Here is a 63,714-nt window from a genome sequence, read left to right as displayed (position 1 = left end):
TTATCACAGGAGATTGGATTGTGGGTTGATTAGTAGGGTGGCTACGTATTAGTAGTACTCCACTAGCTAGGTTGTGGCCCTCTTCTGTTGTGTTACCTCCTACTATATATATATATATATATATATACTCGTATAATTTTGATCATTTCATATATAATTTTCATGTATATGTTGCTTCCTTGTTGGTGTCAAAAAAAAAAAAAAAAATAATCAAAATTACAACATTTTTTAAGGCCTTTTGATGTCAATTCTAGGATTTACAATTTGTTCATAATTTACAAGATTTACAATTTGTTCATAATTTTTTTTATTTTTTTATCCAATGTTCGCTATTTCACTGATTGTAATGTAGTAGTACTTAACTACTTTCTCAAATTTTAAAGTAAAATGTCTGTATTTAAATTTTTAAAAAGCCTCAAGGTGGGTGTTTTCCCGTCGAAAGTAAGAAGAAAAAAATTTGCTAATATTTTCCAACTTAAATGGTGAAATTTTACAAATTTTTATAAGTTAAATTGTAGGAATTAAGAGGTGTGAAATTCAGAGTATATAATGACATGACTTTGATAAATAAGTGACATATGATATTGTATGTTTTGGATTCGAAAAATTCCAAAGATAAGTCCATTAAAATATGTGTTCTCAATCATCTTTTAACTGAATACATTATTTTAAAGTGAAATAATATAATTGTCTCTAACTCATAAATAGAAAAACAAGTGATAGGAATATGTTTGCCATTTGTATTAAGAAAAAGACAAAAAAAAAAAAAAAATTAAAATTAAATAATAATAATGAGTACATTTGATTAAAAGTTAAATTACTAGGAAAAGAAACTTTCATATAAAAAATTTCAATTTATCCTATAAAAAAATTTTAAAAAAATCAATTCAAATAAGGCGAAAATAACTCCGACACCCATTTATCTTTATGGATATTTAAATTCTCACCATCTAACAATACATCAAGCACCTCTTTCCATGCACTTTGATGCTCAATTTTATACATTTTCAATTCATAAATGATTTTTAATGGTGGTTTTAGGAGCAAGACTAACTTTTGCAAACCCATGTAGGATTCGAAGTACTGAGTTGGTAAAATATCTAATGTATATCTCAAATTTTGATTAGTCTCTCTGTTTTTTTTAATATATATATATATATATATATATGAATTTTGAAATGAATTTGACACCACATGGAACCTTGGATTCGTTTTCTATATAAGTTGTTTACATCTTCCAGGTGTTTGTGCACAAATGGCTAAAATTCAGTTATGTATATGTGATAGTACACAGTTATTAATTTGTTGTATGGCATTGTTGTTGTCCATATTTAATATTGCTAGCTGTGAGTTATTTCAACAAATGGGTAGAATTTGATTTGTTGCAATCTTCAACATTGTTACTTCTTATCAAGATTTGAGCAACCCTACTATTATGATGAGTTGTCTCTCAAAAAGTCAAGTTTTGCTTGTTAAAAGCTTTTGGAATTATGCCATTTATGATTGATTTCATTTAGCTGTGCACCATTAAGTAAACACTAGTATTAAATTTTAATTAATCCCACTAATTACATCAACAATCGATCATAAAGATGACATATCTTATTAGCTGTGAAGGAAAATGATTTTAATGCCAAGTTGTTAGGCAGAATTCTTAATTTACTGTTTTAATTGATCAATGCATGTCAAATATAAAAAAGTCATACCTTAGGAAAATGATTTTAGTGCCGAGTTGTTAGGCAGAATTCTTAATTTATTGCTTTAATTGGTCAATGCATGTCAAATATAAGAAAGTCAGACCTTTCACTTCTATATGTTTTGCCTTCATAACTAATTAAATGTATTAGTCCAACCCTGTAAGTATTTTGTCTAACTTTTCAGCTCAAATATCACTACTTTTTGACAATGGGTTCAGATGAAAAATTGAGTTACAACTGCCCTCACCACTAAGAGTTTCCAATGGATAGGCCATCAACGGCCTTCCATTCCACTAAGGGATCCTTTGAGTCCACATGCGGCACGATTAACCCATTAAGTAGAATGACCATTGCCTAAGTCTCGTATCTCCCTCTTCATCAATCAATATGGGACTTGTTCGGCTGTCTAACAAATACAACCTCATCTATATATAAAGAGCAAAGATCGTAGCTAAATACAAGTCATTTGGCAACCTTTTTGTGACAATCTCTTACTGCGTTAATGTATTTTGAAAATTGTGAATATGAATGGTGTACAAAGTGAATAACTTCAAAATGCGTAACTCTAAGTTACATAAAGTGGGAGCGAGAGAGAGAGAGAGCGAATTCGAGAGTGAGAGCGGCAGAATTAAATCATAAATAGTAAAAATTTGAAATAAAACCCACGCAAAAACGTGAAAACGACACCTATTAAAAATGATTGTGTAACTTAGACTTGGACACATTTTAAAAATGGTACAGGGGGATTGTTACATTTTACATTGCGCTTATCCATGGGTAACAGTAGTGGGTGGATGGAGGTTTTGATGGAGAAGAAGGGCAAATATGGTGGAGGGTAGAGGGAGGGACCAAGTTGGTTTGAAAACGTAGTTTGAAGGCGGTTTCTTAATTCCAGACCAACATTATAAAAAGCGAAATGCGCATGATAAGTGCACCGCACCTTTTGTTTGTTCTTTTGGAATTTCTTCCGGCGCGGACCGTCGGCGCACATTCCCTCCCTCTTGGTCGGTCATTCTTAGGGTTCTGTCACACATGAATCACACACACATATATGCGTCTAATGTGCACACTTAACTTCTTAACCTATATATAAGTAATTTTTTTTATGAATTTTTTGTTCTAAAATTTTAACTAAACCACTGAAATACTAAAATTTTGTAAGATTCATTTTGAGTGAAGTCATTTTAAGAAATAAATTGCCAAAATATTGGGTTTTATTTAATAAAAATTCTCAATTTATTCTTTTTGTATTACTTGAGAATTATTTGTACAACAATCAAGTCTTTTTTCCAGCCATCTGTAAATTGATTCCTGTATAGGCTATACTAATATCTCTTCTTTTAATCTACACAAATACTCATATTATTCTTTACTAATTCTAACTGAGTTAACTTAGGATTTCCAATTCTCCATGCTATTACTCTCGACCTAAACTATTCCACACACACACACACACACATATATATATATATGTGAATATGATTTCTCTTCGAAGGGAATTTTGTGCATTAACCTCAAAGACAATTTAGTAATTTTAAGACATTTAGCAACCATCTATCATTCTAGTAAATAGGTTAATTTTATTTTAAGGGGAAAATATACAAATAAAAAATAAAAATTAACCTCAAAGACAATTTAGTAATTTTATGACGTTTAGCACCCATTTATCATTCTATCAAATAGGTTAATTTTATTTTAAGCGGAAGATATGCAAATAAAAAATAAATATCGTTATGAGGGTTTTTCTGCAATTAACACACACACACACATACACTAAAAATATATATAGATGGTATACAGATTTATAGATCATACAGATTATATGAAATATAAAAATGATAGGTGTAGATATATACACATTTTAACTTTTTTATCACTTAATATATTTTCATATGCTTTTAGCATGCGTGAAAAGAAGCATCACGTGCTTCCCACCTTTGGATCTCAAGCCACAGTGCAAATATATAAATAGTATATCTAGATGTTACTTATTATTATTCATTTTACCACAAATATCAAGCAATTAAAAACTGTTTCATTACCTAATTTTTTATTGTGGACAAGTAATGTTCATGTTTATCTCCTAAAAAAGCTATATTGCATCACAAGCAACTAAGAAAAAGCAGAGTCAGAAAAAATTATCTTTCGTGTGGATCGGGTTAAAATTAATCTTTTTGAGACAATGATTGTGTATTTTATTAGGATCTAAATATATAGTGACCATCTCGTAAACACAACTCTATTATAGAATAAGTTAACCCAAATAAAGAAAATTAAATAAAAAAAACCCTTTATTATAGAATATTGATACAATGATTGTGTATGGAGTGGTATGCATCTATCTCCAATTAAAAATAAAAATCAGTAGTTACGTGTTTTATTTCTAACAAATTGTCCAATTGGCTAAAGAGAGCAAGAAAGTAATTATTATTATTATTATTATTATTATTATATAAGTGTAAATAATTTTTCAATAATACATCAATTCCATAAAAATACATGGCTTCTCACGTGTGTCCTTTCGGAAAAAAAAAAAAAAAAAAGTTTGATATAATTACTCAAAATTTAGTTAATATACATATACATATATATATATATATGTACACATATGCATATAGATGTATGTTTTATTGTATACGAGTTGGGTTTCTTGAGAAAATAATAAAAGATCTATAGGTATTAAACTATTAAATATCAATTATTACGAAATTGACTATAGTCAGATTTGAGCTAGAGAAATCTATTTTTGACCGAAATCAATTAATAAAAAAATTATTACCAGTTTACCAGTAATCAATTCTAAACCAACAAAAGGAGAAGAAGAAAATTCACAAATGAATATTTTAATTGATTAGACTCCATAATATATATATAAAATATGATTTGAAACGATTTATTTTGTTTGTATATGATAATGGGATGCTTTGATTCAACTCCAGTGTCAAAAAGAGAAGATCTTCCTATCTCCTCCCCTACGACCTTGCATTGTCTCTTTCCAAACGGGCCAATGATCCACATAAAAAAGAAATGCGACAACTACTTTGAATTAATGAAAGTAAAATTCTTTGACTTTTTCAACATTGAAAAGCCATTCATGCTCCATATATAGTGTTGTCGGAATTATTTTTGAGTGTAAATCAGATTGGAGATAATATCTCTCTTATGTGTGTGTGAAAAGGAGAGCGCACACACACAAATAGTATATGTGTGAAAGAAAGAGCATGGAGGGAGGTATATTTTTGATGTATAAATGGCATTGCAAGTCTATTACATGTCTTTATGCAATGATATGACGCACATCTCACATCATTAAGGACAATTTTTTAATACTTATTTATTTTTTATTTGGATAGACACATTCTGAAAATCGTGAATGATTACTTGTAAAGAAACTAATTAAATGCTTCAGATAATTAAAAATAAGTATAGATGCGAAAATTCCCGAATAGGTCAACCTTTCGAGCAGTAGCTGATTCCATAGACATACAAGAGACAACACGATGAACTGAAACATCTACGGACCTACGTTGACATGGGGGGTGGGGGGGCAATTGCCCTCCTGAAATTTTTTTTATTACTAATATACCTTACTAATTTGCTCTTTTTTAGTTATATACTCTTAAAATATTACTATTGACCCCACTAAAATTACTAAAAGATTTCATTATTGTCCCTCCTTACCTTATTTTTTGAGTCCGTCCCTGACGATATGTCTCACTTTCGAACTCCAAAATTTTCTTATTATTGTTACTAACACCAATAATGTGTCCACTAAGAATGAAAACTAAGAGAATCCAAGTACATACAATATGTATTATGTAAAGATTCAAAGGCCATAAGGCCCATAGGATAAGCCAATTAGAGGATGACACATAGAAAGATTGGATATGCAGTAGATGTAGAATATATGGTCCCATGTAAATAGTACAATCAATGATATATGATGAGCGATAACAAAGTCAAATAGGTATATTAGATGATTGGGATTAACATTCTTCCACTTTGTCTCCCCCTATATCTTTCTCTCTCATCTTTCTCTTTTTTTTTTCTTCTGTTTTCTTGCTTTTTTATTTTTCTGTGTGTCTTATGGGTGGAGGGTTCCATCTCTCTCCTTTTGCTTTGAGCCATTGCTTTTTTCATAGGAAAGGAATAAATGCCAGTGCTTCCTTAACACTTAATGGGCCCCAATTGGGTCTCAATCAAAGTCCCTCTCCCTTTGTTGTGGGCCCATCTTGTCTGGGCCGACTCCAGACACCACACTCTTGAAAAATGAAATGTTGCGTAAATCAATCGAATGCTGACATGGGCCTTTGCTTTGATGGGTTGGTGTCGTTGAAGTGGAGACTTGACCCCACCACCGTGACACACACACACACTCTCTCTCTCTCTCTCTCTCTCTACACATACACACACACACATATATATATATGTATCTTTGCTTCTGTAGCACACTAATTGTGGTACCCTTTACTTTTTACATCATTTCACTTACCTCCACAATTCCATGCTCTTCTGTTGCTGTTGTTCTTTTTTACTTTATCTTGATATCTCCTGTTCTTTTCACCATAAAAGCTTTAACCCACAAACAGATAAAGATGCCCATCTGTATCTTTGGTGGTTAGAGGTGTTGTTGAAGCAAAACTAGCTCATTGGGTAATCCATAATCACCCTAAATTTTAAATTAGGGTCCCACTAAATTGTGCTGTTGTGTAACTTTACATCGTTGATGGACAGAATTAAAAATAACACTACCTATTGTAACTTTACATTAGGTCTTTAATGATATAACAACCTGATGTAAACTTATCATCTACTCTTGGTAATTAAAATTCACTCATGGTAATTACTCTGTTCCAAAGTAGAGTTCCAATGTAGTGTGCTAGGGTTCAAATATCTATAATTTACCTCTAAGAGAGCGAGAGCGGGAGCTGGAATGGCAGAAGGGTGAAAGTGACGAAATTAAGTCACAAATAGTGACAATGTGAGCAAAAGCATGCGCGGAGCGGAGTATAAGAGTAAGAGTGCGTTCGGAGCGTAAGATGAGAGCAACACCCGTTAAAAACGATTGTACGAATTAAGTTTACATACTTAATAAAATGACACCATTTTGTATTTTTTCTCCGAGAATCAGAGATAATTTTATATTAATTTTGTGAGTTGTTTTTTTTGTAATTTCATTTATTTTAATTCCAAAACTCCAATTTTTTTTTTTCAGAAGGATTTTTTTTTTTTTTTATTTTAAATAAAGCTTTGCTCATCTTTGCCAAAGCTCCAATTTCATGCAGCCCGAACATAACTACAGTGAAATTGCAAACCTAGAAAAAAGTGTATTGAAGAATTTTGAGTCTAGTTATTATTGGGTTTTGCAACGTTCTAACATGTAAATGAGAGTGAGCTAGGTCTTCTCTTTGGTTCAGAAACAAGGTTCAAAGGCCATAAATGCAGAGGAGCAACCATTTACAAATTTAGCACTCTCAGAGTCGATTTCCACATATTATATCGCGTCATTGTTCCTATATTTATAGAAATGAGTTAATGCTTCATGAATGCATTGGATTCGTATTTCATTACTATTACAATTATAAATTCATATTCATTTCATTTACAACATATCGAACTTTTAAAATTGAAAATTAATAAACCATCACCCTCGGAACCATTGCTTGTGTACTGCTGTGGAGCCCACCCCAGAAACTGGAAGAAAAATGGAAATAGTTTCTGGTTTGGATTGTGAGGAATAATTTTAGATTTGATACACCATTGTGTAGTTAAACGATACCTGGATATAGGGAAAAGAGTATAAAAATATAAACACACATCTTTTCTTTTTCTTTCTTTTTTATTTTTTTAAATTTTGCGTATAAATTATTTAGTGGTAGTGTATAAAAAGGTATGTTCTTCAACCCTAATCTGGTCCTCTGAGAGTTCAAATTTTGTGTGACATAACTCTTTCAGAAGTTCTACTCAATGTAGGAAGTAATTTTGTCAGTTGGAGAAACCGATCTTAAACTAACAGGCTAGGCTTGGAAAGTTGTTGTAAGTTTCCAACTTTTCAATCATTTCCTACAACTTCAAGCAACAATGGGAGCTTAAAAATCAATATACATACATACATACCCACGTATATTGTGTGTGTGTGTGTGTGTGTGTGTGGGCTTCCTTGGTGTTTAAAGGTCAAAGACATCATCTACTTTCACTATGATGTTTTTGCAAGTAAAAACCTTATTTGACCCTAGTAAATTTGTTTTGGATTGAGGAGGAGAGACAATGACAAACTACAAAAATAAAGCCAACAACCGCACCATGTATATATTGTCACTGCGTCGTCACTGGCCTCTTGGAACCAGCATTTTCACTGGCCTCGGCCCAAGATGCATGGGCTTGTCACCGTGTAAATATTGTCCGTTTTACACTCTCCTCTTTATGCTCACGGCGTCTATATGGTTGAAAGGGTATCTATGTATGTAAGTCTCAACAGCCTCAACCCTCACACTTGTGAATAGCTTTGACAACTACTTCTGTTTAATATACTTGTCAAGGGCAACTTGAATGGAAGTACCATTTTGCAATATGCACAAATTGGAAGCAGTATTACCAACAATAAGTTATCATCCTCAGAGAGTATGAAGGTCACAGTTCCTCCTCTTGAATTGCAAAGATTTGATATATGCCTACTCAAAATTAACCTGCAATAACTGTAGCTTTAAACATAAGGGGAATATGGTAATGAACAAAAATAGAGGGGAAGGCACTCTTACCAAAAGATGAACAAACTGAAAATCAACACAGGATCCTAACACGGGTTCTAATGGATTAAAATAATCCCCAACCACCATCATATTTTGAGCTGCTCCAAACCCTTTACCGCCTCAGATTCTGGCAGATCATTACCAATCTTGGTCTCAGTTTCCTCCACCTGATCTGGAGATTTTTTTGGAGCAGCAGCAGTGGTGGCAGTTGGAGGATCTTCTTTTCGAACTGATGGTGCAGCAAAAACAGGCACAGCCTGCCTAATACAGACCGGTGGGGCAATTTGCACAGGTCGGGACTGCATCACTTGAGGGGGGCGCATAGAGGGTGGTGGACGTGGTGGTGCAGAGAAAACTGGCACTGCAGTTCTTATTGTAACTGGCGGAGCAATCCCCTGGTAAGGTGTCCTAAAATGTTGGAAAGGAACATAAGGAGCTGCTCCTGCTGCAGGGAACCTCTGGGGCCAAATTGCATGGCCTTCTGATACTGGACGTTTTGATTGTTGTGGAGACTGTGATGATGGCATGCGGCAGTCATTTACTACTGTTGAAGTATGTCTGCTTTGAGGAGCTGTCTTTGGGCAGATTAAAGGGAGGATTTTAGATGCGGTCACTTGGGGGCGCTGTGGACTAGATGGTCTTGGATTCTGAATTGGAAATCTCCTTTGAAATGGTACTGGGGCACTGGAGGAGTTGGCCATTCCCATCTTTTCCTTCAAACAATAATTCAACAAGGCCCGTGCTACTCTGATCTGTTCCAGCTCATCACTGTTCTCTGTTTCCGATGATGAATTCGCATCTTGCTGTGCCACTGGCAAGGAAAGAAAATTTAATTTATATTAAAAGCAAATTAGAACAGACATATTTAGGGTAATGCTAGGAAAGGGGAAGATAAAAACTAACATGGGTTGAGTTAGCTACATATGATAAGATAGATCGTGGTTTGATTGAGGTTCTAGTTAGTGAAACAAGATTCATGAAATTGACTCCAAATAGTGGAGAAAAAGGTTTTGTTGAGTTGTGTTAAACTTATAAGTGAGAGTTTAGTTTTATAGATACAATGGTGGGAAATCGAAGCCGTGCTGCTAAAATCAGAGTCAGTTAGGAGACTAGGATGATTAGAAAGGGTGGATCTTTTATTTATTTATTTTGAAACAGTAAGGAACGACAAAATTTAATGAATTTTACTAAGAAAAGAATTGGGTACTGTCGTAAGAAAAGAACTGACATCCCACGCAGAATGGAAGGGCATAAGAGTTTTTGACATATCAAAATCCAAACCACTAAACCAGTTAATTAACCTCAGCAGGTTCTATGAGAAATGATGATTTGTGCAACAAACCTATTCTACTGTATGCTTCCCAAAGATAAATAGACCTGCAGGGGCACTGGGAAGGAAAGGTTCCAATCTAAATAAAGCCTTTTTTCTAGGATTGCGATGGGGTGTCAACCCGATATTAACTCCTTAGACCTAGACTAATCTGATGAATTTGAATCTAAATCAACATGGAACTCAACAAAGCACCAGATCAAGCACCTAAAACTTGTAATCTTAAGCTGGATTTATTTTATGTTGTTTTATCTCCTTTAATATCCCTCCCACTCCTTGAGATTTGTAAGGACTTGATTCCACATAGTAACAATTGCAGATCTATAACGATGTCGGGTTCCAGCCATGCCATAAACATCTAACCATTACTCAGACAGCTGGATTCAAATAGGAAGTGTGTATATATTGCCGGATTCTGAGCCTGCAGCTTAAGTTACTTGTTCAATTGTTTTTATTATGTTCACGGGATGCAAGTATTTAGAGCATTTTTCACTTTTGTAACGACTCTTAACAACCTATACTGAAACTAGTAATACAAAGAAACTTGAATCAGGGACTCACGTTGTTTTAGAGATGTCCAAGCTGCCATGGCTGCATTCTTCTCTGCTTGCTTCTTGTTCTTGGCAGGCTCCCCAGTAAAAGTGATTCCAGCCAGTTCTACCGTTCCTGTAAAAACGGGTAGGTGTCCAAGCCCTGACCTGAAAGTTGTGTACTGGGGCAATGGGGCCGCAACTCTTTGTGTAATCTCTTGTAAGAGATTTTTGTAAACCCCCGTCTCGTCCTAAAGGCAGTGAAGCAAAATCAACATTAGAACAGTAATTTAAATGATCGTTGTGAAGTAACTGTACCAATAAAAAGTATCTATATACATCTTGGAAAACTAGAGATTCTTCACGGTAAAACTGGACGAAATTGGCTGACATGTGAACCACTTAGATTGAGCACATGTTAACTTCTGGAAAGGCCTAATGGCACCCACAATCATCTATTGTTTCCACAAGGACTATCTTTTAACATGCGCCACCAGGTGTAGTGTATTTGGATGTGCTTCACATCCTGAAGCCATCACTCTACAGACTGAAGGATTCTATGAATCGCATTATGATGCTAAATGCCAGCCCAAAGTCAAATGAAGGCCCTGACAAACCGTCCTTCTGGGGGTACTCTAGTGCTTCTGAGCGGTACAGTTAGCATTACATCACTGGCTTTGGGATGTTCTGAGGTTCAACCAGCAGCTAGATTTCGGGGCAAGCTAAGGTGGCTCCTTAATCTGTGCCATAGCCAAGGTAACAGGTTCAGGAAACACACAGCTACTTTGTGTTTAGGTTATTTAACTACAATTATGGTTGATTGGTAGGATGAAAATGCAAGCAAACTAAATATAGGAAACTGGAAAAGAAAAAAAAAAAAAAAAACAAATTATTCAATGAATTATGAGATCCTACTTGGTTCTTAAATCACTAAATTATCACTAAATTATGTGCGGCCAGTTGCTTTTACCGGCAAGTAGAAATTAATTTTCATACATTTATATGTAGTTTAACTTCTTTATTATTATTATTATTTTGATACATATCTTATCCGTCTAGTAGAATCTTATATAAAATATCAATAAGATCCAATATGATTTTAAAATAGAATATTCCCGAGGTCAAGAAAATTGGGGACATACATCCAAATCCTTGTAAATATATATCATCATCCTCGTAAATATATATAGAATGAAGATTTTTCCCAAGACCAAAAGAATTGGTGCAAGTTCAATGCTGCAGTACAGCCTAATCCTTATATATTGAGGCCACAGAAATTCTACAAGGTAAACGAAGACATGAAGGGGTTCCGCCATCTTGCAGCAAAAAAAGCTTATCCCCCTGTGAATATGTATCAAAGATTTCATTCATCGGCCACATAAGTTGGGAAGTTGTGGTTAAAATATCTTTCCCCTATGCCCTACTAAGCAAGGTTACAAGATCGAAAAGCCAGCAGTTGAAAGAGTTGCTGATTCGAGAGTTGATGAAATAAAATATCAAAATCATGACCAAGGACCTTGTGGCCTAGTAGTACCTCCTCTACCTCCCAAAGTGGATGGTGAGGGTTCGAGTCCCCAAACGGGTAAAGTGGGTGTGTGGGTGGGGTGTCTGTGTTTCATGCAGGAAAGTAGTATAGAGCAATAAACTGGGAGACTCAGTTTACAAAAGTTATACTTAAAAGACGCAAAAGGATCCAATCTTATAAAAGATCATATACATAGTTAAAAAGACCAAGAAAGAATAAATAATTTCAGATCACTGGCTGCAGATACAGGACATTTAAGCATATCAAATTATAGGGAGTCTATGAATTGTAAGATTGCTCTTCATCTGCCCATTTTTGAAACCTATACAAAAAAAATTATTTAAATTTATTTCTATAACTTGACTATTTATGTTAAAAAGCCCAATATATCAATGTATGCATACTTATTCTGACCTCTACTGTTTCATGCATAAAAGAAATACAGAAGTCAGCAAATTTGGTTGTCAATCTTTATCATGTGGCTTAAGTACGCGGTCTCATAATCTTTTTTTTATTTATTTTTTTTTATAAGTAAGTACGTCTCACAATCTTAATAAATACTGTATACAATAATTGACTTGATACCCAGAAAAACAATACATTAATTGGCTCTAAATTTATTTCCCTTTTTTCTATCTGTTTCCTATTTTATTTTATTTACCTCAAATAGTAGTTGAACGTCTCCTACAATTCTGTATTTTTTATTACGTGGGTATTTAAGTGGATAGCAGCTCAGTTTCACACTACCAGGAACAAGTCCAGATTTTCTATTCCAAAGCTTTAAAATACCACAAGTTCAAGATGACTGAAATACCCCTCATTTCAGACCAAAAAAGATAAGACCCCTCATTTAAAGGAATTAATTGCGCTAGAGTATCAGATGTCCCAGAACAGCTGTTATGGAGATATGATTCAACGAAGACCAGATGGATCTTTATTTACGGTCAATCTCTTTCTCTTACTCTCTGAAACTTCCCAGTTTTCTACTAAATTAATCTGTACTTGGAAAATCCCAATGCTATAGTAACCAAACCCAACCCAGAACAGGGGCATTTTGGTCATTTCAAAGCCAACCATGGTTCAACCTCATCTCTAAACCAGCGGTTAACACCAGTTCAGAGATGAACAGTATTGACCGGAACAATAGCATTTTCTACTTCACCGGAAAAATTAGAATGTAAAGGACTCAAATAACACACTGCGCATGTTAGCAGAGATTGAACCTCTCTCGATTACAGTGACTGTAATTTCGTTAAACTTACTTGAGAATGATGATCAAAGCCGTCAGAATTAACGGAAAAGAAAAAAACCCTAACGACGGTGGGAGAGATAGTTAAATATTACCAGGATCCTTGCGGCGAGGGAGTGCGACGGGCCACGGTTGGAGAGTGAGTTGAGCGCCACCTCGGCCGCCGCGTGTTCGGCCTGCCGGAGCGTCGAGCAGTAGTGAGGGCTCTCGAACGTCTCGCCGCTAAAGTTAACGGTGGCCTTGAACCTCGGCGCGTGGTCCGGACCTTCCCTTATGCACGTGTAGGAGGGGAGGTTGAAGCAGCTCCTCTGCGCCAGCTCCTGAAGCTGGTTCTTGTACATCTCCTCCTCCTTTCTCTCTCTCTCTCTCTATATAACAATCCCTCCCTTCTCTCTCTAGATATACAGATTTCGCCGGTTAAGAACCGGCCGGAAAACGAATTTCCGGGGCCAGATCGGGTCGGGTTTATGTAGTAACGAGAGAATGGTTCCGGTTTGGTATGGGTTATCGCCGGAGAATGGTGCTCGGGAGGGGATTTTAGGGTTTTGCTGTCTGGGAGAGAGGTATATATATATATACTTATATGTATATGAATAGAGAGAGAGTTATTTTAGAGAGAGAAAGGGGGGAGGAATATGCAGATAGTAGAAAGGGGGGGAAAAAGAAAAGGGAGGCGTAGTGTAGAGTGGTGGTATGGTGTGGTGGGGTTGGGGGGTGTTTGGAGTTATTTTATTGGAATTTTTATTGCTTTTTTATGGTGGGAGTCAACTGAACGTTAGGCTTGCATGGATGTGATCTCTTCCTAGATTTTCTTTTTTTATTTTCATTTACCCCATTTTTATTAGACTCACTTCATTTACTTTAGTTTTTTTAATAAAAGGGAAAATATAATTTTCAAAACTTGAATGAGTATGCGTTGGAGATTCTTATGCAATGAAAATAAGCAAACTTGTAGAAAACTATAATGCTAATGTCATTTCCTTTTATCGGTTTTATTAGTAGTAATGTTCGTGTAATAATCATATTATAAAGGTATTATAATGTGCTTTAAATAATTATCTTATTTGTCTCATAATGAGACTTTTATAAGATTCATGTCATTCAAGGGATGAAATTAAATTGTTCACAACATTTAACAAGTATGACCTAGAAAAAAGGAAAAAAATATATATATATTTAACAAGTATTATTTTTTAATAATATTTGTAAAAAATGTATATAATATTTGTGGCCGAGTTTATACAAGGTAAGTAGGTTTACTGTCTGGCATAGTCTCATTAGATGAGATTATTTTTACAGTGAAAATTTTGTAAGGTCTATATCATTAAACGAATAAAATTAAATACAAAATAATTACACATACATAATAATTGTCGTGTTGAAAGCATTCAGTAAGTATTGTTGTTGGATAAGATTTGTAGTTGGGTATATATGTAAGGTAGGTTTGGGCTTTGTGATGTTGTCAAATTTTGACAATTGAGCTTCAACAGTAAGTATAACCTTTTTGCCAATATATATATATATATATATATAACTTTGGTTTAAAAAAAAAATTTCAATAATACTCAAAATAAACCTAATTTATTTACATTTTTTTGGGATGTTTTGAACAACTTTATACAATGGAATCAGAATTATAAACAAATGGCTTTAGTCCAACTCGGCTTTATTGTTAGTTAACGAGACTAGTCATATAACTCAATTCTCTTCTAGAATTTTTACTTCTCTGATGTGTATGTACAATGTAACTCCTAGTATCAAGTTCCTAACTCATCCATCTTATTTATTCTAGTACAAAATTATTAGATAATTTAGCAATTAATTTTTTTTTTCTAATAATAATGAATAATTACACTATAAATTTTTAAAGGGTAAATTCGGCTTACCAACCTGAAAAACTTGTCAATATCCCAATTTGACCACTCTATGTTTCATAATCTCACTTACCTTTTCTGTTAGCGATGGCCATCTAATTTAGTAACGATAGTGTGTTATTCGACTTACCAACCCAGAAACTTATCAATATCCCAAATTAACCACTTTATGTTCATAATCTCACTTACCTTCTCTGTTAGTGATGGCCATCTAATTTGGTAACTATAATGTGTTATTCTACTTATCAACCCAGAAACTTGTCAATATTCCAAATTCTATGTTTCATAATTTCACTAACTTTGCCTGTTAGTGATGGCCATCTAATTGGGTACCGGTAGTGTTTTATTTTACTATTTTGCCCATGAAATAATTGCTTAAGCATTAAAAAAGCAAAATTGACATTCTATGCATTTTCTGCCATTTGCATCGGAGATTCTTTTTGTCTTTTATCAAGTGTCAAATGGTAAGAGAAATTTGTTAGTATATAAATTACAACCTCGCCAAAAGTAAGTGGATTTACTCTTTATAAAAGATAGAGGGGTCTATGTGGATTATGACAAACCTCATAGAAGGTAAGTAAAAAATTCCCAAATTTTAAAAAATTAAGAAAACAGTGATTAGCCAAAAACTCTATCATGAGCTCTCATAAATGGTAATTGAGTTAGCATGTAATTGGACAAATTGTAAAAATTTATTTGACCCACACGAATTTGTTATTTGATTTTGGTATCACAGACCTGCTCGTTAAATCTATATAATTCTAATGTCAAAATCTCATAAATGACATAACATAACTAGAATAAAGATGTCAGGATTTAGCCCGTTCTTAGTAGATAAACATTGCATGAGTAGATATTATCATTTTGCATATAGATATTTGCAATTTTCAAAACAAGTCTATACGTATTGGAGATTTTCACAGGTGTCAACAATTTATTCTCAAAGAAATGCGAAGTGTCACAAATCAATAATAGTATGAATTTTTTTAGTAACGTCCAGAAAGGAGTCTAATAATGAATATTATTTTTCTTTTTTTTATAACCAAATTAAGAGAAAAAGATTCGAACACGAGAACACCGCAATGCCCTCATGAATACGTAGTACTAAATGATAAGGAAAAATATAAACATACCCTACCCTTGATAAGATTAATTAGATTTCATTATCAAGAATAATGAAATCAAATCTGATGTAGTTCAACAAATAAGAATAATCATACTATAACTGGAGGAGGTCAAAAGGATTAAATCATATCCCGACAAATCTGGTAATAAATCTCCTATGATTTCGCACATGCGGAAGATAAGGTCAACCATCGACATCAGCGGAACGATTTTGATTCCAATCAACAGCCATAAATAGGGAATCAAGCCATTAAATAAGGTACGACGTAAAAACTATTATTAATCCTTGCCTTCTTTTTAGACCTCTGTGACTAATTTGATCGTCGGAGAGCTCTTGGCAGGCACCATACCGGTGCCGTCAAGGTTCATCGATCTTCTCCTCTCTTCCTTGCAGGAAAACGGTATCGTATCGGACTGCGCGAATTTCAGCCTCAACAGTTGGCGCCGTCTGTGGGAATCACGATTCCCTTGAATCAATTAATTACTCGTTGGGTATATACGTTTACAGTCCGGTATGGTTACCGAAGGAACACCGTCGCAGGGATCTGGTCAAAGGGTAGAGTCGGGTGAAAACCTAGACATCCCAAACGACCAGGCACGGCTTGCAGCGTTGGAATTATAGGTTCAAACTCTGAGTCAGGGTATGAACCAGTTGATCCAGCAAAATGCAACGCTCTTGCAACACCTTATTCCACCGGCTCAACAAAACTTTCCAGGACAAGATCTCTTAGGTCCAAACGGAGGTAATGAAAATTTTGAAGAGAGGGATAATCATTCCCCCCAAAATGAGACTGAAGTGGAACAAAGCCAGGTGGGAACCCGACATAGAGAGGTGGTTCACCCATCTCTCCTACGGAGTTCCCGACCTCCTGAAAGCATAGCCTTCTATCTTAAGGAAAAGACAAAGAACGTTACCCATCTCGACTTGCAAATCAAAGATCTCAAGGGGAAAATGGAAAATGTAATGCAGGCTATGAAAGGGAAAGGTCCTGCCGCCGTAGATGACCTGGTATAAAGGACCAACTTGCCTTTCAACCTCGCCGTTATGAAATGTCCACTACCTAGCAAATTCAGGATGCCCTCGTTCGAAAGCTTCGATGGGACCAAAGATCCCCTCGATCACCTGGAAACTTTTCAAGCTCTTATGCATTTACACGCTGTGCCAGATGAAATCATGTGCCGAGCTTTTCCCACTACACTTAAGGGATCAGCGAGAGTTTGGTTCAACAAGTTGAAGCCAGGAACCATCAACACCTTCGAAGAATTGAGTAAGCAGTTTGTGAGCCACTTCATTGCAGGTCAGAGGCATAGGAGGCCGGCTACCTACCTGTTTACCATGGAGCAACAAAAGGAAGAGTCGATTCGGGAATACATCACCCGATTCAACGCAGAGATGTTGTAGGTAGAAGAGGCGGACGACAAGGTAGCTTTGACCGCTTTCACAGGAGGACTCCAAACCTCCAGATTCTTGTTCTCCTTATCAAAAGAACCTCCCACCAGCATGATAGAGTTGCTGGTCAGAGCGCAAAAACACATCAACGCTGAAGACACCATGAGTGCACGGAAGGAAGGAGAGGACAAGAAGAGGCCAGCCCCTCTCGCCAGGGATGAAAATAATACCAAATATAAGAAATCGTTCTTCAGCCAGAGTGACAGCACATATCATGAGAATGACTCAAATGAGTATACCGACTAGAAATTGTCTCGTGGCTGGAATTAGCCTTATCAAGTCATTCACAATAAAGATTGGGGGCATCTTAGTTAATCATTTTAAATGGAGAGCAGCTCCATGACGTGTTTTTTGTTTTTAATAATGATGGTCTTTAATAAAATTCATTTTAGTTTATACGTGCAGTATCCCCGTACTATAAGGGATAGTAAATGAGTGTCCTGTATTACAAGGACCCGGGCTGAATGAATCCCGTAATCCGTATCCCCGTACTATAAGGGAATAGTAAATGAGTGTCCTGTATTACAAGGACCGGGGCTGAATGAATCTCGTCATCCATATTCCTGGACTATAAGGGATAAGTATCTTGTATTATCAAGACCCGGGTTGAATGAATCCCGTAATCCATATCCCTGTAATATAAGGGATAATAAATGAATGTCCTATACTACAAGGACCTGGGTTGGATGAATCCCATAATTAATATCCCCTTACAATAAGGGATAGTAAATAAAAATCCTTTATTAAAGAGGTGAGCTGAGTAAAACTCGTAAAGTTCAATTCCCTTACTAAAGGGACGAGCTGAATAAAACTCATAAAGTTCAATTCCCTTATTAAGGAGTGAAACTCGTATAATTTATTCCCTTATAAAAGGAAGGGTACTGTTCACCGGGGTTGAAAAAAAAAAAAAAAGTATTATTATTATTTATTACATTCCTAAAGTTAGACGTGCAAGCTTGGGAATGGGGGGCAACTGATAGGGAAAAATATAAACCTACCATACGCTCGATAAGATTGATTAGATTTCATTATCAAGGATAATGAAATCAAATCTGACGTGATTCAACAAGTAAGAATAATCATACTATAACTGGGGAGGTCAAAAAGATTAAATCATATCCCGACAAATCTGGTAATAAATCTCCTATGATTTTGCACATGCGGAAGATAAGGACAACCATCGACATCAGCGGAACGATTTTGATTCCAATCGACAGCCATAAATAGGGCATCAAGCCATTAAAGAATGTACGACGTAAAAACTATTATTAATCCCTGCCTTCTTTTTAGACCTCCGTGACTAATTTGATCGTCGGAGAGCTCTTAGCAGGCACCACACCGGTACTGTCAAGGTTCATCGATCTTCTCTTCTCATCCTTGTAGGAAAATAGTATCGTATCAGACTGCGCGAATTTCAGCCTCAACACTAAATTAATACAGTACTTTTACAGATTAATATATGTATTAGTCTATTAGCTCAAATTTTGGTATATAGTTTTATTTTAGTGGGGGTGGTGACAGAACCCGACCCATGATGAGTTCAGCCGATTGATATGATTGCGCGTAATCATGTGATTCTCACATGATTTGAAAGTGGACCCCAAACCCAGAATGCATACGACGTGGCTACAAGTTATTGGTTACTCAAATATGAAAGAGTGGTGAATTTCACACTTGAGTGCGCACTATTTGACTAATAAACTTCGAGTCAATGGGATTATGGAATCTCCAAGTTGGGAGCAAGTGCAATTACAAATCTACCCATCGAGAACGAGATTAAACTGGTGGCATTTGAGGGTTAAAATAGTCAAAGAAATGATTAAAAACGCGCAATTTCAACATCATCGACAAACTGAGTGGGGAACAACTTTTTTAATCTCCGAAATTGATGAAGTTTGACTACCGAATCTCGAAAATGCCCCCAAAAGATTGGTACTTTCGGCAATTTTCAAATTAATAATGACTGGCGTCGAAAAATAAAAAGAATTTATACTCATATGATAAAATTACATACAATTAGATATTAAAGTTTAAAAAACAAAAATAGTAGTATGCCTATAATGACATCAAATCTTGTGAAAGTCATCTCACAAAAAGGAAAAAGAACTCGAACAGACCAACAAGGTCATGTCTAAACTTTCTTTCTTTCTTTTTTATTTATTTTTATTTATTTTTCCAATAAAAATATGAGGCAAAAACTAAAAGGGTTGACATATTGAACTTGTTATATATTTCAATGGAATTTAATACTTAAATGACGGAAAATTAATTAATTAAATGTCTCGTACCATTATAAAACATTAGTTAAATATTTTATATTATTATGAAATATTTAAAATTAAATTTAGATAACAAAAGTGCCCTTTCAATCATTTCTTAATTTCCTTACTTAAATGAGGTGTGTGTGTATATACATATATATATTTTTACAAGGCAAGAAAGAATTCACAGAGACACTAATCACTGAGCTATCGAGACATCTGTATATATATTGAGTATCTATATATACAAATAACACTTTATGTGTGTGTGTATATATAGATATATATACAAACAACAGCTTTCGTATATATATTTATATATACTATGTATGGATTCATAAAAGAAAGATATTGACTAGAAAAAGATTAGGTGATATATATATATATATATAGTAATTATATACACAATCCATATAGCTAAAAGATAATTAAAAAAATAAATAAAAGAATCCATAAAAAAAAATACAAAGAAAATAATCATAATCCACAACGAGAATGTTATATATATATATATATATATATATATATATATATATATATATATATACATACGGATCAGTACGGATCAACTTAGGAGAGAAAAAATAATTAAAAGGGTACTTTTATTCTATAAATTTATATTTTAAATGTAGGAGATATTTAATTAACAGGACTGAAATATTTTAAATGTATGAGATATTTGATTAACTGGTGTGAAATTCTAGGAATTCTAACCAATTAGTAGTGCGACTACAATTAGCACTCCTCATTATGTAGTCACTTAGAATCATAACATTTCTTTTTTTGCTGTCAAATATTTAGAATTGGAGCATATATCTGTGTTCGAATACGTGTGAAAAAATGAGAGTGAAATGCTAGGTAGTATGGGTAGAGCTAGCGCTTAATTCTTTGAGCGAGTATACTCGTATTTGGGGATATTAACCTAGTTGATAGAGTGTTCATCTCTCGGAACGGGTGTGCCCGTATTCGCAGATAGTGACCTAATTAGGTATATATGTTTTCGAGTCCCTCTTCCCCTACTTTGCCAAAAAAAAAAAAAAAAACTACCAATAATTAATTGTTACAAGGGGGAGCTTGGCCCATATTGGATTCGGATGGAAAAATGAATTGGTATAAATGAATGGGTATAAATGAGTGGGTATGTAACACTATCTAATAGCTTAACTTTTTTGATAAATAGCCAAGCGACCACCCGTTACAATTAGTATCAGAGTCAGACCTAATTCTTGATCCTATGTCATACCAATCGTCTTATCTAATAACTTAACTTTTGAATAAATGAACAATGTAAGAGAAGAGGGACTAATAAATTTTATTCTTAAAAAATATACTTTTAACACTCTTGAAATATTGGTCACATGGTATTAACCAATTGAGATACTGAGCTACAAAACACTTTAATATTTGACTACATTGTCAAATTTATATATTCCAGTACCGTGGGAAATTGAAAACATTACTATAATATAATTGAAATACAGACATTAGATTATAATACTGACTAATTAAATCTTAATATGTATATATAAGACACATAAGGAGAAATATGTACATTTTTATTTATGTACCTCATCATCCTATTACTAGCACTTCTCTACATGTGTGTGTATACGCATCTATACAAATGAATGTACAGAGAGTTCAAAACCCCCCAGACTTGTACCGAAAGTTCAATAAATGGAAAAAGAAGTAAGGGACAAACAGAACAGACAGATCGAAATGAGGATAAGAGGATCATGTTTATCGTTTGGGTTTGGTTTGATCATCTTAAGCCATATATAACCGAAGCTTAAATGGAACTTTCTAGAGAACAAAGAAAACATACTAGTAATATATTAATATTATAAAAAAGGCATCATGCATTCTTATCCAATTGAATTATTCAGTGTGAAAAAAAAAGGGAAAAAACTTGTTAACGCATATGATAGGTGCAAGTTTTTGGAATTCAGTATATTGAGGTTGTGTTTGACAGTATGAAATTAGTGAAATTGAAAAAAAAATTGGTTTAATTTTATGAATTGTTTTTTAAACAAAGCCTGAAATGATTTAGAATTATTTTTCTTAATATTAAGACTCAAAAGAGTTTGAAACTAAACTTGGATTTGTAAATATTCGGTTATCTAGTAAACTGTAATATCCCTTATTCCAATAGAATACACAGGAATCTGAGGAACTAACTCTTTTTAAGAAGAAAAAAAGAAACCTTTTGAAATGAAGATGAAGAATAAGTAGTGTTTGTTAATTTGTTAGAGGTTATTGTCCACGTCTCTATTCTTGACCATATATGAATTAATATGCAACAAATATTATTATTAGTATTTGACAACACAATATTATTCAGTATTCGATAGCGCTTTTTTAGTCACTAAACAAACACGCTTGTTACAGAAGTTGTTTCTTTTCCATTTTCTCTCAAAACATAGCATTATATATATATAAGCCCTACGAAAATAGTATTATAAAGCCCTCCTATTTGTCTCTTGTACACAAAAACTCCCGCCCCAACTCTCCTCTTTAAAAAACAGTATTTTATGGATATATTGAATATAAATTCAAAAAGAAATTTTTAGAATTTTAGCATGATGTTATTGTTGGGATGATATATCATATAAATAGTTTAAGTTTATGCAACTATATGGTTTGATTGTTGGATGTAAGCTTTTTGTGTTCTTATGCTAATGTTGCTTGTGGAATATCACTGGCTTATTTATAGCAAACACACCAGCAGTGTTGGAAGACTACTCCAGCAGTGTTGGAAGACTACTCTTCTTTCGGGTTGTGCAGAGTATTGGAGAGAGTTGAAAAAATTTAGGATGCTGCAGAGCTTTTTACCAAAAATGGAATTTTGTAGAGGGGTTGATATTAATGAGGAAAGTTCTAGAGTAGATTGCCTTTAGTGTGCGGTAATGTGCTATTATTATAGGTTGTATGTGTATTAGGTTCTCAATATTAATGAGATCAAATCTTGCGAAGGTATCTCACAAAAAGGAAAAAAGATATATTTTTTTTAAGTAGGAGGTGAAAATTAGAAGGGTTGACATATTGAACTTCTTTATAGGTGGCAATTTTAAATGCATCCAATTGTCATGCTTATAAAAAAGAAACTATTAGTAATTGAATTTTCTGTAATACTACCATTAACTTCAGCTGAAATTCTATAAATGTCTTCAATGTAATTTGAATTTTATTTTATTCTTAATAAGCTCTAATGTAATTTATGCAATTCAGTGATTGTGCACAATAACCCCTTAGGGGCTCGCCAAAAGGTCAACGTCCTCACCACCCGTACCCTGCCAGTGCATTCCAAAGTCTCCACGATTTTATTTTTGAATTTTACCCAAAATGTCTTATACGAATTAAAGATAACACCACCTACATATATAACACTTCTCCTTATCAACCCGGAACCCGCCCTCAAGATCATCACATTCCATCCCTTACTATCACGGTGATGGGTTCATTTCACATGCTAAATGGAAAAAACACAAGTCTAAACTGAGATTTATTTGTCCATACATGAGCACGTATGTGTTATCACAACCACCAACTCTACCAAAAAAAAAAGCCATCAATCCCAACAACTTGAGCTCGGTACAAAGATCATTTACTCAATTTGTTATCTGTAAAGATACATCCTAAGTTACATATGGTGCGCAATCACATTTCTCCTAGGTGTTTTTATATTTTGGTTTATACGAAGTTCTTATATTTTTCTAAGAATTTAAGAAACAAACAAGCACACAAACAAAAGAAAAATAAAAAGTTATTTTCACCTGATTGGCTGCAAAACCAATAAAGGACTTCATATCTAACATAGAAAGAAATTATTAACATAGATTAAAGCAATGGTCCAGCACTATCAAATCCCTACTTCTCAAAGAGAGGTTAGGGGTTCAAGCAGATGGCAAACATTCTCTCTTCTTTTTCCACAAAAAACTAATCAATTGAATAAATTTGCCTTCATGTGAAAAATTGTGGTACAAAGTGAATGAAAAATTTCATAATGTAATTTGAACAAACCTAAAAATTACTATTGGGATTCTATTTGCTAATTCAGAAGGTAAAACACAACTATGCAAATACAAGGCATTCCAAAGATTTCGCAGGATTTTATTAGGGGGGAGGCAAAAAAAAAAAAAAAAATAGAATACATTTTGTGTTACATAAAATTTGGGGAGGATCACCATGAAAAGGGGCTTGCTCCCAACAAGAAAATTTCATTTTCAACATCTTTCACCCATTGACAGACCCGGTTGCAAGTCTTTATAGCCAAAGCCTGCAAATTTAAAATTACCAAAACTCAAACATAGTAAACATGAAGAAAATGCAGAATAAATAATCTTACTTCCTCTGCAGTGCTGTCAATCTAACCTGCTTTCCCTTTTCAGCAATTCTTACAAAAATTCAACTTCTCTTTGCGTTGTTAATTATGGCTTGTTTGCCTGCTTTTCACATTTTCGAACAAACTTTCTACCCCCATTTTTTGGGTAAGTAACCGTTCCAACTGGTCACATTTTCATAGTCGGATGCGTGACTACAACATAAATCTTGGATATCCGCAATCACCTGCAAACTACGGATATTGCTTAAACTAGGACTCGATCTTGAGACCTCAAGGTAGTAGCCCTAGGACCCTGACAGGTTCTTTTCCCATTTTTCTCCCTTTAGACAAATTTCCTACATAAGTTTTCCCTTTTCATTACTTTCTCTAATCATAGAAGTGGTGGAATGGTCAATTAGATAGTGATTCTGCGATGACCCATCCTTAGATGGGCAGACACCATGACCTCAACACTTCAGGTCATATCTAATATTTAGAATTTTACAGCTCGTGCAGCCCCCACCGAAATGGTGCTTTACCACTAGATGTGTAGTCAATTGCTGCGCCTAAATGCATTTATTCCACGTAGCCCAAAGGAAAACACCTATAGGAAAGGGGCCATCAAGCAGGATTTGACAATAGGAAACGAAAAGCAGGCTGATGCCAAAGATCACCTTTTGAAAGACCCAACAATGAGATGTACCTATTTGTGTGATTATATACTTGTATCACAAGTGAGTAAGTTATATATATTAGGGCTGATCATAGATCAGATCGGTTTGGTTTGGGAGTAAAGTTCAATCTAATCCGGTCCCCACGGATTGGTGAAATTGAAACCAAACCGATCCGTGGGGACCGTCAATCCGAACCAAACCGATCCGATCCGTGATCAGCCCTAATATATATATATAACTTACTCACTTGTGATAACGGATTGGATCGGTTTGGTTTTCACGGATTGGGCTTTTCAATCAACCCGATATGATTACACTTTATGCCCATTAAAATCTCAAATTAGTAATTAAAAATCTCAATAGCTCTAATGAAATGAGCAATGAATTTGGGGACGTAGGGTTAACTTAAAGAATAATGAATTAAAAAAAATAGAAATACAGTAAGTATATTGTATATATATAGTTACATATATATATATAATTAAGGTAACGGATCGGATCGGTTTTTCCAAGGTCCAATCCGTTAACCGAACCGCGACTAACGGATTGTTATTTTTCTAAACCATCACCTAACCATGAGATCTGAAAACCGAACCAAACCATACGAATCGGATTGGTTCGGACCGGATTGATGGATTATTTGCCCACCCCTAATATATATAGGAACATACACAATTGTGGCTTGAGAATATCTACGGTATGGCTAATGAGACACAAGTAGTGCATCAGCATTCATCTAGACAATAACGTGAGAAGCTTCCCTTAAACGGGAGCTCAAAACAATTTTATGGTGCGAGAAATTCAAGGTACTTGTTTCAATAACCGATATAAAGAATGTCCCACTATCAGATTTTTTTAATTAATTTTAGGGGCAAAGGATGGAATGATGTGAGGTCAATCTCTCAAAATATATATTTCCCATCTGAAACATTATTCACATAACATGTGCTCCTCTTAATTACTCGTACTAATTATAACTGAGAGTTTCAGACCAATAAATATGTTCAACATCAATTTATAATTTATGAAACATATAATAAAATTGTCATATATAAACATAAATCAAACCTTGTCAGCAAGTGGATCAAATGCAGCATAAAGTTCAAAATCTTGGGTGACCCAGCAGAGTAGAACTGCCACAAAAAGAGGATCAATAAAATTTCTCTGGAAAAATCTTTTCATCCATGAATTATAAACAAGCATCCAAAATTCAGTACAGTAATTGATAAAATTAATTATCCAACCAATCTAAAAGGTTTCAAACACAAAAAATGTTCAAATAACAAAGAGCCATCCCCAATCCAAATGGAAGAAAAGAAAGAAGAAGAAATAATATATACACACACAGTGCATAAAGCTTATTTGATTTTTTCCTTCCAGTTACAGTTTTCTTCTATGCTGAAATAGAGTTGTGTCTCAAACATCTGATAAAAAATTGGTGGGTGTCCATCAGTCATTTGTCCGAAATGAAGTATTTCGATTTTTAAATTTTGCACATTCAAGATGTGAGTTAAAAGTTGAAGCACGTCCAAATGTGTCTAATAAATGAAGTCAGTCGACATGATACAGCTCCTTAGAATTTTACCTGCTTCTTAAGCCCCATCCCAACCGTTTGGATCAGCTAACATCCAAATTTACATCATAAATCATTTATGAGGCCATCACCATGTCTTTTTGGGCCCCTCTTGTACTAGTACGTCTTTTTTATTTTTTATTTATAAATGGTAAAGCAAACACACACCCACTATATATAGATACTTTAAGTTATTGCATCTTCTGATACAATCATGATCTATATATCATTTGGCAAACAATTATGGAGGATTTTTTTCCTCATATAGTTTTTCTAATATCAATTGGAATCAAGTATCTAGGCTAATTTCATGGAAAGTAATTTTCTATTATCTTAAAAAGACAGACTTTTCAAACATAGAAGGCACTTCTATTATTGTGTCTATCACCACCCAAAATTTTGCATGCAATGTCATGAAAATACACATTACCGTGGTTCCACTAAGAGGTTATGACTTTCAACTCCCTTAGAATTTAAAAGGATCCAAGGGACCCCAAATTTACAAATCGTGACAAACAACAGAATTGTTATTTCAAACAATTTCTCTGAAGGTTTTAGGTTCTTTTCCCATAAATTCTATGATATCCACTGATAAGAATTGAACAAAATCAACTAAGATAATAAATTACTTTGAGGGTTTTAGGTAATTTCCTTAAAGTTTTGGAGAAGTAATTTTGATTATATGCATGTGAAGAAAGATTAAAATGTAGAATTGATGTTATAGCTTTATTGAAAAGTTCAACTTCAAATTTATCAATTAGACATTTTTAATTTGAATAGAAAACAGTTTCAAACATTGTTTGCAGTAGTTTGGTGTGTGTCAGCACTTCTCTTTTTTGCTTTCTACATTGTTGTTTTCTTTTGTAATAGGCCAGATTGCTGTCTTACATTACCATTGGATGTACTGCTTACAATAAATAAACTTACCAGTGTTTTAGGGTTTTATCCGAGCATTAAAAATGGTTCCCTTGGTTTTTCCAAATTATTCCCAGTTTAATCTGATGTATAACACTGTTAGTCTTTGCTTTGTAGAAGAATTTCCACAAAAATTCATACTTATAAAAATAAAATAAAATAAATCACAAAAATTCCATGCTTAAGTCGATTAAAATTCATGCCCAAAATAAAAGTAGAAGCATGAAATCATCTTGAACAGGATGAGAAAACACACAAGGCCAACCAATGTTTGGTACTTTTTTGTAGATTTCCCACTATGCCCTAAATTACAAACTCTTCACCATTAGCCCTCAGATTTCACATAGAACGTCCATAAACACCACAATTTCTACATCATAAAGGCATATGATAATGAAATCTATCCATGCACATATAAATTTGAATTTGCATAATCCAGAAACGGTATCAATTAGAATAAAATAAAATAAATTACCATAGTTTTCATCTCTTCTAAATTGAGTTTTGTGGGGTCCGTTTCCTTTGTCGTGCATGGAAGCATAAAGTTTCTGGTAAGCCCTATATAATCTGCAAAACAAGAAACCAGTTATGTAGATGTAACAGAAAATACCTCCTATGTTTGTAGAAGTTCCCATAGGAGTTAATAGTGTTACCTCTTCTGCTGTCGGGAACTGTTGATTGGTGATGAGAACTCAGAAGATACATACTGGTCCAGAAAAATACTTCGATACATGAAGTGCCAGAGTCCAGCAGGACCACCAATACCAACAAAGGCTTCCCTGAATCTCTCTGGTGAGTCGGTAGCAAGTCTGGGCTGACCTAAATGAGGAGACAAAGATCCAGAACGAGGGGATGGATCAACAGGCAAATCCTCAACACGCAAGCCGCCATCTAACAAGGATCTCTGAACTTCACTGAGAACATTTGACTTCAAAAGGACCATTTCAATACGAATCCTATACAATGCAAACACATTTTTCAACGCAATGAAGTTGAAAGTAGTAAATTCATTCCTGAGCAGAAACTATGGACTGAATCTTTGTGGTACACAGGGAAGGCACTACGTAGTGACATCATTATAGTATCAGAGTCACTAATTCTATTTCTGGCCAAAAAAATGTATGGCATATTCATACAAGAAAATAAAAAGAATCATAACTTTGAATACCAAATACATTGATCAAGTTGAGAAAAACATATCGTACCTGCAATCTTTAAGATGATAAAAGGCTTCAGAACTGGTGGTGAGCAACATCAAGTATGTATCAACCTGGAATAGAAAGTATCATTTATGTCATTTCTTGCATAATAAATAGATTAAACAAAAACTGAATAGTATATGTTTAGTAACCGAGGTTGACAGCCAGCCATTTCTGCAGTTTTGAGATGAAGTGCAATCACTGACTGACCAGCATGCAGTTATGTAAGCAATTGAATTTGCATGATAATGTTCTGAATCTAAGACTTACATCAAGATAATGGACATAAGCATATAAAAATGCCATGGGATTATATCTTGGCAAGCAAATTGGTGAGAAAGATTCAGATGTCCTGGATAAAACCAATAAAACATGAAAGATTAAAGCCTCGCAAATAAGTAAACAGATAAAAAGTGCCAAATGAACAAAGACTCCACTTCAACAGGGCAACTGTGGTTGTTTTAGTACAATAATTTTTTTCAGGGCCACAAGTATTTAGAATATTTTATAAATTAATAACTCATTGATACCTGCCAATACCATTATACAAAACAGGGTCTGCGTCTTATGTCCATCAGAGAATTGACGAAAAATGAACAGTTGACATGATAGAAGTATAAAGTACCACATATAATCCTCTAAAATGGTCATGATCAAGCTTGTCCTAAGAGCAAAGCAAGAATTTTTACATCTACGGAGGACACGAAGAGTTCTATCAGATGCTAAATGATTGAAATAGTTTAACCAGGAAAAGAATCTATTTCACGGAAAACACTATTACACTGGATCACTTTACCATGAGAATCAAATGAGATCCATAAATTATGTACAATAATTTGCATAATCATTTTCCATCATTGAAATTCTATGCAGAATAAAATAGTGACCAGATTCCTCAGGTATGGATATCAACAAACTGGGAAATGCTCAGGTGTGCGTTTATGCATTTAAGCCCAACCATGTGCGCTGGGTAATTAATTAAGGACATCATGAACAGATAACTCCCAGTTCTATAGCAAACAATTCAAGCTTGTATGTACTCCCTCCGTCCCAAACTAGTAGTACCTTTTTCCATTTTTGGCTGCACCATAATTCATATCCCATTTGAAAATTCAGTTGTATATTTCCCAAAATATCCTTAACTTTTGAAATAACAATGTAAAATTTTAAACCTTAACTTTTACATTGTATCTAACAATGTAAAATTTTAAACCTTAGCAAGGTAGTCTAGGAATTTCAAAATGGGACAATGCATTAAATGCTTAAAAAAGTTAAAATCCTGAAAAGGGACAAGAATTTTGGGTTGGAGGGAGCCATTTACTAGAGAAAGAAAGCAACCTCAAACAGGAAACAATTAATCTAAACTACTCCAGTTTACACCAATTGTCCACTAACTAGTACACCCAGCAAATACATTATAGCAGGTCAGTGGGACTTATATGAGTCCAAAGCTTACTACATCATACAGAGACCTAAGATTGCATTTGGTTAACTGTAAAGACCAAGTCTTTGGACATCTACAAAAATCCATCAATTTGCAAAGCGCACTCAAGCAGAAACTTCTGGGTCCTTAATCCATTTGGTGTAGCAATCAGATGTATTTCGGCCATTATACAAGCACTAGTTCATGTCAGGTAGTCATATGAGAAGGTGAACTAACAGAGCCAACGGACCAAGGAAAATGTGATTGACAGCAGCAGATCTTTAAGTTCATGGGAGGACAATAACCACTGGGGCATGTGAATGGACGGGATTATACAGATAAGACTTCAAGACTAGAGTGTTGCTGAAATTCAAAGAAACTGACGTGATTGTAAGAACAGAGAGAGTGAGTGAATATGAAAATATAAAGAGAATCAATTCGAGCAAATATATAAACAGATGTGAATAAAACTAGTGAGAGAAACCTTTTCCTCAAGACCAAACACCAACATCTTTCTACTCAATCATATGAATAGTATTCAATTGATATCTCTTTCCTGAAGTTTGTGACATAAGTCATTAAGTTGAACTTGATAACAACAGTGCTTGCAATGTTTTGGTGCCAGTCTAACAAGTCCTTTCAATTAGGAGCAAGCTAAAAAAATCCTTAAGAGCCACCCACCTAATCCATCTGTCTCTGGAAATAAAAGTGCAAATCATACCAGGAATGAGACACCATGCCAAGTTGTCCCAATCCCTGTGAGGTTGTCTAAGACCGAGATTCTGAACCATGATTCACAAGGCAATACACAAATGGTAGCTCATAAACTCGTTTGATTTTAAAAGAAAAACTAATTGCAAAAGCATGACCTTCACAGGCTTTGCTAATAAGTTCAAACTGTTCAATTGAAAAGATGCCATAACCACACTTTGCTCAAGAAACTAGTAAATGAGTCTATATCATAGCTTTTAAGTTCCCCCCGTAACATATATTGAAGAAAGCTAATAAAGATATTCACATGTAACCAATACAACATCAATAGTAGATATCTGATTTCTGCATGCTTCTTAATTATGTTGCATTTTCAAAATGTTCAGGTTATAAAAGCGAATTTACTTGCCTAAATGATTCAGATGACATAACAAAATTTGCAAGTAGCAGCATATCATCAGGATGAAGGGATTCTTTCTGTGCACCAACAAGACTGATGACCTGCATTTGAGATCCAATTTAGATGATGAAGGGATCAGTAAAATACTTATGGAGATGAAAATTGTCACTTGATTGAATGCTCTCTTATGCATTTAACAGAGAGAAGAAAAAACCTTGTGTTTACACATTAATATTGCAAAAAGCACACCCGAATCAGTAATATCTTGCAAAATGGCACCTGCAGCTTGCCTTGTTGCATAGGCAAGTGGAAGACAGGTGTATGCATGAAGAAAAGTGGCTGGGTTCCTAAAATCAAAGTGATTAGAGAAATTTTATTAGCACAACCCAACTTTCAAACAATTAAAGACAACAATTAGAGAAGTGATGAAGTGAAATAGATGATAAAATCGTATATCTTTTTGCCGTTGTCTAATTATGTTCAAGGGGTCGGTGTAATTAGAGACCTCCTCGGAGAATAATAAAGAATCAATATAAATGGCTACTTGTCAAGCAATTACTAATGTATTTTATTGAAAAAAGAAAACTTCGCTGAATTGATAAAGACGCATGATCTAAATTAAAATTTTCAACACAAAATCTACATTCATAATCAACATGATGTATCAGGTTGACATAAATAGTTGTAAGGCTAACCCATAATTATTTTAGAACATTTATTAAATGAATTAGTCATATCATCTGACGATTTAAAATAAAAAAATCCAAATACTTGAAGTGAACAAATGTAAGAGCAAGGAAATAAACTTCTTGTTGAAAAATAATGGTTATGGTCCATTGAGCAAACATGTAAATAGTTGTAAACAACAAAAGCTTGAATTCAGCTTTCTTAAGATATTATATAAACAACAAGGGTGCACAAACAAAAAGCCAGAATATTTAAATTTGGGACTGTAAGCATTGGTGATAGAGGAAACTCACACGTTCCTATTCCCGGTCCTGATTGAGTAGAATCATAAAAATTGTTGGAACCATTGGAAAAATTGGGTTGTTAATAGGAACCACTCCTTCATTGGAACATTTATTTTGACAAAAAGATCATTTAATAAAATTTACTGTGTGCAAAGAAGCCCGAGGAAAGTGCCATTATTCACATTGAGAGAAAGCTTTTAGGTAAATGGAGTGCCAAAATTGACATGGATTGAGGTCATGAAAAAAAGAAAAAAGAAAAAAAAAAAGAAAAAAGAAAAAAAGAAGTGGTATGTGGTTTACACAGATTACAATCCTAAAGACACACACAAGAAGGAAACATAATTCATGTAGCGGACCCAAATACTCCATCTTCTGAACCAACCACCCTTAACGTTCAACAAATTGTACAAATTCAGAAAAGATTGACTAGAGAATCCCACACAGTTCATAAACAGCAGCAGCAGAACAACAAATGTGAAGTTGTAAACACAACCAATTACTAAAAATCCACAGAGGAAAACATATAACAAACAACACTCTCTATTAGATTCATGATGTGTATATATAAAGGACACCTCAAGCATCTATTGCTTCAGATAGATTTCATAACTTTCAAACCACCATACTCTTTCCTACACATTCGAAAAAAGTATTCAACATCATTGCTTCTCCAAATTTGAGAAGGAACTCAAAAATTCAATGAAGAATTTTAAAAGATCCTAAACAGATTTTCCAACTCTAATTAAAGTGAGCAGGATAGAATAGAGCAGAAAAACAAACCAACTGAAAGAATGGATGAGAGAAGAGAAGACAACATCTGTTCCTCCAAGCAAAGGTGTCATATCAAACTTTGGGTTCTTCTCGAAACATCTATTTACAGACTTTGTAAGAATAAGTATCATCTGCATTCATATCACAATCAATAAAATGAGGAACTACAACAACTATAAGGAGACATTTTGGTTACTTAAAACACAATTAGATGGAAAATATGAGAGATAAGCAACTGAGACTTTTAATAAAACGCCACAAAAAAAGAATCATATTGAAATACAACAATCTTGAGAAGGTATTTCGATGGGAATGAAAAAACTACCTGACCGTAAATAAGCTCCAATTGCCCCCTTAATGACTCGTAAGGCTCTTCTGTAGAGCTTATGCAAACCAAGTAGATTGGACCTTTTACAAGGAAAGCCACCTGAAAGTACAAAGCTTCTGAGTCAACAGATAATAAATGATTGCCATATATGATGGCAATGATTTTATGAATATATATTTATATAATGGAGGAATGGGCCCCCAATTTATTCGATGCGGCATCATCTTTCGGCCCCTTTATAGAAAAGATTTTAGTTATTCCTATTTTCTTGGAAAGAAAACGATTCTCCTAAACGTATCTTGTAGTTTCAGACAGTCGGGGTGTCTCAATCTGGTAGATACTGGGGGCAGTCCCCAGTATTTGAGAGGGAGCTGCACCTCGTGGAAGCCAAGAGTACGAATGATTTTTCGTTTGACCATATAACTGGCAGCCGAAAATGATAGGGAACATTTGGCTTTAAGAATCCCAAGACCTGCCCGGCTGTGAAACTAATTCAGCACTTGGTTCTGATAAAGTATAACTTATGTAAAATTCAGGGGGTAGCTCACTTGGCATAGAGTCTCTAGAAGACTGGAAACAACCAGAGGTTTGGTGTTCCACTCCCGGGGGTCATTAAGCCTCCACATTGGGCTTACCCGATGCTTGTAATATGGGAATGATTGTGAGTGTCTGAAGGGATTAGTTCCGCTACCGAAGGGGGTGAGCACACCCCCTGTTACCAAAAAAGAAAAAACACATTTCTTAGGATATTCTTCTAAATTAGGGTTGATTGATTATGATACAATGTTTTTACTTATCAAAGAGAATTCCATAGTTTTCCTTTGAAATACTCCTGATTCAAAAGAAATAAATTATCTCTCTACAATCATATTTCAGATCTAAAAAGCAAACAGTTTTTAAAGTTTCGTTACCCCCTCCCCGCTGTAACTAACCTTTCTTTATTTCTCCCAATGATTAATAAAGAAAAAAGTTTCACTTTTTTTGCATTAGAAAGACTTAAACTTAGAATTCTAGATGGCAGTTGGGTTGGCTAAAGTCACTTGTTGACAACCAAGTGGTCTCGAGTTTGACTCACCCAGGGCTAACCTGATACTTGTGGTAACTGCATGTATCGGCATGGAACAATGCCACTCGCAAAGGAAGTGCGAAACACCACCCCCCCACCCCCAAAAAAGAGAGAGAGAGAGAGAGAGAGCTTATATTTTTCCTTCTTGGATGAGTACAGCGCACTGAGCAGAAAATTATTTTAATCACAAATTGACAAGATTAAGTTTGACACGGATAAGGTAAGGAGGTTCATGAATTTAATCTGTCGCACGAACACATCCCTAGCCACCTTTTTCTATTCTCCTTAGACAAAATTTTGCCTCTCGTTTCCATTTATGCTATTCCCTACTGAGCACCTTCCCATGCATTTATGCATAGAAGCTCTCGAAACATTACCTTCTCTATTATGCAGGAGAGGAAGAGAAAACCACCATGTAAAAGATGTCCTTAACTTTCCCCAAGTCTTTCTAATACCATATAGATTGTCATCCTTCTTTGCTCTATAAATACACAAGAGTAAGGGTATGACAAGACTGAAAAGTCAGCACACGGTCTCTTTGAGCTCCCTCATTTGACTGGTTGATGTTCAAGATTTACTAATAGAATAACAAAGCATGGGATCAGCTTTAGATAGGACAAAGTGTTGATCATGGAAAACAAGTGAAAAGTCAGATGCGGCACCACAATGCTCAAGTTGTAAGTCTATTGTACTAACTCTACAATGCCATTAAAAATATGCATATTACGTTCTAGCTTGAGTCATTTCTTCTTGCAATTTATTTATTGATTATCATTTTGAAAGGCTTCAAGTTACAAAGAAAACAACCACCATTCTGAAAGAGTAAAGGTAAACTGTTTATTCAAAATTCAACCCCTCCAGCATCAGTCAAATTCTCAATTTCAGGCAAGGCAGGTAAAGCTATTAGCAGCAATCCATTATCAGGATCAAGTCATGCTGAGGCTAACTAGAGTCAGTTCTGTCAAGAATGTTCATTTCATAGTTCAATATGAAAATATCAGAGGTCACCTGCCTATATATCTCCTTATTTAACGTTCAACTCATGGCCACATCCATGTAACATAAACGATGAATATCTACTACAACAGTAACAATCAAAGAAGAACCCACGAAAAGATCCTATATGAATTGATTATAAATTTTCTAAATCTGTTGAAGAATGACTTGTCAATCCATACATGTTTCCAAAGCCAAATAAGTGCATTTTTACGCTGTCACATGAACAGAACAGCCGCCAACATAATGGATTCATGACCTCATACTGAAAAATGAAACAAATATGTATTAGTTTGTTGAAAGATAATTTCTGCTTTTGAGGTATTTAACTAAGAAGTTCCCTTCTCTCAACCATGGCAGGGTGTGAGAACCCCAAGCCGACCCCACTCTTCAAAGAAAAATAAGGATAAGGAACACTACATGATAGGTTACATTGTTCCAGGAAAACCAAACATCAAGATTGAAACTATGTCAATAATCAAGGCAATTACACATTAGTGGTCCTGTTATGCTAGGCAAAGGTTGGGATCACCAAGTATGGAAATAAGTTAAATAACCTTCTGCTATATTCGGACAAAGTGGCTGTCCTCAAACTCAAAAATGTTGTTTTAATGTTTGATAACTCAAGCTAAAGCCATTGTCCCAGTGGAATGACACCTAGAATATCATTACAAATAGGCTATAAAAATGCAACCCTAAGGCTTTCTGCTTTTCCCAACAATGAGAATAACAGAATTGGTTACTCAAGATAATTAAATTAGTCTCCTTAGCTTCAAGCTGCAATATGCAACTCAAGTTTTACAGAAGCTACTATCTGTAGTGCAACGGTTAAAAATACAAAGTTATGCCCGAAACTGCTCTGAATAGAATCATCATGCATGAGAAATCACTAGAAACACAATTTGAAACTTGTAGGAAATCTGAACCTAACTGTATCAGATGTGCAGCTTCTTAACATATTTCACAAGTATTAGAGGGAACAAATTTTAATTAGGAATATAGTTAACACTTGTATCATAACGTACAAGAGAGAAGTTCAAATTCACGTTAGGAAGAAGTTTCAATCGAATACAAAAAGTTTAAGTACAGATAGTTCGAGCACATTGAAGAAGTAAATTATGCTGACCTGGTGTTTTCCTGCCCTTACCAACTTGATACGATCTCCACTGAAAAAGAAAAAAAATTCAAAAAAGGAAATTATTAAAACTCCTAGAGTTGTCTTCATATAAAAAATTACCCAGAGAATAATCAAATATTTAAAAAACAGAAATAATAAATAAATGATAAAGTTGCTAATGCTGTCAATGTACCCATTCTCCACAAATGATATGATGGCCTGCAATGTTGCTGAAAATCCCGCTAGCTTGTGTTCATCTCCATATCTTCAAGTAAACAAAATAAAATATGGTATAGAAATGAATTATATGGAAATTTTGAAATAACTAAAGAGACCACATATAAATCCCAATTCATTATGCATTGAGATAAATAGACTTTCAGCTTCCTAGTGCTGATATTTTCATGCACCAAATACACACCTGGAATATATTGGTTTTCCAGAGTTGCTCAAAATAAAAAAGTGTTTCTTCCTTTTCCTCCACGAAATAGAAGCATCATCCTGCACTTGGTTTGTTAATGAAACATGACATGATATTGCAGGCATCATAAATTAACTACAATTAGGAAAGGGAATCATTAGCTCAATATGACTCTGGTTTTCTTAGTCATGTATTGCAATGGAAGAAAAATGAAAATAATATTCAAAAGATCTTCCAAAAAAGATAATTTAACATGAAATGCCCAGAATATGTCAAGTTCGGAACTAACTAACTGCTGAAAATCAAGGACTTGAAGTTAATATGACAAGCAAAATCCGAGAATTCAAATTAACTCGAAATTAAGAGCATATAATTTAAAAAGAATTCAAACTCGCATGAACAGTTCTCAATGATTCTCCACAATCCCCAATTTCTTTAACAAGCAAATGAAGAAATGAAATTCCAGAAATTTTCAATTACAATTGACATGTTCTAACTCACCTCGTCGACATGCCGCTTCCCGGGAACCCAAGGAGAGGCTTGTGAATCTGAAACCCTATCGAATATATCATCATCATCATTTTCATTAACTTCACGAATTTCGTCTTCACCAACATCCTCAATTCCAGACGCACTAGTGCCACTACTACTGCCCCTCCCACCGGCATATCCACTGCTACTGGGGCTCGACGGCGCATCGACTTCGAGCTCCGAATTGGTTCTCCTCCACACAACGCCACTGGACGAACTCTCTCGGACCTCTTCTTCGACCACTTCAACCTCAGAGGACTCTTGTTTTTGATTGATACGACTCTCTTCTTCGAACTCACCTGCTGTGCTCTCCTGGTGATTGTGATTATCGACCAATCCATTTGTGACCTCCTTGAATGGCTCTTCATTGGTGTCGGGTTGGGACAATGCGATTGTGGCCAATTTATCTTCGATAGCGTCGAGTGAGTGATCGATCGAATTGGGGTTAGGGTTAGGGTTTTGTTCAGTGGTGTGGTCGAAAGACGTTGACGAGTTAGAATCGGACGCCATTAGTGAGAGTGTGAGTGAAAACAAAAGTACATAAAAAGACAATTTCGATGGGGTTCTACGAGGAGTTAATTGACCTGAGATTCATGGCCAATTGAGCTTGTAGAGAGAGAGAGAGAGTGAGGAGAGAGATTTTCTCTACCAGTAGTTCTTCATCTGCAACGACTATTCGATGCGAAACAACGGTCTGACCAGTAGGTGGCTTTGGGCCCAGTTGAACTGGGCCCCAGATTGTAAAAAATGGGCATGGGCAACTAAGAAGAAGATAATAGACTTGTATGGTCTTGGGCCGATTGGGCCTGCATAGTCCATGTGGATGAAATAGGAGAGGTGGCTAATTTAGTGGCCTGTTTGGCTTCTAGTGTTAGGTAGGCTTAATTGGACCAGAATAGAACTGACATGGGCCATACGGCCCAAATAAGTGACTCCATATATGCATTTTTGACTGGGCCATATGGTTCAATTTAGTCAAACAATAAATAATTGAAAAAGAGGTCGAAAGAAAATCCCTCATGACACGTGACTTGTTTATTAATTTATTTATTTTTTCAAATCTCTATGTCAATACTTTTAGGAATGTAGTACAACTATAATCATATTAATGGTTAAACTTAAAGCAATTTAGGTATAAATTAATAGAATAAGTTTCACTTAAAATTGAGCCTCTTCAGCTACCAATATTAAGCATCTTATATTTACATACATTCAATTGGTGGATGTTTATCTATACAGATAAGATATTTTATCATAATTTTGATACGTATGAATGAAATGAAAAGAAATAACTATTCTCATTTAATTGTTTGATTACAAATATATGATTTAAAAATTGAATGATAATCATCATTTTAAGTAATGGTGGTGGAAGTGATGGAAGGTAATGGTGGTAGTGGTGGCAATGGTAGGAGGCGGCAGTGATGAGTGATGGCAGGCAGGGGAGGAGCCAAGATTTTAGTTCAACAAGGGCAAAGTGCACTTGATTGAAAAATAAAATAAAAAAGGGTTAATTTCACCTACACCCCCCGACATTTGCCTATATTCCACTTACACCCCCTCTACGTTTCATAATTCCACGTACACCCCCTGTTAGTAACCACCGTCTAATTTCTTAACAGAAATGTGTGAGTTTACTTTTTTCCCCATCAATTATATATTAAAATTTATCACTTAAATTAAAAGACTTAAACACCTTCTATTTCTCTCTCTACACACAGACACGTGATGTTAACACCGGTGACCAAGTCGGACGGCGGAGATCGCTTCACCTCAGTAACTTGTCGAAGATTGCTTCACCCAAGTTGGATGGCGATCCCAAGCCCTGTGAAGTTCATCAAACGAACATCAGAAGAGCGTGGGATGCGCAGATAGAACTTTCTCTCTCAATATACTTTCTCTCTCTAGAAAATCCTCTCTTTAAAAATAAAATTTGTTGACACATTCGGGATAACTTCTGAACAAAACCTACTGAAACACATTACAGAAAACACAAACAAAATACACCACACGAACGTCTTACATAAATAAAGTAGAGAACTGGTTCTGGAATCAATTTTCATCACCTGCGAGAAAGAGAAAGTAAAGAACTGGTTCTGGAATCAATTTTCATCACCTGCAAGATCTACAATGTATACTTTGTAACAGACAAGGTAATTAACATCAATTGAATTCATCACACTCCACATCTATAATTGCAAATTCATTCCTTTCAGCTATTGAAGCTCTGAATCGAGCTTTTGAAGTATCGATTTTCGTTTCAATTGGTACCCATAAAGGAATTGATTGCTGAAAACGAAGCTCGCAACAGAAGATGGCAGCTGTAATAAGAACCTGTGTCAGCTGTAGTTGCACCTCGTCGATCCAAAAATCGGTGATGGCAAGGCAACACGACAGGAAGCTCCGACGATAGCGACTCCTTCTACAATGCTAACTCTTGTCGTAACTCCATTGTCCTCTTTGTCTAAACCCAATTCAGTCCGGCAAGTAGTGATTCAGTCATACCAGCCTTGCATCCCGGTGTTGTCGATGGCGGCAGACGGTGAAAGTAGATCTGACATCCCAGTGTTGTCGACGGCGCAGACGGTGATGGTCTCCTGGATGTTGATATCAGCGGCGAGGTGTGTCACCATCAAGTACAGAGGTGTCCGACGAAAGCCGTGGGGCAAGCCCTCGACGGAGATCCGTGATCCCAAACGCCAAGGGTCTAGAGTTGGGCTCGGGAAGTAAAGCAATTATGAACTTCCCTCTCGAGGCCGGAAAGTTGTATGACACAGCGGTGTAGTGGGATGGCCATCGTGAAGTTTGTTGGGATGGCCGGTGGTGAGCAAGGAAGATGCTGACACCAGCAGAAGAATCGAAGATGGGTGTTGGCAGTGATCAGTTAAGGGTAATTTTGTAAATTTGCATTGGTCAATGAGGTAAAAAATGTCCTTTCAAGTTGTGGAAGGGCAAAATTGACCTTGTACTGATTTGTTCATGCTGACACCATTAGTTGCTTAACGGCAGGGGGTAATTTGCTACATAAACCAAAACCTCAAGGGAGGTAAGTGGAATTATGAAACGTAGAGGGAGTGTAAGTGGAATATAGGCAAACGTCAGGAGGTATAGGTGGAATTAACCCAAAAAAAAATCAAAAAGTATGACATATATAAAAGGGAAAATTACATATAAATGGAGTCAAAGTTTCATATTTACTTAGAGACTGAGTCAAAGTTCCATATTTCTCTAAAATGGATTGCTGAGGTGGCACATGATTTTTTACTGTTTAAAAAATTGTGGTGCCTAAAATGCCCTTCCCTAATAAAAAAGTAGTACCTTCAGTTCAAAAAAGTAGTACCTTCAGTTCAAAAAAGTAGTACCTTCGGAGAAAAAGTAGTACCTTCGAGAGTGTTTAAAAAACATGGTACCTGGACGCCAAAAAGTAGTACCTTCAGTTCAAAAAAGTAGTACCTTCGAAGAAAAAGTAGTACCTTCGCGGAAGGGTATTTTAGGCATCACAATTTCTAAACAGTAAAAAACCATGTGCCACCTCAGCAATCCATTTTAGAGAAATATGGAACTTTGACTCAGCCTCTAAGTAAATATGGAACTTTAACTCCATTTATATGTAATTTTCCCTATATAAAATCTCGACTGATATTCTCATTTTGTAACGATGTATGAATTGATTTAAATAAGTAGAATAAAAATAAAAAGAATAAGAAGAGAAAAAAAAAATTGTTGCAGTACATACATTATACAAAAGTCAAAAAAGAAAAAATTTAAGAGGTGTAAAAAAAAAATTTGAACAAGAAAAAGGAAAGAAAAATTAGAGACGCAAAAAATAAAAAATAAAAAATATTGTGCAATTGAAGAAGGGGAATATATATATCTTTTTTTTTTCTCCAAAAATGAAATTAAATGAATTTAAAATCTTGAGTGGGGACATTATTTAAAATTTACCATAAAAGTATACGTATATAACTATATGTAACTAAAATATATATATCTATGTATAGTGAGTTGGAGCAAGGTGAGGGCCAACGTGCCAAGGCCCTGCCCCTAGTGGCAGGAGGTCGTGGCAGTAGCGGTGGTAGTGATGGTGACAGAAGTAGGTGGTAGTGACAGTGATGGTTTTTTAGACTTGGAACATGATGTTTATTATTACTATTATTATTTTATTATTTATAATTTTATTATTTTTTATGACCATTCCATAAGTTTAGATACGGAATGAATTTTCATTCTCGTTTTAATTCATGCGTACCAAACTAGGTCTCAGAATCCTAGAAACAACTCCATTAATGTTATGTTTGTTGAGAATAAAGGGTTGAATAACGATGAAAGTAACGAGGGGATAAAAAGAATGTCTCTTGTTTTGTTGGAAGGAATAAAAGTAGCATCACCGGCACATCTATTTTGGAAGTTTGGTGCTTTATCAACTAGGTCACTGAATAAAGTCTCTCTATCAAAATTCTCCCACCGATATATTAATAAAAAATTATAAAAACTATCATTCCATTCCTTCTAAAAAAAAAAAAAAGAAGAAGAAGAAGGTGCTACCCATACATCTTTGACGTTTACATTAAATTCCTTTCCCTTCCCTTCCATTAAATATTTGATAGTAGAAAATATATCAGAGCTCTCGCTCCCTTCTCCTGCATTTGTGTTAGATATTCGATGTTTAAATTAAATCAACAATTTTAAAAATATTTGAATCGGTTATGTAATATTAAATTTGGAGATAGAGACACAATAATCATACAACAATAATGTGATATACACAATACATTTCTAAATTATAATGCTACAATACTTTTAAATCTATTTAATATATTTACATAATTATTTTATCATCAATCTAAATTAATTGCATGAGTAATTTAAAAATATTACATTGTGATTACAAAATTATTGAATTTTCAATTTAAATCCACATAAAAAATACTAAAAAATAGAGTACAGCAGGGGATGATGGATCTGAATGAAGCTGCTGTATTAAAAGTGTTACATAAAATATAATGCAGGTCCATCACTCCTATGAGATACCACATCAGCCTTTTGGCAGCAGTTCCACTGCAACTCCGCGGAAATCATAGGTTACAACTGTCAAATGTTGCCATCCCCGCCATAAAGCAAAAGATAGGGACGGGTCGTGAAAAACGAGGGGAACCAAACCTAGCCAAAACGACAGGCTCGGGATAGATATAGTCAACTAACCATCTGTATCATTGGGCCCCACCTAATACATATCTAGTGGCCCCACCTAATGCGAATCTAGCGGTCTATATTTAATCTCGCAATCCGCGATCAAAAGGAATGGTTGTCTTTTCATACTAACTACTGCACCTTTTGCAATTGCTAATAGTAGTGGGCTTGGATGGTACCATTGATCTTTGATAATCACATAATGACGACATTGTCCACATTTTCAGTCCAAATTTTGATCAATTGTCTAGTCAGTTTCTTGTAAAAGTTGAATTCTGATGTGACCCACTGATCCTATTACCCATTTAAGCTATTTGGTTGAGCCGATATGAATATAATGTTCAATCATGTCCCCACACTAAATATAACCCAACTAACCCACACTCTGAGTGGGGTCTCTCTTTTCTCAACAATAATTGGCGCGTGATGGTCATTTTGATCCCACCATAAGTAAATTAGAGAGGTTAGAAAACAAATATCCATATGTTCTTCTTAGCACAATCACTATTTTTCTGTTGTGATATGAAGATTGGAAGTTTGAAATAAGAAAATAATTATTTTATTTATCTCTTTAGTTCTTATATGAAAAGAATTTAGTGCATCTAAGTGACGTCACGACTTTAGGAACATAACTGTTAACCATTTGCTTAATTTTTTAAGAAAAAAAAAATTGTTTTTCATAATTCCAAGTGTACAAGTACCATGTACATTGCTTTTGTTCAAAAAAAAAGGACATTAGGCCTAAAAACCTATCCTCCTTTCTTTTAGTGGAGTGACTAGCTCATTTTCCAAAAGCAAACATCTCTTGCATTCAAAGGAATTGGATTCAGAGAGGAAATGATAAATTATTATATAGTTCGGGATCTCCTGACCAATGATGTATTGATGTATAAGTAAATGTATTAATTTTAACTTACCTTTTTTTAAAAAAATTTAAATCTTTTTTAAAAAAATTTAAATATGTGATTGATCAAAATTATATAATACGGAATAGTATGATTGACACGGGACCAATAATCCCGCAAACATGTAATAATTTCTCTAAACATATAATTAAATTACATAATTATTTTGGTACTTGGCATCCCACTCATGAATTCATATAAAGAGACATTTATCTACATAATTGATTTGCCTTTATAAGTGATAAAGACGAGGATTGGGGCCCACTTAAGTGGCTAAAATTTTACAGCAATGGGATTATAGGAGTCATATTTCCAAGTCTAGTATGCTCATTGATCAATGGAGTATTTTTGGACTCCATAGCTTTTAGAGGCAATGTTGTTTGTGAACGACTTTTAGCATTTGATATTTTTTACTTTAGGAGTTAGGCTGTTATATATATATATATATATACACGCGCGCGCATATAATGCACTAATGACATCCAAGAGAGCGTGAGTGCGTGACAATATAAAAGTGGCGCGAAAATGACACTATTATTTATTTGAACAATTTGATTTGTGATTTTTATAGTTACTTTTAAATAAAACATTAGTTATTTGAAGGGAAAAAATAAGATAAAATTTAAGATAAAGTACAGTTACATTTTTTAAAGTTTGACAAAAGAATAAACAAATGAAAGTTATTTATTTTTTAGACAATAACATCCCTCTAGCTGAAATTGCATTCAAACAAAGCCTTAAATCATATAAAAAGATAAAATTATTCCTCCAAATTAAATTCACATATATTACAAAAGATCAGACCTTACAAAATGACGCAATAGCCCTATTCATTTTTTCTCATCTCTCTGTTGCTTTCACATCATCTATGCCTCTCTCTATCTATCTGCTAACATATACATATATATATATATACACACACACACACACAGGCATATGTATATATATAACAACACCACCACCAACACCGGTGGGGCAGGCGCAGGGGTCGTCAGCCGCTGCCGCCGCCACACATCAGCTTCCGCCGCCGCCGCCACACCGCTCTTCATGGTGTATCCCCCAACGACAACTACGACAAGTCGAGTCGGTTGTCCGATCCCTCCTCCGCCGCCAGATCAAGTTTTGTATTGCTCTCCTCATCTCCGGCGTCGGTGTCAGAAGATCAACCGGCAGTTTCTCCGTCGTCTTGGAACGAGTTGTGGACAAAATATTAATAAACTTGTGCCTATACAAATAGTTTTCAATTGTACAACGAAATTTAGAAAATTTTGAAGTTCAGAAACAAATTTCATCAAAATGCTTAGGGTACTATATATATACACACACACACACACATTGTAATATATATTTGTATTTATTATATTAAATAACTCATCGAATTCATGAATCAGTTTAATTTTTTTGAGACCAAAAATTTTAAAAAATCTACACTAATCTAAATTCGTGTACTGATTAGATCCACATAAGAATACTTATTTATGAATCAAGGTATTGATGGAATAGATTAAAAAATCAACCCAAACACAAAAACCCAATCAAATTGAATCAAATTTAAGAATAAAATAAACTCCCAACACGAGAGATGTTGCTTAGACGTGTTTAGTCCAACTATTCAAAGTTTGTAATGTGTGTGTGTATATATAAATATACGAGGAGAAAGGGGCTGTGCAAAATTTGGGTTTAAGGGAGAGGCCGTGGATTGGTGGTGGGTTTAAGAGGTGATGATTGTGTGGGTGGTGGCGGCGATTGACGATTGGTGGCGATGTCAGCAATTGGTGATGGGCTGGGATTAGGATTGTATGGGTTTTGGCAATGGCGGCGATGGGTGGTGGTGGCGGTGGCGGTGGCGGCAATTTTGCAGTGTGTGTGTATATATGTATACACATACACATACAGAGAGAAAGGAATAAATGTTTGGGTTGGGTTTAATCCAAGGTTCTTTAAGGCAATTAAAATATTAATTTTATATCAAATGGTAATAAAGTCAATTCATCATTGTCAGGGTCTCTTTATCCATTTTTCAAACTTGAAAAAATATCTTTGTCCAAAAAATAGATAATTTTTATCTGTGTGTCTTTTTGTCAAACCTCAAAAAAGTATGACTGTACTTTACTCTAAAATAAAAAAGGCTTAATTGTTTGAAGTTTAAATAAATAAGTTATTAGAGTTGCATAAAGAGGATCCTAGAGGAGTGGCATGGGAGAACTTAAGATCAATCTAGAATCAGATTCTTTATGTGTATAAAATTTAAATGACTCCAACTTTAATGTTTGAATTTCACACATGTATTTGGGAGTATCAAATTCACGATTTGAATTTAAAATTTGATAATATTTAGTTCAAAATTTAATAAATTTATTTCAATCACAAATCTAAGCCACAAATTCAATACATTCAAATTAGGAATCACGGACACTTCTACGAAGTAGTCGCATTCGTGTCGGACAACGACATTCCTCGGACACGTGTCCGACACTTCATAAACGTGTTTATAAATAAAATTTACTTTTATTAATTATTTCGGGCATACTTTTAAGACATTTCTAACATAAGTCTATCTAATAATCTTGAAAATAATAAAAATACTATCATGACAAAGTAGTGAATTAATAGTGTATATGATATAAAAATCATTACAATAGTGACATAATTTTATTTTCAAATTCATTTCATAACAACTTTTAGTATAAAAATTATATATAGTTGTGTCTATACTGTACCCGTGTGACCGTGTCCTAATTTTTTATAATTTGACTTGTCAACGTATCGTGTTCGTATTCAATGTCCATGGTACACAGCTTCCAAACATAATATAAATGTGCTCATTGAATTCAAACTCACAAGTTAAGAGTACTTGTTAAATAGTTGAAGTAAATTTACTTATTTTTAAATCTCTTAATCCAAATGAGATCTGGCATAATTCCTATAAAGTGGTTGTTATGCCTCTTATCCAGCTTGTGGATAGGCCAAGATGTTAGACTTATCTTGATTGACAGTAAGAGTTTGTTTGGTTAGCGTCAACTAGCTAAAAAAAAAAGAAACGAAATTTTTTTAAATTGGTTTGTATTTTGGTTAGCGTGAAAAGAAAAGTTTTCAGAAATATAATATTCCTGCAGCTGGTTGATTTTTCTCAAAATGTTTCCACCATAAAACACATGAAAATTTCAATTTCCTGTAAAAGTTGTATCATTATATGTTAATTTTCAATTATACCCTTGTCAGTTATTTCTCTTCCTTCTTTTTCAGACTTACAAAAAGAGCTTCTTTTTGATAGTTAGGACTCCTAATTATATTACAACTTTCTAACTTTTTAGATTAGGACTCCATAAGTTACAATTTTCTGACTCTTTAAATTGACTATATATATGTATGCACATATATTTTTATTCATAAAATAATTATTTATATTTTTTATTATGCTTGTTGCATGATATATATATATATTATTGAATTCATAAGAACACCAAACCAATGAAACAACATTTTCCTACAATAGTTTTTCAAAAAAATCATGCTAACCAAATACATGATTGAAACATAATTTTATTTTCTTTCACTTCACTCTCTTTTCCTTTCACTTTTCACCATTAATTTCCGGCTAACCCAACAAACCCTAAAAATATCCGCAAATATATATATAAACTCTATATCTAGAGTTTATACATAGATAGGTGGATCACTCCTTTTTTATTCTTTACTAGGCTCAAATTAAATGAGAAATAAATTCAGAGACTAAAGACTTGATTGGTTGAGTTTTATGTTTTATGAGAAATTTAAAAATTATACAAAAATTTATTTGATTAATCATTTCTGATAAATATTTTTTAAAAATTCAATTATACAAAACCCTATTTTCTAGAATTTTTAAGAACGATTTTTTGAATGACATATAAAGCAAACCCTAATTATCTCTGCGCAATATATCATTAGATGGGAAAAAAAAAAAAAGTTATTGGATTTGATGATATTATGAAATTAGATTATAGATTTAATAACCCAATATATATTTTCATCATTAGGGAAATTAGTATAAAATTTCCAAAAATAAATTTTACTTGGGATAAGATATGGATGAGGACTAAGACACTTCCCATGCCCCTGCCCAAGCCGGAGGTTTAGCCCATAGAATTGAAACACAGCTTTATGGACTCTGAGAAGTCACGGGACTGGGTGTAGCTCTCCTCATTCACTGAACACCCTCTAAAGGAAAGAAAGAGCATTAATGTATAACATTATTTGAATCCATCATATCACTTAAATTAGTGGTATTTTGTCATTAGAATCATTGTTGCGTTATTTTTATTTTCAAAAGCATGACTTTGAGAGATTGTGACCCTTAAAAGAAAAGGCCATACAAGGGTAAATTTGTCATCTAACCAAGAGGCACTTTTCAATAGCGAGTTCTCTTTCTGATTTGTCGCCTCAGCTTTTGTTACCAACCCCACCACATCACCTACTTCAATGGACCAAAACCTCCACCTCAATTTCCAATTCCAAATACACTTGGAACTGCTTTTGATCCACAAACTTGAAACTTAAAGTTGAAACACAAATCATATCATATATCATATATATATAACAGAAACAAAAAAATAAAATAAAAAATAACAACTATAAAATCAAATCATTTCCTGAATTAATCTAAAAAATTAGTATTACATTCAACTAACAATCCGCTTCCCACCACGAAGAACACAAACCCAAAAAAAACCCCCAAAAAAAGACCACTATTAAAATAAACCGTTACTAACTTACTACAGAAGAATAATAATTTCATTTCTCACTGTTACTGTAAATTTTTCTTTTCTCAACTCTATCGTTGTTTCTGTTAATCTTGGAACCCAGTTTTCTCCCAAATTGCGTTTCTAACCCTACTCAGATCCCTTCCTTTGAGAGTCCTCCCAATACCTTCGTGCACCGAGAAGGAGGCGATTCGTGACCTGGCCAACTGCCTCGCCAAGAACTCGTGCGGCGGAATCCGATTCCCATCGTCCTCGCCGTCGTCGTCGTCGTCGCTGTCTCTCCTCCGATTATCCGTGTAGTCCTCCTTCAGTATTTTCGACCAGTCCGGTACGTTCACCGGAAGCGACGCCGGCCTCGCGCCGGCCTCGTTTCCGACTCGCTTCGCCGACGCTTTCTTCGATGCACGCGAACTCGGAATCGCTTTCCGGAACTCGGGCGACGCGGAGCGATTCGAGTTCCACACCTCCGATTCGTCGAGCTCGAACGCGGTCTCTGAAACGATCGGAGCGTCTCTCTCGCTAGAAAGGAATCGGTAGTTCGCCGCTCTCGCGAAGTAACTCTTAGAGGCCGCCATTAATTTATCAGAATCGATCGAAACGAAGAACGTTTGTATATATATATGTCACTGTATATCTCTCTCACACTCTCTTTCTTCCTCTAAATTGGTCTCTCTCTGTCCTTTGCATGGCCATTTCCATCTGCTTTTATAAAGGTTGTAATGTAGTAGAAATGGATAAGGTTCTCTTTCTCTCTCTAAACTTGTCCTCTCTCTTCTCTCTCTATCTGCTGCTTTCTCTACAATTACATAAATGCCCCGGGATATTAATAACATGACACGTCATGTAATGGCCGGTTTAATAGTATTTAATACGATCACATCCTGATCCACTGCGTCGCACGGTACATTTAAAAGAAGTGACTAACTGAGACCCACTGAAATACGGATAAAACCTTCGCACTATTAATATCCATACGGGTAATACGTAGTAATAATTAGTAACTAAACTTTTTTTTAATCCATTTTAACTGTAATTGAGATAAATTCCAGAACAATAGGCAAAAATCATGCTGTCCAAATACATTGAATCTTGTGAGATCATAATTAATATATTGTGAGTCGTTTAATGCAGTACTGCATCGTGTAAAATCAAAAATTTATTATAATGTTATTTTTTATTAAGATAAATTTTACTTATTTTTTCTGAGTTTTATTAATATTCACTTATATATTTCATAATTTTATGAGGTTCTAATTTATGTAATAAATATTTTTTTTTATCCATTATAATTGTAATTGAGATAAATTCCACAAGAATTGTAAAAATCATGCCGTCCAAATTATACTGAATCTTGTGAGATCATAATCAATATATTAGGAGTCAGTTCAATACAGTACTGCACCGTACAAAACCAAATTTTTTTAAAATATTATTTTTTATTAAGATAAATTTTACTTATTTTTTCTAAGTTTTATTAATATCCACTAATATATTTCATATTTATGTAATAAATTTACTCTTGTCGATAGACACTTGAAGAAAATAAGTGATACCCACTTAAATATGGATAAAACCTTCGTACTATTTATATCCATAGGGTAATACGTAGTAATAATTAGTAACTAAATCTTTTTTTTTTTTTATTAATTTTAATTGTAATTGAGATAAATTCCACAACAATAGGCAAAAATCATACCGTCCAAATACATTGAATCTTGTGAGATCAAAATTAATATATTGTGAGTAATTCAATGCAGTACTGCACCGTACAAAACCAAAATTTATTAAAATATTATTTTTTGTTAAGATAAATTTTACTTATTTTTATTAATATAATAAATTTACGCAATAAATTTACTCCTATCGATGGACACTTGAAGAAAAGAAGTGATTAAGTGAGACCCACTGAAATATGGATAAAACCTTTGAATTATTAATATCCATACGGTAATAATAATTAGTAACTAAACCTTTTTTTGTTTTTTATCCAATTTAACTGTAATTGAGATAAATTCCACAACAATAGACAAAAATCATGCCGTCCAAATACACTGAATCTTGTGGGATCATAATCAATATATTGTGAGTAATTCAATGCAATAATGCATATTACAAAACCAAAATTTATTAAAATATTATTTTTTATTAAGATAAATTTTACTTGTTTTTTCCGAGTTTTATTAATATCCACTTATATATTTCCTAATTTTATGAGATTTTAATTTATGTAATAAATTTACTCCTGTCCATAGACACTTGAAGAAGATAAACACAATCTGTTGATATATGCATTAAAAAAATTTTAGTAGTAGGTCAATTTTAAACTTTTTAATGCTTGAAATAACAAGAAGCATTTAAAATTAATTACTGTTTTAAGAAGTAAGTGGGAATATAAAAACGTAAAAATATGAAACAGTGACAAACAGTAAAATTTACTTTTCTTATTAATGTGAATAAGATAGTTTGATTGATGAGGAGAAAAAATTTATTTGTGCTCATTGCGCACAAAAAAAGTTTTTCTCGACTGATAAGGGTATTTAAAAACCGCTGGTCCGCTACCCTATCCTATATTTTTCCATAGACTAGACCGGGATTCTTAAACAAAATGGTAATCGTGATCGTGATCGTGATCGTGATCGTGATCGATCAAGATCATGATCTGACGGTTGATGTTGGTGAGAGATGGTCCCGCACTTATGCAGTACAGGTGTTGTTTTAGAAGACGATAAAAAATCGGGTGAGGGGTATTTTGGGGAGTTGAGTTTGTCTTTTTTGAGAAAAGAAAAGGGTTTACCGGTGCTATAAAAGAGAAGGAAAAGTGGTCCCCTGGTTAGAGGTTCGAGGATGGAGACACGTGTTGATTTTGATGGAAGTGTTGACACGTGGCTTCATGCAAATGATGTCAAGGCTGGGGGCGTGATGGCACGTGAAGTAGGGTCGCCACCACTCGAATATAGCGCTCTGCTTGCGCCAGCTGGGTTCTGGGCTTCGCCTGTCCTCTCTGATGCGACACTCCAAAATCCTATTCACCAATTTTTTATTGTAATTTTTTTAAATAAGGCACTTGTCCCTACACTAGTACTAGTAATTCATTTCATATGACATAAACTTTTTCTATTATTTTAAATTAATAATTATATTAAATAATTTATTGAAATTTTCGTAATAATATATAAAATTTTTTTGTTTCAATTTAATTTTAAAATAATAAGAATTCATATTACTTACTCAATAGCATTACTATGTTGATAATCATTTCTAATAAGTAATAAATGAACTTGGTGGAAGAAATTTTCTCATAGTGATTGAATACAATAATAGCTGTAAATCACCTCAAAAGATCCTTTACAACTCAATTACACAGAATTAAATTGTCACTTTCCTTTATGTACAGTAAGTATCGTTCTTTCAAAAATTAATCAATCAATTTCTAGTAAACCTTCAGAAATAGTACGGTCTGCATAGTTCAATTTTTTAAAAAATAATTTCCTATTTTATTGAAAAATAAAAATTTATATAAAAATATAATTGGTTCAAGGTCTTCTGATTGACCGTTTCTGAAAATTATTTTATAAAATTTGGTTAAAAAAAAAAAATGTTTCACATAATTGTCTTTTATAATACCCTAACAAATAATTTTCATTTTTTATTTTTTATTTTTGAGAAATTAATTTCTAAGTGACGGACCAAGTAATACCTTAGGGTCCGTTTGGCAACCACAATTGTTTTGACCGGAAGTAAAAATAATGTTTATATTTTAAAGTGTGTTCAATACTATTTCGAAATTTATTCGGTAACATTTATTTGTTGCAAGATTTTTGAAAAGAATAACATTACAGCATGTTTAATAAAAAAAAGTGATACAAATTTAAAAAATTAAATAACTAGTTAAAAATATCATTTTAGATTATCATTGTATTTTTTAATGAAAATACTAACAAAAATACGAAACAGGCACCGTTATCAAACATGCACTTAATAATTAGATTTACAGTCACTCACACTCAATTTTTCTACTATAGTAATGCGTTCGAAAATTGATTTATTTTAATAAAAAGCATGATATAATCATATAATTATTTTTTAACATTAAGATTTAACATATATAATTGTATTGTATCGTTTCATTTCTCGAACAAACAAATGAAATGCAGGAGTATAAAGTTGAGCCTTACTATTGTTTTTCACTTTCCAAAAAATAGACTAGCATTATTCGATCACTAATAAAAATGTTCGTAGTTGCAATTATTTTATTTGATACAAGTTGATAATGTGTGCCTCAATTATAACAAGCAATCTTTATCCTAATCTAATTCTTTAATGAGGAAACCATAAACAACAAATTAATTGAGTATAATAATATTAGGGCATCTGAGGCAACTTTTGTGAGATGAAAGCAAACGCAATTGATAAGCATAGTCCCTTAATTTAGTGAAGTCATTGTATGGACCAATACTTTTACAAGAGAAAGTAAGTTTGCACGTTAAGAAGTTGCATTAGGATATAAGCCCACATCAAGTTGGTGGTTTGTTTAAAATATCTCATTGATATTGAAAGATTTGTTTCTTTCATCATTTTGCTTTACACCATTGCCAAAAGTTATTTTGACGTTTAGTTTTGCTGAATTTGAGATGAAAATGTAAGGGATTATTATATATAAAAATGTGTTAATGACTCATATATATTATTTGACGAAGTGAAAATTTCATAATTATAAAAATATAAAGTTGAACATAGAAAATACTATTCATTTGTCAAAATGTATTATTTTTTTGTGCACGCATATATTATTTTTTATCACCAGACACCACTTTTGTTTTAGGCATAGATCTACCACTTTTTTGGCAATGAACAGTGTTTTCCATAGTGTTAGCATTTTGGTCTATTTTATTTTTTCGAAATTATAAGACTTTGACTATATCAAATGATAAATATGGGTCATTAACACCTATTATATGTAATAATCTTAAAATATAATTGGTGGATTTTTTTGCATTTGTATATAGTCCCACACGCTTTTATTTTTTATTTTTTATCAAGAGTGCACATGGTATAGAAAACTTGAAATTGAACCATTGACATGTGGAACAAAACTAAACTAATCCGTAAAAGACCAATTTAGTTCGATTTTGAACCACGATTCTCTTTATTTTTTCAATCGTTGGCACAAAATCTAATAGCACGCTACCTAATCACTAGCAACACATCGATCATCTTCAAATGTTGCTCAGCAATCCTTGCATTAGATTCACACACTGACGTAGGTGACGGGAACATTATCTTCCAAGCCAAGTTTAAACTCTAAAAAAATAAAAAATAAAACTCATTTTATTGCATTATGGATGAATGTCTCCGGTTGGAACTCATAGAGATCATTTAGGACTTGCTTGGTTTGTCATTCAAAGAAACAGTTATTAACAATTCAAAAATAAAAAATTATTTTTGAAAATAGTTATTTAAAAACAAACTTTTTAAACTTTTTTTTTAACTCAATTTTCAAAAGACATTTCACATAAACCTTAAGCCAATTCAATTTTTAGAAAGAAAAAATATATATATATTATTTTTTAAAAAATAAACCAACCATATCCTTGTATTGGCATGTGGTTGTTTATAGTGGCATCATTGAGCTATAATGCATATCATACTTGTGAGGTTGTGAGGGCAGTCGGTATAGCATTTGCAATACCGGCTAACAGTGTATATGTGGCTTGCTAGTCACTTCAACACAATTGTTGATGCGGCTAGTAATAATGTGTTACTACCGATTTTTCACGATATGACTAATTACTATTTTTTTTGTTTCTCATATATTTATTTATTTATTTGTTGCCTCTTCTCATATATTTGTTGACACATTTTAAAGAAAAAAAAATTCATAAGGCAAACAAATAAAAATTATACATAGTTTTTCAAAAATAAAAATAAAAAAACAAAATAATTAAAATTGTGAATATTTTTTTCACGTGGCACATGAAATTTATTATTATTTTTTTTAAACATGGTAATTTATTTTTGTTAATTGACATAGCGGTTGCAAGTTAAAAGAAGAACAAGAAACAGAGCTTTTGTAAAGTTCAAAATAGAGCCATTACCAATTGTTGACAATTAGTTTCATGTGGGACCCGTTCATGGCTAGCAGGTATGTTACTTGCTGCGAGTGGTATTGCTAGCCTTGCCTTGGGACCCGCCTTTTGCTATCCTCACACCATTACAGATCCTAGCAATCCTGACTACTAACCGGCAAAAATTGCTCCTATATCGGATGCTCTCAGAGAAAGAAAGGGCTACATAAAGACTAGATAGCAGAGAATAGGGAAGATGTTGTCTCAAATCTCAAGCACTCAATGTCTCGTATTTCTTAAGACACCGTTTGGGGGTAAGTATGTGATATAATTATATTATTAACATTAATTATAAATTGTAAATTATTAGTTTCGGTCTTGTTCGATCTACCTTAATTTTGAAATTGAAACCGAACTGAAGTCTCGAATCGAATTGATTTACGAATTTCAACAATTTTTTGTACAACCCTAGTTCATATAGATTGACCGGTAAGGCATTCTCAAATTTGCATGTTTTTAGAGCCAAAAATCTGTCCTGCTTGAGGAATTGGGACATGGACTTATTTTAGAATTGTATGAAATTGTTCACACCATAAAAAGAATTGTTTTCTCAATCCAAAAAAAACATGTACATGCATTACCAAATTTGGTTTAGTTTTTTTTAGAAGTGCGAAGTTTATTTGATTGCAATTTTCTGTTTGAAAACTCAGTGAAGAAATTGTCTATTTTCACATAATGGTCTTTTATAATTTTTTGAAAATAATTTTATGTTTTATGACTTTTTGATAATTGTTATTAGATAACTAACTCAAACAGACCCTTTGTTTGTTTCTAGCATTATTCTGTCAAGTAATGTGGCTCAATGTATAATTTTTCCAAAAAAGTATTCATAGTATATCATAGAGCTATATATATTAAGATTGCATTCGAATTAGCTTGTGGTCGCACTAAAATTATTCATTCCAAAAAAAAGAGTTTATGCCTACCAACTACAAGATTCTTTCAAGCCACTTTATTGTAGGGTGAGGGATGCTAATCACAGTCGCCCCCACGACTGTAGAATCTCAGTCGCTAGTTGAGGGGTTGACGCATGTGTTTTCTTTCCTAATAATTAATTACTATTTTTCTACTAACTTCCTTTTGGGTCCCTCATTACATATAATTACTATAAGAAATTTCAGAAATAAAAAAAATAAAATCAGATGAAAAAAAAAAGTATAATTTGAAAAAAATTTATAGTACTTTTTTCTTTTTATTTTATGATAATTTTATTTTTATTTTTTTAATGTGAAAAATCAGAGCAATACTTCGAATACAAAAAATACGAATCTGAAAAAAAAATAGATGAGATGGAACCGTGGAGGTTTCAGATTAAAAAAATAAAAAAATCAATGAAAAAAGTACTATGATCCCTATTATCTGTTTCGAAGAATTCCATTGTTTTTCAAATAAAAAAAATAAAATCAAATAAAAAAAAAGTATAATCTGAAAAAAAATTTATAGTACTTTTTTCTTTTTATTTTATGATAAATTTTTTATGTTATTTTTTTAATCTGAAAAATCAGAGCAATATTTCGAATACAAAGAATACAGATCTGAAAAAATTCAGATTTGAATTTCAAACATTTAGATATGTACTTTTGTAAAAAAGAAAATTTTAGTGTTGGAATTTCAAACATTTAGATATGCAATTTTGTACTAAATAATATTTTAAAGAGATGGAATCGTGGAGGTTTATGAAATTTCTCAGTTTGGAAGCTAATTTAGTAATTATATATAATGAGAGACCCAAAAGGAAGTTAGTAGAAAAATAGTAATTAATTATTGAAAAAGAAAACACACGCGTCAACCCTCGAGAGGACGACTGTGATTAGCATCCGTCTTGTAGGGTATTGGAAGAAAAAAAATTCAAGAAATAATGGAAGTGCGGGATAGGATAGGGTTGTTTCTAGGGTTTATCTTTCATGACATAATGGAGGAGTGTGTGTGTGTGTGTGTGAGAGAGAGAGAGAGAGAGAGAGAGAGAGACGTGAGCCATTAGACAATGAGTTATAGAGACAGTGACCAGAGAGTACTCGACTAAAGTGGTCATGAAATGCTTGCAACTTTGAAGTTCCTCTTAGCATTATTATTTGCCTTTAATGACAATTACGTATTGGCACTTGAATGACCATTATATTATATGCTTATCCCTATATATAGCTTTACATTATGTATATCATATAATGTAATTCACATCTAATAGCTGGCATTGCACCAAAAGCGAAGCCAAACTTTGGAACATTGAGGTTCTGATTCAGTGTGCCTATTGACTGGCACTTAATAATATATATTATGGAGTCACTTAGGATCATAGCATTTCTTTTTTTTTTTTTTTTTTTTTCTTGCTGGCGAATATTTAGAATTAGAGCATATACCTGCGTTCGTATATGCATGGATAAAGGAGAGCCAAACGCTAGGTAGTGCTGGTAGAGCTAGCATTCAATTTTTCGAACAAGTGTACTCGTATTTAGGAATAACAATCTAGTTGATAGAGTATTCATCTCCTTGAATGGGTGTGTTCGTATTCGCAGACAGTGGCCTAATTGGATGTGCATATTATCGAGTTCCTCTTTCCTTACTTTGCTAGGAAAAAAACCACCTGTAGTTAATTGTTACAAGGGAGAGCATGTTTCACATTGGATTCAGATGGGAAAATGAATGAGTATAAATGGGTGAATATGTAACATATCCAATAGCTTAAGTTTTTGGGTAAATAGTCAAGCGCTTACCCGTTACAATTGGTATTAGAGCTAGACTTAATCCTCGATCCGGTGTCATGCCAAGCGCCCTACCCGAAGGGTGTTCGGGTAGGTAAGGTGACCTAAGCAGCAACGAGGGCATTGCTAGTTCAGGTGGGGGAGAATGTTATAAACTAACAAGGGTGAATTTGTCTCACATCGGATCCAGATGGAAAAATGAATAAGTACCCATGCAACACTACCTAATAACTGTCCTCGGAGGGCTAGCAGTGATGGTGGGGCTTGGGCCTGGTACACACAAGGCCAGTGTTCAAGTCCTCTACCAAGCTTTCTAGTTTCATCGACTAACTTGGTGCTGTAGCTGTGGGGCTGGCTGCAGTATCCCCAGTTTGGTGTCCTGGGGGTGGGTCCGAAGGACCTTGTTCAGGGAGTTCTTGGTTATACAAAAAATAAAAAAAAAATAAAAAACTAACTAATAACTTAAAATTTTGAATAAAATGAGTAAGCCACCTATTACATTAATACACTTCAAAACTAATAAATTTTATTATTGAAAAATATACTTTTAACACTCTTGAAATATTAGAGACATGGCATTAATCAATTGTTATACTGAATTACAAAACACTTTAATATTTGACTACATTGTGAAATTTATATATTCCACTGTTGGAAATTGGAAACATTACTATAATATATTTGAAATATAAACATCAGATTCTAGTACTGACAAATAAAATCTTAATATGTATATATAAGACGCATAAGGAGAAATATGTACATTTTTATTTAACTCATCATCCTATTAGTAGCACTTCTCTATATTTGTGTATATATATATATACACACACGCATATTTATATATATAAATGAATGTACAGAAAGTTCAAAATCCCGAGACATGTACCAAAAAGTTCAATTTAATTGAGGATGAGAGGATCATGTTTGTCGTTAACCAAAGCTTAAAAGGAACTTTCTAGAGAACAAAGAAAACATACTAGTAATATATTAATATTATAAAAAGGCATCATGCTATTCTTATCCAATTGAATTATTAAGTGTGAAAAAAAGGGGAAAAACTTGTTAACAGTGCATATGATAGATGCAAGATTTTGGAATTCAGTATTTTGACGCTGTGTTTTTGGGTGAAATTAAAAAAAAAAATTATTCAATTTTATGAATTATTTTTCTCTTATTCCATCATTTTAATTTCAAAACTCTAATTTCATGCATACTAAGCATAGCTAGAAATTATTTACTTTTAGTGTTAGGGTATCTAGTAAATTAGTAATAACTAAAGTAAACTGTAATATCCTCTAGATATCCGTCATTCCAATACAATACTGTAATACCCCTAATTTTCAAAAGGATAGTCTCGGTATTTTTGTTTAATCGCTTTCTGTTAATTAATTGTTTTCTGTTCATTATCTGTTCATTAGTTGTTTTTGAATTATGTTTAATTGACTTTTTAAGGATTAATTGTTTTTGAATTATGTTTAATTGACTTTTTAAGGATTTGACTTACTTGTTTGACTTATGGTGTTTTAATTTATTTAATTGATTAGTTAATTGTATTTTTGTATTTTAATTCTTTTAAATGCTTAATTACAATTAGGGTTTAGTTAACGTTTACTTTAGGGTTTTGTTTTAGAAGTTAAGTCTTGGTAGCCGACGTAGCTTTTAATTAGGATTCTCTATGGGACGGTTAGGATTCATTGTAGGGTTTGGCTTGATTTCCGCATAAACTTATAAATATAAGTATTAAGTCTGCTTAGGGTTTTAGAAAAAATAAACTATTCACGACAGTGGAGGTAGAAAGAGAGAACAGAGGAGGATTTCAGTAGGACGTTGCCGGAGAAAGTAGGAAGACGACTGTGCAAGGCTAAAGGAAAAAGGCAAGTTCTATTCCTAACTCTCTCCCTTGGACTTGTGTTCATTACATGTTTAATGCAACTCCAGGACTAATAAAGATTAATATTAAACCGGATGGCTTGTCTGAATGAAAAACAAAACTGGTTGTGGTTACATGTTACGTATTGGTTGTTTCGGATTCTTTCTTGCGTAACTCCTGAATTAATTCATGTAGATTAACGTGAACAGTGTTGAATTAGTCTGTAACACACTGGGAAGTAATAACAGAGATCTGGTTTGTATGGTAGGTTCGTTTCGAACCGCATGTGTTTACATGCTTCGAGCTTTCTTGTTATAACTCATCTTTGCTATTTCCTGTTCTGATTCAAGTAGATTGAAGATTAATGAGTTTTAAATTATATGGAACATTAGAAACCTAGTTTTAGTCAAGAGAAACCTTTAGAGTTAAGGACAGATCAAACTGGGGGTCGCCGGAGATGAAACTGAAGAAGGAACGCAAGCAGAGAGGGGAACAGGAGGAAGAGGCGGCTCCACACAAGGTGGAGCCGGCTCTAGGGTGTGTGGAGGCGGCTCCACATGGAGTGGAGCCGGCTCCACACAAGGGGGAGGCGGCTCCCTATGTGGGGGAGGCGGCTCCTTCCCCTTTTGATGCAATTTTTGACGAATTTTGCTTCTTGGCTGAGTTTTTGATCTGTTTGGGACATTCAGGGACTGTACATGGGAACCTAAATGAGTTTTAAGGTTATATTAAAGCTCCAGAGGGTGTGGGAATGGTTAATAAACCACTTGGGGTTTATTAGTTGAACAATAACCAATTCTAAACAAAGTTGTAAACTGTTAGGGAATGCAAGTGGTTTAAGTTGCTTAACTTGTTGTAGGAACTTTCTGTAAATGATTATCAAATTCTAGTCATGTATTAATGGTATAAAATAAGCATTGTTAAAATCTATATATTTTTACTATGCTTGTTAAGGAGTAATTGATGTTTAAATTTCAGCATTTATCGCATCAATTGTTGGATTGGTGATATAAGCATGATAATTTGTCAATGTTCATTATGCTTGCTATGGAATCAATTGAGGTAGATATTTATTCATGTTCTCTCAATAATATGGATTCTGGGATAAATTGATAATTACATATACTGTTATATCACCAATTACTAGATTATGGTTGCGTAGTTTAAAAATCAGCATATTAAATTACATAATTTTTGTATGCTTTTTATGGAGCAATTGAATGTCTAGTTTAATATTTTTATTCTAAATTGTTGGATTTATGGATCAGTTGATATTTACATGCATGGTCTGTATTATCAACTACTGGATGGATGGAATGTATGCACCGGTATGGGACGGGGGCATACAAGGGGGATTAGCTCAAAAACCGCTAAGTCCTACCTATTCTGGGATTAAGGAAATGGATTGACTAAAGGTGAAATCCTATGGATTTGTAGTGTCAATGGATTCTGGATGGATTTTAGATATATTTTTATGGTACCTCGATATGAGCTTGAGTCTCAGGATCGACGGTTAGGGAGCGTATATGCATTGGGATGCATAACTGGCTATGATGGTTGGAGGTGTACCCTGTTAGGCTTAGGTACACATGCCCACTTTGTGTGCGTTTTGCATGTTGCCTCTGTTCAGGTTGAGACCGGCCTGTAGTCCAGTGAGAGTCCTTTAGTGTGATTATATATATATACATACAGACTATTAGCTAATGTTGAGTTGGTTAGAATGTACATGCGTATCGAGTCTCTGCTTGGATTGTAGTAGGATAGAACTTGTTCGTGGGCCTGACCCACTCCTATTTTTTCAGGTGTACGTCAGTTCCAGGCTTGAGCTTGTTCGTGCTGTGCAGAGACGATCTTCCATTCTACCGACGATGTAGGATTTCTTTCCAGATCTTGGATTTGGGTTTTATCTTTCTTTTTACTTTCTTTTAATGTGAGATTTTTATTAGGGGTCCACTAGAGATGGATTCCCGAGTTGTTCAAATTATGGATATTTGGTTTATCAAATTTAAGTATTTAATTATTTAAGGATTATCTTTTAGTTTCTTTTCAGCTTTAAACTTTCATTTCTTAATTCATTTTTTATTCTGTGTTCGCTATAACATATTAATTGTTTGATACTCCCTCGGGTTTGGGCCTGGGCCTGATCAACCCGTGTCTCAGATCCGAGGGGTATCACAAATACACACAGGAATATGAGGAAATAACCCTTTTTTAAAAATAAAAAAAAAAAAAAAATTTTGAAATGAAGATGAAGAATAAGAAGTATATTGTTAAAGGTTATTGTCCCACGTCTCTAGTGTTGCCTATATATGAATTAATATGGAACACAATATTATTATTATTAATTTTTTGACAACACAATATTATTCAGTAGCGCTTTTTTACTGTAAGTATATTGGAAAACAGACTCACTCAAACTTCAACTTTAATCTAGGCTCCATTGAAGTTATACGAGTTTCAATTCAAGTCCAACTTTCAACCCAGCCCAGCACAAATTCAAAATTTTGAACACTAAACTATGAAATTAATTAGTTTCTAGTTGGGTCACACTTATGCATAATATATATATATATATATATATATATATGGTTAGACTAAAACTACAACTCTATAATTCTAACTTTATTTTTTAAATTTTATATATATATTTCAAATCATTATTAACCTTTTCTTTTCAGCTTGTTTTTGCTAAAATCTTAATTTATTGTATATTGATCTTTTTACAAATTTATGAGAATTCATTTATATATATATATATATATAAATGAATTCTCATAAATTTGTAAAAAGATCAATATACAATAAATTAAGATTTTAGCAAAAACAAGCTGAAAAGAAAAGGTTAATAATGATTTGAAATATATATATAAAATTTAAAAAATAAAGTTAGAATTATCGAGTTGTAGTTTTAGTCTAACCAAGTTAAGTATTTTTAGCCTAAGCCCAACCTTGACTGTATCTTCCAAAATAAAAGATAAAGCCATTCGTTTTTTATCAGGGCCTAAATTCTAAAGCCCAACAATTTTGTCAGGCTTTAACCCAAAATGGTGAAAACCCACATTTCACCCCAATCTCTGCAAAAACCCTAGTTTTATATACCTTCATTTCCTTCCATTTGTCTCTTGCACACGAAAACCCTAGCCCTAACTCTCCGCAACCATGCCCCCGAAATTTGATCCCTCGCAGGTCGTCGACGTTTTCGTACGAGTCACCGGTGGCGAGGTCGGAGCGGCGAGTTCGCTTGCCCCGAAGATCGGCCCACTTGGTCTCTCCCCGAAGAAGATCGGCGAAGACATCGCCAAGGAGACCGCCAAGGACTGGAAGGGGCTCCGAGTCACCGTCAAGCTCACTGTCCAGAATCGCCAGGCCAAGGTCTCCGTCGTACCCTCCGCCGCCGCTCTGGTCATCAAAGCCCTGAAAGAGCCCGAGCGCGACCGCAAGAAGACTAAGAACATCAAGCACACCGGCAACATTTCTCTTGACGACGTAATCGAGATCGCGAAGATCATGCGGCCGAGATCGATGGCCAAGGAATTGGCGGGCACGGTGAAGGAGATCCTCGGAACTTGCGTTTCCGTCGGATGTACGGTCGACGGGAAGGATCCGAAGGACTTGCAACAGGAGATCTCCGATGGCGAGGTCGAAATTCCTGAGGATTGAGCTAACAAAAGTTGTTACCTCTAAGGTGATTTTAATTTGAATCTCTCTTTTTAAAAATGTTTTAAGGTTGAGAGTTTTGGCTATATCCGAATGCAATTTTGATTGTTCAGTCGTAGTAGTTTCTGCAACTACATGGTATATGGTTTGTTTGTTGAATGTAAGCTTTTATGGTCTTATGCTGTTTCTGTTTCTGTTTGTGGAATATCATTGGCTTATTATCACAAACACGCAATTTGCAAGCACTGTGGAAGACTCTTCTTTTGTTGTCCAGAGTATAGGAGAGGGTTGGAAAACAGAGCTTTTTATAAAAAATCTTAATGAATGGGAATTTTCTAGAGTCCATATAATGGATAGGGTGTCATTTTTTACTCATTCTTAAGTTGTAACTAACAACCACCTCGGCCTCACAGTTAAATAGATATAGTATTCCTATGAGTTTGATACGAACATCTATGTATTTAGGCACTAGTTTAAGAATTTAGAAAGTAACAGGTTATGGAAATTGATTTTACATTGATAGTGTTTGGTAATGTGCTATTATTATATGTTGTATTTTTATTAGGTTCACACTATGTATTTTAATTTTATTGAAGATTTTAATAAAATGTCTATCATACCATTATTTACAGGAATTTTTCCGTCTTCAAATGTCTCTATGTTTTTTCAGTCCAATTGAATTAAAAATTTTGAAATGAGATTTATATTTATGGTCTTAAAGTAGTTTTTTAAAACCTCAAGAACCCTAATAAAATGCGTATCATACAATTATTCAACCGGAATTTATGTAAGTTGGCGGTGTTCAAATGTCTCCATACCATGCTTTTTTAATGTTTCTGCCATGTTCAAATGTACTTTTGCTGTTTGGGTCTTGTTGGTCCGTTTGAAATGGAATAATGATAAATCTGGTGCTTAGGATGGAGCTTTTAAACTTACTGATGCAAGAGGTAATTTAGACTCAATCCTCAAGTTAATATATAGGGATATTGTAGAATTCGGAGTTTGAAAACAATGCAGACAAAGCTTGTGAGTATTGTAACTTTGAAATTTGTTAGACATGGCAAGCTTCTAATAATTAATCCGCAAGTTAATATGCAGGGATAATGTAGAATTCGGAGTTTGAAAACAATGCAGACAAAGCTTGTGAGTATTGTAACTTTGAAATTTGTTAGACACGAAGCTTGCCACTAGGATTTGGTTGCATTTGAGCTTTTGTCAGTTGTAGGTGCCCCGGTGGAGTTAATTTTTTTTTTTTGCAATTTTGTAGTTATTAGTTTCTGGATTGGATTTTCATGAGCGGACATGTGATCAATCGT

At 34.0% G+C, this 63,714-nt stretch overlaps 5 protein-coding genes across 8 annotated transcripts; 2 read left to right on the top strand and 3 right to left on the bottom strand.

Moving 5' to 3' along the window:
* Positions 1 to 8,268: 8,268 nt before the first annotated feature.
* Positions 8,269 to 13,877, bottom strand: LOC132269562 (double-stranded RNA-binding protein 2). Of its 3 annotated transcripts, XR_009469528.1 has the most exons (4): positions 13,176 to 13,877; positions 10,338 to 10,557; positions 8,456 to 9,257; positions 8,269 to 8,383 (listed from the first exon to the last, which is right to left on the bottom strand). XR_009469528.1 is itself a non-coding variant. In XM_059770798.1 (3 exons), exons 1-3 carry the CDS (start codon positions 13,419 to 13,421, stop codon positions 8,533 to 8,535), a joined length of 1,191 nt encoding a protein of 396 aa, XP_059626781.1. In that variant the 5' UTR covers positions 13,422 to 13,876; the 3' UTR covers positions 8,269 to 8,532. The 3 variants fall into 3 exon arrangements, 2 of the variants coding, with proteins under 2 accessions (XP_059626781.1, XP_059626782.1); XM_059770798.1 differs by having other exon boundaries at positions 8,269 to 9,257; positions 13,176 to 13,876; XM_059770799.1 differs by lacking the exon at positions 13,176 to 13,877 and adding an exon at positions 10,646 to 13,143 and having other exon boundaries at positions 8,269 to 9,257.
* Positions 13,878 to 23,708: 9,831 nt separating this feature from the next.
* On the bottom strand, positions 23,709 to 37,875 carry LOC132269561 (vacuolar fusion protein MON1 homolog). Of its 2 annotated transcripts, none has more exons than XM_059770796.1 (14): positions 37,178 to 37,875; positions 36,677 to 36,756; positions 36,449 to 36,520; positions 36,265 to 36,304; positions 33,074 to 33,175; positions 32,758 to 32,879; positions 31,221 to 31,353; positions 31,016 to 31,107; positions 28,743 to 28,824; positions 28,479 to 28,543; positions 27,927 to 28,229; positions 27,749 to 27,840; positions 25,854 to 25,918; positions 23,709 to 24,066 (listed from the first exon to the last, which is right to left on the bottom strand). In XM_059770796.1, the coding sequence occupies exons 1-14, from the start codon at positions 37,715 to 37,717 to the stop codon at positions 23,971 to 23,973; spliced, it is 1,884 nt and encodes a 627-aa protein (XP_059626779.1). In that variant the 5' UTR covers positions 37,718 to 37,875; the 3' UTR covers positions 23,709 to 23,970. The 2 variants fall into 2 exon arrangements, with proteins under 2 accessions (XP_059626779.1, XP_059626780.1); XM_059770797.1 differs by having other exon boundaries at positions 36,677 to 36,811; positions 37,178 to 37,280.
* Positions 37,876 to 38,569: 694 nt separating this feature from the next.
* Positions 38,570 to 39,937, top strand: LOC132269768 (ethylene-responsive transcription factor 13-like). The gene is made up of 3 exons (XM_059771015.1): positions 38,570 to 38,591; positions 39,424 to 39,452; positions 39,557 to 39,937. Exons 1-3 carry the CDS (start codon positions 38,570 to 38,572, stop codon positions 39,935 to 39,937), a joined length of 432 nt encoding a protein of 143 aa, XP_059626998.1.
* Positions 39,938 to 47,916: 7,979 nt separating this feature from the next.
* Positions 47,917 to 48,740, bottom strand: LOC132269560 (protein S40-4-like). The gene has a single exon (XM_059770795.1). It carries the CDS (start codon positions 48,617 to 48,619, stop codon positions 48,131 to 48,133), a length of 489 nt encoding a protein of 162 aa, XP_059626778.1. The 5' UTR covers positions 48,620 to 48,740; the 3' UTR covers positions 47,917 to 48,130.
* A 13,104-nt stretch (positions 48,741 to 61,844) lies between these two features.
* On the top strand, positions 61,845 to 62,580 carry LOC132269559 (large ribosomal subunit protein uL11-like). The gene has a single exon (XM_059770794.1). The coding sequence runs from the start codon at positions 61,901 to 61,903 to the stop codon at positions 62,399 to 62,401; it is 501 nt and encodes a 166-aa protein (XP_059626777.1). The 5' UTR covers positions 61,845 to 61,900; the 3' UTR covers positions 62,402 to 62,580.
* The last annotated feature ends 1,134 nt before the right edge of the window (positions 62,581 to 63,714 follow it).

Source organism: Cornus florida, unplaced genomic scaffold (assembly GCF_030987335.1).
Source record: "Cornus florida cultivar Cherokee Brave unplaced genomic scaffold, ASM3098733v1 CherokeeBrave_3.0.0_Hap2_Chr08, whole genome shotgun sequence".
NCBI classification, from domain to species: domain Eukaryota; kingdom Viridiplantae; phylum Streptophyta; class Magnoliopsida; order Cornales; family Cornaceae; genus Cornus; species Cornus florida.
The sequence above is the reverse complement of the archived record's forward strand: the minus strand, read 5'-3'. Positions and strand labels throughout refer to the sequence as shown.

Coding starts and splice junctions, on each gene's coding strand:
- LOC132269562 (XM_059770798.1), bottom strand. CDS start 13,421: ATGTACAAGAACCAGCTTCAGGAGCTGGCGCAGAGGAGCTGCTTCAAC. Junction 10,558..13,175: donor CCCTCGCCGCAAGGATCCTG/GTAATATTTAAC, acceptor CACTGCCTTTAG/GACGAGACGGGGGTTTACAA. Junction 9,258..10,337: donor TTGGACATCTCTAAAACAAC/GTGAGTCCCTGA, acceptor TTTCCTTGCCAG/TGGCACAGCAAGATGCGAAT.
- LOC132269561 (XM_059770796.1), bottom strand. CDS start 37,717: ATGGCGTCCGATTCTAACTCGTCAACGTCTTTCGACCACACCACTGAA. Junction 32,880..33,073: donor TGGAGCTTATTTACGGTCAG/GTAGTTTTTTCA, acceptor ATATGAATGCAG/ATGATACTTATTCTTACAAA. Junction 31,354..32,757: donor CTCATCCATTCTTTCAGTTG/GTTTGTTTTTCT, acceptor CTTTGATTTTAG/GAACCCAGCCACTTTTCTTC.
- LOC132269768 (XM_059771015.1), top strand. CDS start 38,570: ATGGTGGTGGAAGTGATGGAAG. Junction 38,592..39,423: donor GGTGGTGGAAGTGATGGAAG/GTAATGGTGGTA, acceptor CATTCCTTTCAG/CTATTGAAGCTCTGAATCGA. Junction 39,453..39,556: donor CTCTGAATCGAGCTTTTGAA/GTATCGATTTTC, acceptor TGTCAGCTGTAG/TTGCACCTCGTCGATCCAAA.
- LOC132269560 (XM_059770795.1), bottom strand. CDS start 48,619: ATGGCGGCCTCTAAGAGTTACTTCGCGAGAGCGGCGAACTACCGATTC.
- LOC132269559 (XM_059770794.1), top strand. CDS start 61,901: ATGCCCCCGAAATTTGATCCCTCGCAGGTCGTCGACGTTTTCGTACGA.